The sequence below is a fragment of the Dromiciops gliroides genome, chromosome 6 (genome assembly GCF_019393635.1).
Source record: "Dromiciops gliroides isolate mDroGli1 chromosome 6, mDroGli1.pri, whole genome shotgun sequence".
Taxonomy (NCBI): Eukaryota; Metazoa; Chordata; class Mammalia; order Microbiotheria; family Microbiotheriidae; genus Dromiciops; species Dromiciops gliroides.
In genome coordinates this window covers 81,936,581-82,008,669 of record NC_057866.1, presented here as the reverse complement: position 1 = coordinate 82,008,669, position 72,089 = coordinate 81,936,581, and the positions used below count along the sequence as shown (strand labels likewise).

Here is a 72,089-nt window from a genome sequence, read left to right as displayed (position 1 = left end):
GGAATGCCCAATCAATTGGGAATTGGGGAATAGCTGAATAAGTTGTGGTATATGATTATGATGGAATACTCCTGTACTATAAGAAATGACAAGCAGGATGCTTTCAGAAAAACCTGAGAATACTTATATGAATTTGTAGAAAGTAAAGTGAGCAAAACCAGAACATCATACACAGTAATAGTAATATTGTAAGGGTTGTAAACTGTGAAAGACTTAGCTACTCTGATTAAGACAATGATCCAAAATAATTCCAAAGGTCCTATGATTAAAAATGCTATCCATCTCAAGAGGGGGCAACTAGGTGGCACAGTAGATAGAGCTCTGGCCCTAGAGTCAAGAGGACCTGAGTTCAAATCTTACCTCAAATACTTACTTGCTACCTGTGTGACCCTGGGCAAATCACTTAGCCCTAGTTGCCTTAAACATCCAGGGCCACCTCCAGTCATCTGATGTACAACTTGACTAACATGGAAATATATTTTGCATGACCTTACATGTATAATCAAAATCAAAGTGCTTCTTGCCTTTTCAAAGAGGGAGCAAATTGTGAAAGAAAGAATTTTGAATTCATAATTAAAAAATGGTTGTTCAAATGATTTTATATGTAATCAGGAAATATTTAATGAATTTTTTAAAAAGAAAAATCTAATCAAGGGTATTTTAGACTAAAAATGTGGGGTAGGGAAGAAAACTATCCATACATACTTGCCAAATCAGATACCATTGAGTAAAGCAATCTTGACATATGAATAAGAATATTAGCAGAGAGGACTACTCATTCTGAGTAGATGAGCTTCAAGAAGGTCAAGACAAAGTCCTTGACTTCACATAACTCTGTGAAAATGTAAAGTATGGATAAAAGATAAGGTGAACCAGAGCTCTTAATTCAAGAAAGTAAATTTTATCTCATAAGTATTGCTTGGTAGAATGTAAAATATTCAGGTGAAATGAAATATTCAGAAAGGAGTACCTTATTCCAAAGGAAAAGAACAAAGGAACAAATGAGCAGCATTCTAAATTAAGAACATATACTCATTGGATAGAGCACCGGCCCTGGAGTCGGGAGTACCTGAGTTCAAATCTGGCCTCAGACACTTAGCACTTACTAACTGTGTGACCCTGGGCAAGTCACTTAACCCCAATTGCCTCACTAAAAAAAAAAAAAAAAGAACATATACTCATGAGAGGAAATTCACTCACTGAAAGCATGGTAGAAAGAATCTGAGTAATGAAAGAAGAAATGAGTGATATTGTGGTAAAAATACTATATATACCACATGGATAATGAATATGTGAGGAAACTGGCATAAGATGGAGGACTTCAGCTATTTAGATACGTGCTGAAGCACTAGACCTTCAAAAAGTAAAAATGACTTGCCCAGGATCACACAGCTAGAGAATTCAAACCCAGATCTTCCAATTCCAGCACTTTATCTAATGTCATGTTGTTGCTCTGAAGATAGCACCTAACTACCCTCAATAAATGTGAGACACTAGAACTGAATGAAATGTATTCTCAGGTACTAAAAGGGCTTGGAACAAACAAGGTATCAACAATCAAAACACCTCAACTAGGCACATCCCGTCCAGTTCTGATTAGCCAGATCTATCTGACATGCAGTACATGCAATTAAGGAAGAAACAAAGAAAAAGAAAAAAGCCACAAACTTCCAAAAGGCCTGGAGAGACAGACTCATAAATGAGCCAAGAGAATGATAGACTGAAGAAAATATAATAGAAACAAAAACTGGCGGCATCAGAAGCAAAGAAAAACGAGTTGGTGAAAAATAAATGAGATCCAGAAACACAACAAAATATTTTTTTCAAAAAAAGTTTATTTTACCTAGAATTAATGACAAGGGAAACCCATAAACATGGTACAAAATGGTTAATGCCCCGTGAAATGCCAACATTATGCCATTCATCTCTCCTTGCAGGTGTATTATTTCTAGACCCCAGGATGAAAGGAAAAGCTGCTTTTGGTGTAGTTTATAATACTTAAAAATACATATTTTCAGAGCTTTATTGCCAAAGGTCCTTTTTTTCCCTCCCAGAACCCACAATAACTAATCATATTCCTGCCACCAAGTCTGGGAATTGGAATTAATACTTTGTGGGAGGGTGTCCTTCCATCCCTATGAATGATCCCTGCTCTAATGGCCCTTACAGTTAGTGATTTTGCCTAAATATTTATTTCTCCCTGAGGGAAAGATTTCTCTAAGAACTTTCTCCCTGCCCTAAATTTCCACAATTCTAGATCTGTTTTTCTACTATTTGTCCACTTAGGGTTTTTGCTGGAATCAATTTTATTAATTTCCTTCTGAAAATTAGCAAGTCAAAGTAAATCACAGGGAACTTTTCTCTCTTTACCATGTGAGTCAACCTCTACTTTTTCTGCTTTCTCTAAGTCTCCAAGCCCTGAGATTCCTCTACTTTGGATATTTTTTTGTTCATTTCTTCTTTCCTTGATGTAGCTCATGTTTAAGAGAACAGTTCCATAGTTCAGTTTTAACAAGAGCTAGGTACGTCCTCAGTCCTAGTAGGTAAACTCCTTTCTTCCCTCCCTCTCTCCAGTACAAGAAAGGTTGGAATGGGAGACAAGATTAACCTAATAAAAACCTTCCCTTTGGCAGCTAGGTCCTACAATGGATAGAACACTGCACCTTAAGTCAGAAAGACTTGAGTTCAAACCTTTCCTCAGACACTTAATAGCTGGGTGACCTAGGGCAAGTCCCAAAATTTGTCTGCCTCAGTTGCCTCATCTGTAAAATGAACATATCTGTAAAATGAACATAACAATAGCACCTATCTACTAGGATTATTGTGCTGCTCAAATGAGATAATAATTATAAAGTGCTTTGCAAACCTTAAAGTCTTATATAGATGCCAGCTATCTGCTACTACATTTAATGAGTTTTCTCCCAGTTCAAACAGTTTCCAGTCACCTGTACTGATGGTACAATGGATGTTAGCTATTGACCGAAGATCTCAAATCACTATTTTCAATATATTAGGAAACATTAGACCTACTATTGCTCAAACCAATATTTTGCCCCCTGGAAAGGAGTCAAATAATATGAGAGCTAAAAGGGACCTTAGAGATGACCCAGTCCAACCTTTTCATGTACGCATAAAGAAAATGAGGCTGAGGGGGGCGGGGCACAGTTTGATTAAGGAAATACAACTAACTAGCAGCAGAGCAGAAACTGGAACTCAAGCCTCTCCTTCTAACACTCTTTCAGCTGCACCATGCTCTCCTTTCTGGAGCTATTAGAAGAAAGCATATGATAATAATAACAAAAATAACAACTAGCATTTATATGGTACCTAAAGGTTTGCAAAGTATTTTACAAATATGAACTCTGCAGATATTCTATCTGGAGAATTACTGTCTCATTCATTTGAGACCTTTAAGATTGCAAGTAAAAATACTCCTACTAATAAAAACAAAATTAAAGCTTTTCTTTAATAACTATTGAACCTACTTCCTGGTTCAGAATCTGTAGATTCACTTCAGTAAGCTCTCTCTTGACCCATATTTTGCCTTGGACTGCTCTGGTGTCTACCTGCTAGTTAACTGATTTTTATTGCTTGTTTTCATAATAACCTGGAGACTTTCTAGAGCAAATTGTAATTGCAAAGTATGTTATACAATAGGTGCTTAGGAAATCCAGACACTGTTCCTCAGAGGAAGGTTAGCCCCAAGAACCTCAGCCTGCTGATGAGGCAGAAGTCACAGAAAGGTGAAGACTTTTTTTTTTCAAATCAACAGAGCAAGTCAGTGGCAAAGCTGGGATTCCAAAGGCCTCTTAGGATGGAGCTCAGTCCAAGGGGTGCTGCAAGCTTTGCCCTTCATGCTCTTTAATCGCGCCTGATCCCCAAATAAAGGAAACTGTGGTTTCTACATCATGATCACCATGATTTTTCCACTGTGAATAATAAAAGTAGAGTTGCCCTTTTTCCAGCTTCAAAATGTTCCCACTCCAGCCTGCGTTGTTTATTTCTCAGCCTTTCAGCAGTTTTTTATTTCAAGATGTCAGTTTTTAGCACTTTTGCATAATTCGGCATCTTATTTCAGGATTCTCTGTCGTGCCCATTCATTTCTCCCAATGAAGCTGTTGAAAAAGAAAACTGTGTTTCGGGGGCCACGTCCAACGCTACAATTTAAAATCTGGCAGAGCTTGTCTCCCTCTTCCCCAGGGAGGATTCATTTGCTTCTTTTTATTCTAGGGTGTTTTTTTTTTAATGATTCCAAATAAAGGATATAATGGGACCATTGAGAGTTGGGGAAAATGTGGAAGATAAATAGTATACGTGGGAGCTGCTTCAAATGAGAATCAAAGTTTAGGGGAGTATAGACATTTTTTATCACATTAGTGTGGCCTATTAATGATAGAAGAAATTTCCTGCATCTAATGAGTTCTTTCTTTATGGACTGAAATAAGGGAGAATAGTTCCACTTGTGTCATAAATGTAAAGAAGCTGAAATTTTACTCCCAAGAATGCAACAAGCTTGATTTTGCATTTGAAGGAACTGTTATGAAAGTATATTGTGATTTCACATGTTATCTGTGGACACAGAACATCCCCTTTACCAGATTTGGTGTGGGATGGGAAGCTTTCAAAAGTCTTCTAAAGATGAAGAACCGAAGTTCAAAGCAATTTGCCTGAGATTCCACAGCTAATAAGTATCTAAGAGAGAATCTGAACTCAGGTCTTACTTGACTCCAAATCTAGGCATACTACATTGCTGTATGCAGGGAGTGGCAGGAGGAGATAAGCATTTATATAGTACCTGTATCAGACACTGTTCTTCACAAATGCTATCTCACTACATCCTCACAACAACCCTGTGAGGTAGGAGCTGTTATCATCTCCATTTGACAGTTGAGGAAACTGAGGCAGAGAGAGGTTAAATGATTTACCCAGGCCACACAGCTGGTGAGAGTATGAAGTTGGATTTGAACTCAGGATTTCATGACTCTGAGCCAAGTGCTCTATCCACTGCACCACCTAGAAAGAGACCAGTGTTAGTTTTTTTCCTACTCTTTCTTCCTACTGTCTCCTCCAACTTATCAAGAGGATTTCTTAAAGCCCACTTGGATCTGGTATCATAGAAAAAGAATTGGCAAATGTGGCCCTTTCCTCAAAGAGCTATTCAAAATGAGAATTTACATTTAAAAGTGGTGGAGAAAGAGATCATAAAAAAAAATGTGCCTCCAAAGCCAAAAGTATCGCTAGAAACAAGAGGCAGCCCAGCAGAGTGGTGCTCTGGTCCAACCCCTTCCTTTAAACAGCCGAGGAAAATGATTTCTAGGGAGGTCGAGTGACTTGCCCAGTCACTTGGGTAGTAAGTGTGGCAGAAGTGGGATTCAAATCCAAGTCCATAACTCAGATGCAGAACTCTCTTCTGTGCTATGATTCTCAGAGGCTGTTTCCCCTTTGAGGCAGTTAGATGGTGTGATGACTGAAATTCTGAATTTGGACTCAGGAAGAATTGAGTTCAAATCTGCCCTCGGACACTTTTTAGGTGTATAACCCTGAGTAAGACAGCATCTCAGCCTCAGTTTTCTCATCTGCGAAATGGGTATTTTAAAAAAATCTAAGACCAAATCCAGTGGCCTTTTCTTAGTTCTCATTCACCTTGACCTCTCTGCAGTCTTTGATAATATTGATCACCCTCTTGTCTTTGATGGTATCTTTTCTCTAGGTTTTCAGGACTCTATTCTTCCCTGGTTCTCCTTCTCTCTATGTGACTGCTCCTTTCCTGTCTCCTTCACTGGATGCTCCTCCAGATCATGCCCTCTAACCATAGGTGTTGTTCAGGATTCTGTCCTGGGCCCTATTCTCTTTCCTCTCTATATGACTTCATTGGATTATCTCATCAGCTCCCATGGATTTAATTACCATCTCTGTGCTGATGGTTTGCAGATCTCCTTACCCTGCCCCCAACCTTTCTGCTGACCTTCAATCTCACCTCCCCACATGTCTCTAAACATCTCAAACTGGTCCTCCAGTAGACCTCTTAAAATAAACTAAACAAACAAAAATAAATAAAAATAAAAAGACAAAAAATAAAAATAAAAGAAACATATACAAAACGGAGCTCGTTATTTTCCCTTCCCCTTCCATCTTACTAGAGGGCAACATCATCTCCCATTCCCTCACACTCACAACCTAGGAGTCATCCTGGACGTGTCATTGTCACCGCCTTATCCAAAGTGTTGCCAGAGTCTATCAATTTTACCTTTGCAACATGTCTCCAATATGTCCTCTCCTCTGACATCACCACCCCTCTAGTGCAGGGCCTCATCTCCCAGCACCTGGACTACTGCATTAGCCCGGGTTGGTTGGCCAGTCTCAAGTCTTTCCTCACTCCAATTCATCATCCCTTAAGTCACTAAAGTGATTTTCCTAAAACACAGATCCAACCGTGTCACCTCTCTATTCAATAAACTCTAGAGGTTCCCTATTGCCTCCGGGATTGACTACAAAATCCTATGGCATTCAAGGTCCTCCATAACCTAGCCCCCTCCCACCTCGTCAGTCTTCATATATCTTATTGCCTACCATGTGCTCTTCATTACAATGACCCCAGCCTCCTGGCTCTTCTCCATCTCTCAGCTCAAAACATTGTCTCTGGCTGTTCCCCCATGGCAGGAATGCTCTCCTTCCCCTGCTCTACCTGGCTTCTGTGGATTTTTTGTCAATCCCACCTAATATCCCATCTTTTACAGGAAGCTTTTGCCAACCCCTCTTAATTCTAGCGCCTTCCCTTCCTTCTGTTAATTATTTCCTATTTATCCTGCATATAGCGTGCTTTGTATATATTTGGTTGACTGTTGTGTCCTCCATTCAATTGTAACCTATATGAAGGCAGGAACTATCTTTCATCTTTTTGTAGACCCAACACAACAGAATGCTTAGCACTTAATAAATGCTTAAGAAATGTTTATTGATTGATTAACAATAGCACCTACTTCATAAGGTTGTTGTAAGAATGAAAAGGCATAGAAAGAGCTCTGCATACCTTAACATGTTATATAAATGCTGCCTGTTATTACGGTTATCATTAATAAAGTTTTATTGATTGGGCCTGAATCTTCCTCCCTGCAACATTCATCTGTAAAATGAGGGTGATACTACCTCCCTCATCTGACTGGTACAAAGTTGAATGAGATAAAATGCTTCTTTAACCATAGAACACTATACAAATGTGAGTTTTAACTACCACTACTACCTTCAGAAAAAGTGTTACTAATCAACTATTGGTGTGTTACTCAATAATGCCTACTTCTCCAGCACTATAATCCAGGGATAACTCTACATTATTCAATAGATTTTTAAAATACTTCTCACATTTAAAAATGTGAAAGGGGGGAGGGAAGGAGGGTGGGAGGGAAAGAAGTAAAGAAGGAAGGAAGAAGGAAAGAAAAAAGAAAGAAAGAGAGGGAGGGAGGAAGGCAGAAAGGCAGGAAAGAAGGAAAGAAGGAAGGAGGAAGGAAGGAAGGCAAGAAAGGAAGAAAGAAGGAAGGAAAGAAAGAAAATTGAAACATTTTCTCCCATACAGGCTGAAAACCCTGAAAAGCAGCACTTGTTTCTAAATTTCCACTGCTGATGAACATTTTTAACATAGCTTTCACTTTAAAATATGAGCATTTTAAGCACATCTTTTAAACATCCAGAAATGTGCTCTGTAAAATCTGAGGGCAGACACAGCCCCAGCCAAACCTTTGAGAGGTGGGAAACGTTATCAAAAGGCCATCTCAGAACACTTAATGGATCTGTACTCCCAAATAAACAAGAGTAAGGGGAAAATTTGGGGTTTCAGTCTGACATCTGAGTTGTTTGTATGTTCCTGTCACACCAGTCAATTCCATTGGCATAATATGCTCCATTTACTTCCCTGAATATGAGATTCCACAGAGCGGAGTTAACAGGGCACCGAAGGCCAGCATGGGAATGAATGGTCTGACAAATGGGAAGCTAGATACTGTATATAAAATCCACACCACCACAGAAACCTCATCTGCTCAGGAAAAGAAAGATTTATCTAGTCTCAATTATTCAGGCTGACCCTGTCCCCCCTCACCCTCCATTCACACCAATAACAATTTTATCTTGTTTCCTAAAGGGCCCATTAAAATACTCCTCAGATTATGCTCTGTATGCCTGAACTCTAACTGCATTCGTTGCAATTAGAAGCTGCATTAAATCTTTCATGTCACTGTTACAATGCAGTCATCCCACTGAGAAAGAGGGTCAAGGAATTCCATGTTGTTCATGGAACAAAGTTCACACTGGTGTTCCTTCTTCCATCAGGTTCTAACCTACTTTGCCAAACATCTTTCACTACTTGCCACCCCATCCCCACCTCCATACTCTACTTACCAGCCAAAATGAACTCTCTATCATCTCCCGAACATGGCTTCCATTTTCCAGCTGCCGTGGGAAAAACATAATTATTTCCTCAAACATGAAGACACCTTTCCTCTCTGCCAGTAACCTTTTACACACATACACGCACACACACACACACACACACACACACACACACACACACACACACACACACACATACTTCTCAAAAAAAAGAAAAAAAGAAAAAGAAACAACCCTTCCCAGACATACTGAAACCTTCTCATTATTTCCACTGGCTTAAGATGCTATACCCTTTTCAAATTCAAATCTCCTTGGAAGAGAATAACAAATGTCAGTCACTTACACCTCAATTCTTCTAGGCATTCATTAATTTATTCATTCGACAAGCATTAATTACATTTCTCTAAGCTCTATTAGAGCTAAGCTTCTGAAGGGCAGGGATGGATCATGTTGTATTTATCTTTAAATTTTCTTTGAGGGGCAGCTAGGTGGCACAGTGGATAGAGCACCGGCCCTGGAGTCAGGAGTACCTGAGTTCAAATCTGACCTCAGACACTTAAGACTAGCTGTGTGATCCTAGGCAAGTCACTTAACCCCAATTGCCTCACCAAAAAAAAATTTTTTTTTAATTTTCTTTGTACCTGGAGTAAAATAGGTGCTGGTAATTTTCAATTAAAAAAAATTTAATTAATTAATTAATTAATTAGTTAACTTATTTATTTATTTATTTATTTTGCAAGGCAATGAGGGTTAAGTGACTTGCCCAGGGTCACACAGCTAGTAAGTGTCAAGTGTCTGATGCCGGATTTGAATTCAGGTCCTCCTGAATCCAGGGCTAGTGCTTTATCCACTATGCCACCTAGCTGCCCTCATAGGTGCTGGTAAATTAACGAATTAAGATGATTAAGATGAAGGGAGAATCAGGGAGTAGAATGACAAAAATACTTCATCTCTGTTCTCAAGGATCTTACAGATTAATTAGCTGATACACACAAAAAAAAGATATGACAGAAGATCAGCTAACAACAAATCTCTATTTCCCATTATGCTATGGAGTAGTTAACAAGCCTATCTGGCCAGGAACTCAGTTGCCAGCAACCTATACCATAGAGCAACAAAAAATTTGGAGTCTTGTTGCCAGTCACATAAATGTAACAAAGTCAGACACTGGAACAAAGATTTAAGGTAGGGGCCAATGACATGTTATGTGACTAACTAATAGAATTTGTTTCTTTTCTCTTTCATTCAAATGGGAGACCCAAATAATCTTAGGCTGAGAAAAAAAATTGAGGTACTCACAGCCATATAACTCTCATAGGGCATCTTTAGCATTATCTTCATTAAGTGGACTTGAGGGCATAGTATGCTCTTACGCAGGAGGTACAAGGAATTTCTAACCCTAAATTATAGAGTCCTAATGCTAGGAATCAGGAAAGCAAAGTTTAAAAATGGATGGAATGTGTTTAGGTGTGACTTACCTAGCTGGCCATTCTATGTTTTGAAACGGTTTGGCCCTTAAAGGATGAGATTTCTTCTGAATTGACAAAGACAATGACAGTTAAGGCTCTGGGAACAAACAATTTTTCCTTTCATTATTGGAAGAAAAGCAGTTTAGGGTTTTTTCCCTAGTCTGATAGCTCTTCCTTTTAGAAGAGGACCACTAACATCACAGGGTTTTGACTCATGGGTAAATTGGATTTAAGTGAGGCAGAATTATACAAAATTGTCAGCCTTACTCTCTCTCCCAGAGTCACTGAAGTCCAGTGGCAAGACAAAGTCAGGATGACGGGTGATGGCTCAGGAAGCACTGGATGATCTTGGCTTCTTTGATGTCTGAACAAGCTCTAAACGCTCCCCAGTGCCTGCTTCAGCTACCTTCGTGGCCATTGGAACAACTTGTTCTCATTTGCCCATTCTACCAGGGAAGTCTTCACATGCTTGTGGTACATACTGCCTTAAGTCACTGATGGGTCTTTGGCCTCTTGGTTACCTTCAACCTGGTTTAGCCCATCTGTTGAAATGGTTTACAGTGAAAAAAAAAAAAGTAAAAAAAGGGGCGGCTAGGTGGCACAGTGGATAAAGCACCGGCCCTGGATTCAGGAGTACCTGAGTTCAAATCCAGCCTCAGACATTTGACACTTACCAGCTGTGTGACCCTGGGCAAGCCACTTAACCCCCATTGCCCCGCAAAAAAAAAAAAGAAAGAAAGAAAGAAATGGTTTACAGTGGCAGCTGGGATAGGGCACTGGCCCTGGAATTAGGAGCCTAATGCCAGTTCAAATCGCTTCTCAGACACTCACTAGCTGTGTGACCCTGAACAAGTCACTTGACCCCAATTGCCTTAAACATCCAGAGCCATCTCCAGTCATCCTGATGTATATCTTGCCACTAGACCCAGATGGCTCTAGAGGAGAGAATGATGTTGGTGACCTTGCACAGCCCTCCCTCACTTAAATCCAATCCACTGCAAGTCATGGCATCACCTCCCAAAGTCACGGTCCTTGTTGAGAATGAAGGACAAACAACAGCATAACTGGAGTGTGACTGCTACACATGCTACAGCTACTTGGAGCCACAAGTAAGAGTTGAGTGCCAGGTGGACACCAAAGGTAGATGAACAGCCCTGAAAAGGGCTCAGCAAGCCCTCACACCAGAGGTATCAATACTCCTTGAACACCCATACATCCCACCTAGTCTGATACTAGATATGTGAAAGAACCGCCTCCCTAAAAGAGATGTATCTTATGCCTCTGAGATCTAAGATAAAAGAAATGTGACCGTCTACTGTTCTCATGTTGAAGAAGTAGAACCTCGGCTAGGGATTACAATGGCAGCTACAACCTGGAAGTAAAGAATAAAAACATTTGAAAGTAACCACAAGACCAACAAAAACTGCCTGGCCCAGACTTCTCATGCAGCAGAGACTATATTCGATACTAGAGCATTAAGGAGCAAGTTCTGCAAAAGCTACATGAAAATACCATCAAAAGACTAAGGCGGCAATACTGGATCCAAAGCAAACCATTCCATATATATTATCTGGACATGGAACATATCTTACTCACCTTTGTGCCTTTCCACATACAAATGTGAATCCACTCTTCCAACTATACTTTTATCTTTGTATATTTTGTATACATATTTGAGGTGAACAATGGCCCAGATTTGTGGGAGGAATATTCTCCTGCTCTTTTTAAAAAATAATTCTACACTATTAAATGCTTTAGCTTTGAATTAGTTGTATCCTCTGACTGACTAATAAAAATAAATACATTGGTAGGGACTCACAATGCATGAGTTTTGAGGGTATGTGGACCTAGAGAATACCTTGAAACTGGAATAGCTTGTCTGAGGGTCACAAATGATAGGTGCTCCCAGGTACTACTGCAACCTGGGTACAATGGATTTACATCATGAAAAAGAATTAGAAATTCTAAGGAAGAAATAGGTAAGAGGAGAATTGTAGCAAAGGGATCTTAAGCAACTGATACAAAGCACAAAGTTTTTAAAGTAATGGATTGTTGTTGTTAATCAATCATGTCTGATTCTTCACGACCCTCTTTGGGGTCTTCTTGGCAAAGATACTGGAGTAATTTTCCATTATCCCCATTTTATAGATAATGAAGATGAGACAGAGGAAACTGAGGCTGATAGAGGTTAATTGACTTACCCAGAGGCACATAGCTAGGAACTACCTGAGGCTATATTTGAACTCAGATTTCTCTGACTTCAGACTTAAGCCTTCTATCCACTGTACCACCTAGCTTTCTATTGCTATTCAGACAGTTGAGGTCAACCAGTGTCATATGGAGGCTGAGGAAAGCTACAAAGAGGTATGAGGTAGAGAAGCAAAGGACAAAGTGATGACCAACAAAACATAGGGTTTATTTACCAGTGTTTTTCTGCTTACAGAAAATGGAATTTTCTTTTCTGGACTATATAAAGGAAGACAAGAGGGGAAATGTACTCATGGGGTTGCTGAGAACATGTCTAAGTCTAATGCTTTTGTGTCCTTTTTTGTCACAATGCCATGTTTCTGTTGATCCTAGGTTGTCATTTGCCATGGTTTCTGTTATCAGAGCAATACTGGAGAATCAAATCTAGTACTGAGATGACTCCCCGGTTACACAAGGAGCAAGGGGAGGTCTAGGCACAGGGGATAAACTTACCAGAAGGTTATCTCTACAAGCATGAATTCAAGTCTTTCAGTCATTTTTCAGTCATGTCCAACTCTTCATAACCCCATTTGGAGTTTTCTTGGCAGAGATACTGGAGTGGTTTGCCATTTCCTTCTCTATTTCATTTTACAGATAAGGAAACTGAGACAAACAGGGTTAAGTGATTTCTCCAGGGTCACACAGCAAGTAAGGATCTGAGGCCAGATTTCAATACACCATGATAAGTCTTCTTGACTTTGGGCCCAGCACTCTCTCCACTGTACCACCTAGCTGCCCAGAGTGAACTCTAAATGGGGTTAATGTTGACTGGCTCATAAGCAACAAATACAGCTTTTAAAAAGATAATTTAGTGGCAGCTAGGTGGCACAGTGGAAAGAGCACCAGCCCTGGAGTCAGGAGGACCTGAGTTCAAATCTGTCCTCAGACACTTAACACTTACTAGCTGTGTGACCCTGAGCAAGTCACTTAACCCCAATTGCCTCACCAAAAAAAAAAAAAAGATAATTTAACAAGCAATAAAAAGAGGTTCAAAATGTAGTGAGCATTTAGAATAAGAGAAAGAAGACTTCTACTTGGCAAAATAAGGTAAAGTTTCATGGAAGAAACAGCATTTGAGATGAGTCTTTGTAGGATGGGACAGACCAGAGGTGGTAAAAACATGGTCTATAGACTCCATGTGGCCCCTTATTCCCAAGTGCATCCCAAACCATATTAAAATGTAATTGGGGGGCAGCTAGGTGGTGCAGTAGATAGAGCACTGGCCCTGGAGTCAGGAGGACCTGAGTTCAAATCCGGCCTCAGACACTTAACACCTACTAGCTTTGTGACCCTGGGCAAGTCACTTAATCCCAATTGCCTCACTAAAAAAAAATGTAATTGGGAAATATGTAACAAAACAAATTAATAATACAATAAAACAAATGGCATTACATTTAAAGAACTAAGTCAACATGCAACCCTCAGGCATCCTGGTGTATACTATAGTTTAGTGGCCTCTGTTTCTGTTTGAGTTTGATATCACCAGGGTAGACTACTGAAAGGAAATTTGCTTATTTTTTTCCTAAGAGTATAAATTTATGGTCATTTGTCCACTCACTCATTCATTCATTCACCAAACACTAAATAAGCAGCAATTCTGTGCAAGGAATTGTGCTGAGCTCTGGTAGAGATAAACGGACAAACAAAACACTGCCTTGAAAGAGCTTTTCATTTCTACAATCTTACTTTTGGTGTTTATTACCTATTGCTGGAATTATTACTGTCTCATGGAGGTTGATGAGATGGTAATCTGGAGATTAAAAGTGGTACCCAGGGGGCAGCTAGGCGACTCAGTGGATAGAGCACTGGCCCTGGATTAAGGAGGGCCTGAGTTTAAATCCAACCTCAGACACTTGACACTTGCTAGCTTTGTGACCTTCAGCAAGTCACTTAACCCTCATTGTCCTGCCAAAAAAAAAAAAAAAAGTGGTACCCAAACCATGTCTTAATGGACATAGGCATAGATAAATAACCTACTGAATTTGGCCATTTAGGTGACCTCCTCAGGAAAGCAGTTTTAGTTGAATGTTAGGTACGAGAGTCATACTGCAGTAGAATGAAGAGCAAATAGATGGTGAGGAAGAAATAGAGAAAACTTGGTCAAGAAGTTTACAGTGGAAATGGAAAGGGAACTGGAAGTGCTATTGAAGGTAGCTTGTTTTGAGGGGCTGCAGTGGGTTAGTTTGCTTGGGGTTTTTTGTTTTGTTTTGTTTTAGGTTTGTTTGTTTTTACTTTTATTTTTTTGAGGAAAGAATGTTTACAAGCAGAGGAGAGGAACCTAGAGGAAAGGAAATCTTTTAGGATATAGGAGAGATAGAAAGGTAAGAGGAAACATAAAGGGATAGGGTGCCTAGGGGTTAGACAGCAACCAAGAAAAAACATAGAAAAAAGGACATATGGAGGCACCATTTCAATATTTGACCTCCGGCTACTTTAGGTGGCCAGCCACTCCTCAGGTTTTCCTATCCAGCAGATTAGTTTAATGGGATTTAGGAGAGATTAAGTGATTTCCGTTTATGACCAAGTACAAAATATTTGTGAGGGAAGAAAGTGTTAAGGGGAGGAGAAGGGAAGGTCCTTAGAATGAGTTGTGAGCCAAAGAACAGTACATTTAAATCACATATTATCCCAGGTTTTAAAAGTAGTTGATGTCCACTTGGGGCAATGATGCATCTCTGTTCTTTGCAAAAAAAAAAAAAAAAAAAAAAAAGACTCCCATTTTCCTGGGAGCACATCTTGAGACTCGAGAAACTTCTGAAGAAAAACCTGGATGCTACAAAGTACTTTAATATTAAGTTTGGTCCGAAAAATAAAGAACACTGAGTCTCTGTTTTAAAATTGGATGTGTCACCTTAAATCATTCCCATGTCTGGTTGATATAACCTCGAAAGCTTTTTTTTCAGATGCTGTGTAAAAGAAGCATCAGTGCAAGAGAGGGCATATTTTAAAGTGACAGGTCTGAGAAGCCTCAGCACTCTAAATGAATTCATTATTTTGAAGATGGAACCTAATACTGGAGTACTCTGTAATCCAGCATTTCTCAATAAATCTCTTGCAATAAATTCTCCCCATCGGGTCTCCAGGTTTACTCTGGGGAAAAGTGGGAGCTCCTTGAACCCACAGTGGAAGGAAAGTGGAAAGAGACAATGCAGCCAAAGATAAGGCATCTTTTTTAAAAAGTAACATCAAGGTAACATCATATTTAAAAAAAAAACACAAATTTGGAAGGAGAAGAAAAGGGCAAATAAGTCAGATTTATGGTTTTTTAAGTACTTCCCATGCATTTTAATGCAACAAGCATTTATTGTTAAAGTCCTATCCTGTTCAGGGCCTTGGAGAAGATACAAAGTTCAGATGAGACTCAGACCATGCCCTCAAAACTTATAGCTGAGTAAAGAAATGAGAACATAGAAAAGTAACTATAGTATATAATAATCCATGAAGTATCGTGGTATAGTGAACTATGAGCCAGCCTGGGAATCAAGAAGTCCTGTGTTCAACTCCTATCTCAGACACATACCAGCTGTGTTCCCAACAGCAAGACAAAGAATTGTCTTGGGCAACTCTTTAAAAGTATGTTACAGAAGAGTTGTCAATCTGTATTAGTGGAGAAAGTTTCCACAATGGGATTTTCTCACCCTGATGAAATTGAAAGTCTATACAAAACAAACAAAATAATATATGATAAGTACATGAGAGAGGTGCAAACAAAGTGCTTTATAAAGTCCCTACGGGTTTAGGGAAGATGCAATATGGACATTTTACACAAACATCCAGGCTCCTCAATACATCAGGAATGCTTTCAGCCCTGGGAGGGAAGGATTTCCACTATGAAAGGCGTTCAGTGTAATAATACTTAATACTCCTTTTTGAAAGAGTTTCCTCTTTTTTCTGAATATTTTCACAGGACTGTAACCATTTACACATAAAATTGGTTGAAAGTGACATGTTGAAAAGTACAGCAAACAGTACGGAGCATTCTATTTTCAACGAATATAAAATTGGGCTCTGTCTGACACCTTCAGTGCTCTTGTGGAAACAAAATGTCACATCTCAAAGGGTTATTCTTGATAGTTTTTTAAAAATAAAATAAAATAAACAGAGCTCTCTAGGCAAACAGCACCTTTGTACTGAGGTTTCCATGGAGATCCTAGTAATTGTATGGTCTTTTTCACATAGTCCCATACCCGTTTTATGTTGTTTACTTAGAGTCCCTTGGGTCCCAAGACATATTCTTTACAAAAGCGGGACAGGACTTTTCTACAGCTCTTGAAGATGGTGATGGTGGCACAGGACCAAACAAAGGGAAAGAGTTTGGACAGGCAGGGGCATAGACCTCTGAGTTAATGTGCTCATGATTCCAAATATGAGGCAGGGAGGGGGGGAGAAGAGCGGGGAGAAGGGAGGAGTAGGGGGGAGGAGGGAACATTTTGCCCTTGGCAGGTCACTGAGACACTTACAATTGTACATTTTGTTCAGTATCCATGATGATGAAGTTCTGAAAGGAAAGAACAGCAAAATGGGGAAAGTTATTCCAATGGCTTGAAGACAGTCACCTAGACCATCGTGTAGAACTCCTTTCCAAGGATTAAAGAATGGAGTGGCCTCCCAAAGGTTTTAAATATGTTTCCTCTCTCTAAAATGAGGTGGTTGAACCAGAGGTTCCTTCAGCTTTCTCTCTATGATTCTATAATGTACCAAATAGAAGTATTCGAGAGAAGACTGCGCGCAATATTTGAAAATGCACATGTCATTGAGAAGGCTAAAAGTGACTAATCACAAAGCAAAGAAATAGAGACGTGCCTGTTGCTCACAATGAGGATTGGGAACATTTGGGAAAAATTAAAGAATGTTGTTTAGAAAAGTTCTCAGTTTTCAGGGAGTCTACACATATGGACTTTATGTGTCTCAAGAAGAAGAGGTACCAATCAAGGGAGTAAACCAGCTTTATAGAAAGGGAGACTCTATACACTCCATGTAGCACTAACTGGACCATAAATGAAGATGGCATGAGGTAGTGGGAAGAGAAATGGGTCTGCTAATTATACAGCACAGTCTAAGGGAAAGAACATTTGACTTAGAATCAGATGACTTGGGTTCAAAATCTAACTTTGCTGTTTTATTACCTGTATAACATTGGACAAGTCACATAACCTCTCGGGGCCTCAGTTTACTCATCTGTAAAATTATGGTGTTGAACTAGATGACCTCCAAGGCCTTTCCCAACTTTAAATTTACTATTCTAAAACCTGGGTTAAAATCCTAGTTTGGTCATTCACTAGGCATGGAATAAGACAAATCACTTCACTTCTCAAAGATCCTTCATAAATAAAGTGAAATCAACAGTATTTCTACTGCCTACCTCATAGGGGTATTGTCAGGTAAGTAATGTGTAAAATATGAAGAACCATATAAACAGGAACTTTTATTATATTATTAAACTTTCTAAGTTATGAATGTTTTTTGTTTTTTTGGCCAGACAATCAGGGTTTAAGTGACTTGCCCAGGATTACATAGCTAGTAAATGCCAAATGTCTGAGGCTAGATTTGTACTCTACTCAAGTCCTCCTAACTCCAGGGTCAGTGCTCTCTCTGCTGTGCCACCTAATTACTCCCTTTTTTGTGTGTGAGACAATTGGGATTAAGTAACTATGAATAGCTATTAAAATAATAATTTATCATCAAAAAATTCTGTTTTGGTAGAATGTTAAGGTCTTTTTAATATGATAAAAAATAATATGCCCAAAAACCAATTGGACAGCTAGGTGGCACAACAGTCAATACCCCAATCAGGCAACTTTCACGGAATGTTATTTTCACCTCATTTTAATGGCCTCTGAGAGAAAAGACCATATTTGGACTCTTCTCAGAGCCATAAAGATAGAGAGTAAATTTAGTTTCAAATCCCTGACCTAAGTTTCATTCCTTGAAAGTTATGTAAGGTACAGAACACTGGAATACTGCAACCTGATTGGTAAATACTGTAGCAAATGGGAATACTGGAATGTGATTGGTCCATATTTGCTATAACCTGATTGTTTGATTTGGTAATTTGTAATTTGTTAGCTGGATACTACATGTAAATAGGGGATGGGAATACCGGAATGTGACTAGTTAAAATTAGGTAGTGACATATCAGGAAGATTGTAAACTCTGAGTATTTGACCAATGAGGAAAAGAGGGAGGGGCCCTTTGCATGTTAGGAGTATGTATAAATAGTTGTGCTACAGTCCATTCCAGTCAAGAGAATGCCCACCTTCACAAAGAAGCCTTCAGTCACACTCTGCTGTACACTTGTATTCTTTGAGCTACAACACTTATTTGTTTTCTGCATTTCTAACAGCTTCTTGGGCAGTATGACCAAAAGCAAGCCATTGATCCTCTCTGAGATTGCTTTGTCATAGATACAGAGCTATACTACCTAGAATGTGAATTTCAATCAACTAACAAGCAGTACTTACTGTACTGCTTGTATATTGTATATATGTGCTAGGCATTGTATATATAAAAACAAGCGGGGCCTTCAGAGCAGTTTTCTGGGGTCACCCTGGCTCACATTCTTGTTATCTCTCCCCCTCTCTAGTTACTGTATGGCTGGCCCCAGTAAGCCTTGGACAGGGATCAGTTGGTAATTCCTTTCCATCGTCTGAGTTTCAAGAATATGTGTATGCCTCATATTATTAGAGTTACTAATAAGTTATATTCTCAACGTGTACTAGGTTTGTATGTTCACCATTGAGTTAGGGATTTCCTTCTTAAAGGCTATGCATTTTAGGGTTCTTATTAAATCATTCCCTGCTTTTCCCCCTCTCTTAAATTTCAGCCTATTGGGTGAGCTGGTAGCCACAGAAGTCAGCAATCCTTGGAGACTTCAACTCCTAGATCTGTAGCTAGTAAGGATATTAGAGACCTTATAATAAAGCCCATTCATATTTCAGATGAGAGAAAGCAAGGGTATGCTGGAGAAATTTTAACAACGAGATCTCTAGGGGGGGACAAACTTCAAAACCTTTCAAATTTCCCCAAAACAGGAATTAGGAGCAAAAGCAATGATAATGAGGTCACAATTCAATGAACCAATAGCCCAGAAGGCTAACAGATAATTGTTGGAAGGTTATAGGCAATCAGACAAATGGTAAAGAAAAGTACTAGCCTTCAAGAACATAAGGTCACATCTATCCACGATGAGGCATCAGAGCACCTGAGTAAAGGAAAAAATAAGAAGAAAAGAAGAACGCTTCCTGAACCATTTTGAACTGGAACCAGTCTAAAGGGAACTAGAACAAAACTAGAACATCAAATTATCCTGCAAACAGAACCTTGATTGAACCCAAATTTCCATCAGTTCTAGTCCCTGAGCCAATGAGGTCTTTGTGGTCCAACCCTTCAGATAGGAAACACTAAAATAGATGGCACATTTTTATGAAGCCAGTAATAACTGTATATTACAGGTTATTCTTTTGGACACCCATTTTAAAAATACCTTCTAGCAGAGCACTTTTCAAAAAGCCTATTGGACCGTTATTACTAAATTTCCAGGTTTTTTTTTTCCCTCTAGGAATCAGGATAAGAGCCTATTCAGTGTCACCATGAGCACTAACTTCCTTTCACACCACTCCCCCCTCCCCACTGCTTGACTGTAAGTTCTTGTTATTGGCCATGGATCTTTACCAAGTCACTATCTTTCTAACCTATTTTCATGGGATGGTAGGTTTAAGAACTCACAGGAATCTTTGAGATCTCTTCCCTTACACAGATTGGGAAACTAATGCCCAGAAAAGGAAAATTACTGACTTCAAAATTATTGATCATGCCACCATACCATGTTGCCTTGTTGATTTTTTTTGAGATTTAGTGTCCCTATCTTGTTTAGGCTGAAGTACAACAACTCCTCACAGCCTGATACCCATAGATTGGCACAGATGCTTAAACCTGCTCCATTTTTATAACTTGGCTCAGTTGGCCTGCCTTAGTCTACCCAGTGGCCCTTCACTTCTGGGGCCTACTATATTGACTCAGTACAAACACCTAATCTTTATCTGCTCTGTAGTTCAAAACTCCCAAACTCAAGCAATCCACCAGTCTTAACCTCTCCAGCAGCTGTCTTATTCTTCTCTGAAATGTGAATAATAATGCCTTTACCACCTGCTATGAGGAAAACAGCATAAACAATGGCCATATATAATTATAGTGACCAAGCCTGGACCAAGAAAAGGGTTGAGAAAATGCACTTCTCTCCCTTCACCGCATAAGTTGGTGGGGGGGGGGGGGCGGACTATGGGAACTATGGGTAGGGGATGTTGTATAAATACCATCAGACAGGGCTGGCTTCATTGGTTGGCTTTTATTTTCCCTGATCTGACCACCACCCCTTTTTCTTTAAACATATTGAGGCAAGAGATAATTTGCCAGGGAGGAAGAAGGGAATGAATACATTTGGAAATGACTATGATGTACAAGGAAAAGGCATTTGCAAAATAAAAGAAAAAGAAAAAATGTTGTTTTTTTTTTCCACTCAAGTTTTACTTTTGATGCCTCACAGTGGTGGGGAGGGAACACAGGATTCCCAAAGGTTCAAAGAAGATAAGTCAAGTTCTACCAAGTCCTTCCAAGCTGGAAAAGCTTCAAGTCTAGGCCTGATTCTGAAGGCTGAGTCTAAGTTCAGAAAAACTCATAACCATTTTGCCTACACATTAATGAATGTCACAGACATTCTCAAAGATTCTATCACTGTCAGGTTGTAAGAGCAGTAGTCACATCAGCAAAACCACAGATCCCTAAAGTACTGAAAAATAACAATAAATTCACTGATGTCTGGGACCATTTCTTACTTATATTTGTATCCCATAAGTGCCTTGAACATAATAGGTGATCAATAAGTTTTGCTCCTGGAAGATATATGACTCAAATAAAATGAGCATGTAGACTCATAACTGGAGGAGACTTTAGAAATTATCTACTCCAATCCCTTAGTTTTCCTCATGAGGACACTGAGACCTGAAAGGATAAGTGACTTAACCAGAATCAAAGGGGGCAGAACTAGAACTCAAGCCCAAATCTGATTGGTCTGGAGTGGCTTCCCTCAGGGAGGTCTTCAAAATAAGACTACAGATAATTGTAATAGAAAGCATCCCTGTTAAATTCCAGGTGGGATTAGATGACTCTCCAACTGAGGCTCTGTGCTTCCAAGTCCAGGACTCATTCCACCATTACCCTTCTCCCCCATATATACACAAATACTTGATTTAGAAGACAATGAAAATAGATAATTCAAAGGGGAAAGAAAGGGCTATTCTAGTTCCATGACCTGAATCAGCCACTTTTCTTCTCAGATTCCACTAGGAAATTACACAAAGGAGACTTGACCTTGGCTTTGAAATCATCATCAAAGAGACAAGCCAAGACTCAGAACTGTCCTGGCACTTGGGATTTTCTTTCCTTAACCATACTTTTTTTCATCCCGTTTAGTTTTAAATAACCCAGATGATGGGACTTCCAACACTGGCTGTGGGACATGAATCATTTCACAGTCCAATTAACAACCCACTTGGAAAATGTTTTCTGTACTTCAACCAACATTTTCCATGGTCTAATTTCATTTGATTATTTCACATGAGACTCTCTTTGAACTCTCTCAAACAATCCACTCATTCTCCAATGATTATGTTCTTTTAAAAAATAAAAGCCTTTATTTCAATTTTTAGCCAACTCTTGGCCGATCTTAATTTCTTTTCATCTTTCCTCATGCACCACCACTCCTAGAAATTCTTCATCTTCCTTCTCTTTTTTCTTTTTGGAGCTCTTTCAATGAGGCTAAAGCTGTTATCTGTGAGATGCCAAAATTTTTTATAGCGATGGACAATACCATCAGAGATGCTGTTTGTCTGTCATTTAGAAGACTGGACTTCAAAAGCCAAACAATTGTTTTGACAGAATTAATTGTCTTTCTCTGGGTGTGGCTACAGAGAGCTGCCTCTAGTGAGAACTAGAATTGTAGACCATGACATGTCCATGAAGACTCCCTTCAATAGCTCAGTGCATCTGGAGTCCATTGAAATGAATTTTCTTCTGTTTCACATTTCCTTCAAAACAGTTCAACAAACATATTAGTTTAACAGTTAAAAAATATAGCTTATTCTTCCTAAATCATAAATTGCAGAGCTGAAAAGGCCTTTGAGAAACTGTTCAACATCTTTACCATACTTAGGAGACCAGGACTAGCTATATCATACACTGGAGAAAACCCGCATCCTTGCAGATAAAATCATATACAAAAGTGACCACTGCCCCTCCCCCAATAATGTCTTATTACTTATACTCTTTAAAAAGGTTAGGGACACAGCAATACCACTTTTGGGTCTTTTTCCCAAAGAGATCATGGAAAGGGGAAAGGGACCCACATGTACAAAAATATTTATAGCTGCTCTTTACGTGGTGGCAAAGAATTGGAATTTGAGGGGGTGCCCATCAATTGGGGAATGGCTGGACAAGTTGTTGTATATAAATACAATGGAATACTATTGTGCTATAAGAAACGATGAGCAAGAGGAGTTCAGAGAAACCTGGAGGGTCTTGTGTGGGCTGATGATGAGTGAGATGAGCAGAACCAGGAGAACATTGTACAAAGTATCATCAACATTGTGTGTTGATCAGCTGTGATAGACTTGATTCTTCTCAGCAATACAATGGTACAGAAGAGTTCCGGGGAACTTGTGATGGAAGAGGACCTCCAAATCCAGGGAAAAAAAAAAAAGAACTGCGGAGTATAGATGCTAAATGAACCATACTATTTCTTTTGTTTTTGATGCTGTCATTTTTTTTCTATTTTGAGGTTTTCCATCATTGCTCTGATTTCTTTTCTCTTATAACATGACTAATGCATAAATAGGATTAATGTTATTATGTGTGTGTATATATATATATATATAAAACCTATATCAGATTACCTGCTGTCTAGGGGAGGGGAGAGGGAGGGGAGGGAGGAGGGAGGGGAGGGAGGGAGAAAAATCTGAAATTGTAAAGCTTGTATAAACAAAGGTTGAGAACTATCTTTACATGTAACGGAAAAAAAATAAAATACTTTATTAATTTAAAAAAAAAAGGTTAGGGACCGCTAGGTGGCGCAGTGGATAAAGCACCAGCCTGGGATTCAGAAGGACCTGAGTTCAAATCTGACCTCAGACACTTAACACTTACTAGCTGTGTGACCCTGGGCAAGTCACTTAACCCCAACTGCCTCACCAAAAAAAAAAAAAAAAGTTGGTCTAGAAAACACCTTTAACTCTTCATCTTTATTCAGTTCAGTTCAACAAATTATCTATTGAATAAGTAATTCCTTTGTGACCAATATTGTATTAAGCACAGCATGAGATTACAAAAGAAGTATAGACCATGTTTTCTTAAGAAACTTAAAATCTAGCTGGAGAGTCACTACTTAGACATGTGCAAATTTAAGAATACAAGATAACACAATAGAGTAAAGTACATTGTTAGAAATACACAACCCTTTTATGAGAAGAAACTTTATTGATTCAAGAAGATGACTTGTCCAAGGTTGCTCAGCTAGTAAATGCATGAGACTGTATTTGAACTTACACCTTCCTGACACCAGGGCCAGTATTCTCTCCCTAGAAGTTTCTCTAATTGCAGCAAATACCTGTGTTCCTTCTTTGGCCCAGATTGCTCTGGGTACCACATTCTAGTGACATGCTACCAAGCATACAGAGGAAGACAGCCAAGATGGTGATGGGTCTCTAGTCTACACTTTATAAAGGAATTGGAGATATTTGACCTAGAGAAGAGGAAACCTGGGGGCATGTGGAAGAGCAATCTGGCTTGTTCTAATTGACTCCAGATGATCAAGCTAAGAGTTATGAATAGAAGTTACCCAGATGATACCCTACACGGAGAGATAGTAGACTTCTCCTCATTAAAACTCTTTTTTTTTTGGTGAGGCAATGAGGATTAAGTGACTTGCCCAGGGTCACACAGCTAGTAAGTGTCAAGTGTCTGAGGCTGGATTTGAACTCAGATCCTCCAGACTCCAGGACTGGTGCTTTATCTACTGCACCACCTAGCTGCTCCCAATTAAAATTCTTAAAACAAAGATTGAATGTCATCTGTCCCATAGGTTGCAGAGGAACTCTTGGTTAGATGCAGGTTAAATTAGAGGCCCTCTAAAGTCAATCAGTCAGCACTTAAAAGTGCCCATGAAGTTCCAAACATCTAAGCACTGGGGCACATAAAGATAAACATGGAATATTCCTTACCCTCAAGGAGTTTATGCTCTAGAGACAACATATATACATATAAGTGTAACTGTGGAATTGATACCCAAATACGCTTGATGAAATTACAGGGTATAGAACTTATCAGAAAGGAATACCTCCCCTGGATCTGGATGTGCACTTTGTTGGGATGACAAAGCAACTCCTGAATGGGCCCTATAATTGTGGGACTGTGTTGAAGATAACTGATGCATGTACATCAAAAGGAACAGACCCTTCTGTATTCTATAGGAGCAAGGAGAAATGACTCCACATATTTTTGCCTCAGTCAATAAACATTTATTAAGCCTTTTCTATAAGCCAAGTACTCTGTTAAGCACTGGGGATATAAAGAAAGGCAAAACATAGTCCCTGCTCTTTTTTTAAAGTCCCTGGTCTTAAGAAGCTCACAGCCTAATGGGGAAGACAACATGCAAACAATTCTATTAGGGAGATCCAGAAAGAGCCTTGTCATATGTAACTTTAATCAAGTGCTTTCTTCTCCTTGACTTATCAGAGGGGGAAGGCAGGGATTCTTTTCCCTCTGATCCCCTTCCCCCATTCAGTGACAATGGCAAGAGGAGGACAACGCAGAGGGAAGGGTGTAGACATATCCTCTAACAAAAAAGGTACATTATTTGGAAAATGGAAAAATGATGGGTCATGGGATGAAACAGAATGCCATAATGATACAACCTGCCCTCCTCCTGTCTTTAGAGAAGCCTAGGAGGACTGAGACTCTTCAGAAAAATGAAGCAAAATAAGGTGGTTTGGCTCAGATAGATGGGCACACAGGACCAGGGAGTTCAGAGCCAAGATCACTTGGTATTGGTAGGTTGGAATGCTAGGCAATGAGCATGACATGTATCAGGTGCAAAGGAGGACTTTTTCCTTTCATAAGTGAATATACTGAAATGCCAGAAAATTCTACTCTGAGACACAGGAAGTGATATGTCTAACCACACTTAATTCACAATTCTTCAGAATTATACATAAATAAGTTCAAGAACTCTTGTGTATAGTAACACACTGGAGGCACAATTTCCAAACCCCTCTAGGGTAGAGAAGTGCTTGTCCCAGATGACCAAATTCAACCTGTCCATTTTACAGAAAAAAAAAAGGCAATTAGAACTCAGAGAGGGGAGGGGTCTGATTGTGATAAAAATTAGGACAGCTGAACAACTGAAATCAGGCAGACTAAACTGCAGTTCAATCAATACAACCTGCCCAAGCAGAGGCAATATTTTAATTAAAGTCTTTAAAAAAATAAACATCCCCCCCAAAAAAACATTTTCATTGAGTCAAGAACAAACAAATTAAGGAATTACCTCCTTACACCCACCCACCCCCCCAAAAGTAATTTCATTGAGTTAAAAACACCACAGGAGTATTTTAATAGCTACTTTTATAATCCATGTTTTTTAATTCTACAAAAAATTTTAAATTAACTCCATGACTTTTAAAAATCTCCCTTATGACTTCCCTAGCACTTGGATAGGTTACATTCACCAAATCATGGTGTAGTTAGATAAGTATTTTAATTTATCTGTTACACCATATACTTGCACGCATTATTCATGAAATAGAAAAGATCAGTATGTAGATTTAGTTGTTCTTATTGTTCATTTTCAGTTATGTCCAACTCTTTGTGACCCCATCTGGAGTTTTCTTGGCAAAGATACTGGAGTAATTTGCCATTTCCTTCTCTAGTTCATTTTACAGATGATGAAACTAAGGCAAACAGGGTTAAATGACTTGCCCAGGATAACACAACTATCAAGTGTCTGGAGCCATATTTGAACTCAGGAAGATGAGTCTTCCTAACTCCAGGTCCTGAACTCTATCCACTGTGCCATTTATTAATCCAGTATATAGATAGTTGCAATATTATTTTGAAAAATGAAGATAGTAAAGGAGATGTTAAAGCGAGTATTTGTTGAGTTATCTAATAAAGAGAACATCCTTTCAGCAATCCACTTGTACCACCAAGATACAGAACCAAAATGTGGCAAGGAATTTGCCTCCCAAAACAACTCTTCTTGGAAAACTCAGACCGCAAATGCTACATCAGTAAACTCCCTCTGAGGATACACTGGGCACAGTACCCCACTGGGTATGGCTGAGACCATAACTAAAGGCAGGAGCCCTCCTGATTTGTCAACCACCAATACAGGGAAGAAGTATTTGTATTTATAAAAAGCAAAGCTATGTGGTATAATTGATAAAATGCTGGATTTCAACTCAGAAGACTGGGGTTCTTGTCTTGGACCAACCAGTATTTCTCATCAGCATACTTTTCACAACACTATCCTAAGGCTAGCTTAAGGAGCTAGAGAAGTCATAATAGATAGCAGGGTGAAAACAAATAGTATTCATTCTATTGATTGTTTGACTGCTTGATTGGATTGGATGGATCTTTGAAGGGAAGTATTTCAAGAGATGGAGACTGGGTGGAGAAGAGGTACAGGTGTCCAGAGTCAAAGATGGCTCTGAGGTAATGAGCCTGAGTTATTGGAAGGAGGGTAGTACCAGCAGTACAAATAGGAAAATCAGGAGGAGTGGCTGGTTTGGGAGGGTGGGGATGAGAATTATGTAGCAGTAGTAGCAATAGGATCCAGTATTTATATAATGCTTTAGGATTTGCAAAGCATTATATATTTGTTCTCTCTCTTTTTTTTTTTGCGGGGCAATGAGGGTTAAGTGACTTGCCCAGGGTCACACAGCTAGTACGTGTCAATTGTCTGAGGCCAGATTTGAAATCAGGTCCTCCTGAATCCAAGGCTGGTGCTTTATCCACTGTGCCACCTAGCTGCCCCCTATACATTTGTTCTCATTTGATCTTCCCAACAAGCCTGTTAGAAAGGTACTATTATTATCCCCATTTTACAGTTGAGGAGACTGGGCTGAGAGGGGTTCAGTGACTCACCCAAGGTCACAAAGCTAGGAATTGTGTGATCTCAGAAAGTGGGCTTTGACTTCAAGCCTTCTGGACTCCCAAGTCCAGTGTTCTTATTCACCACACACCCCCTTCAATATGTTGTATTTGAGACAATGGCAAGATCTCCAGGTAGTGATATCCAACAGACAGTTGGAAATTTAAGACTGGAACTCTGGGAGAAATCAGTTTGAAGGTGTGAGGAGAGCAGCTTAGGGGTAGATCTTGATTTCAGGACCATCTGCTTAGACATAAGAGAAGTCCTGGAAGTTGACACAATTCCCCCACCCAAAATAAAAAAGAGAGAGAAGAGGGTGAGGAGAAGATCCTTGAGGGATACATTGTGGAATCAGCAGGAAAAGGAGCCAGAAAATGAGACAGAGAAGGCAGCATTAGGGAAACTAAATGATAAGAGAGTAATAAGGAGAATGGAGGACACATCCAGTGCTGTAGAAGCAGCTACCATCTAAAACAAGAGCCCTAAAAGATGTAGCTTAGCATGGAAAGATCACAGATTGTAGAACAGTTTTGCCATCCACTAACACACGTGACCTTCAGCAAGCCACTTCAACTCTCTAGCTCTAAATTTTCTCATCTAGGAAATGAGGGGAACTGTACCAGACGATCTCTAAGGTCCCTTGCTGGCTCTAACGTCTGTGAACTATGAACAGGGTCAACCAATGTGAGAACTGAGGAAAAGCCAATACATCTATTTATTAGGGAGCAGCTAAGGAAGATTTATGATCAAGATTGTGTGGAAAGGTAAGTATAAGGGTTGGTAGTTGTTGATACTTTTTCGGTTGACTTTTTTTTTTAATTTCGTGGGGCAATGGGGGTTAAGTGACTTGCCCAAGGTCACACAGCTAGTAAGTGTCAAGTGTCTGAGGTCAGATTTGAACCCAGGTACTCCTGAATCCAGGGCCGGTGCTTTATCCACTGTGCCATCTAGCTGCCCCTTCAGTTGACTTTTTTAGGGATATTTTAGTACTAATTATAATAGTGGGGAGGTCACAATCACTGAGTGTCTACCCCTACTTCAAAAACCCAAGAATCAATTCCTCAACAGCTTCAAAATTATACTGCCTTCAGGAGAGATTACTCCTAATTTCACCCATTTGTTGTTTAGTCATTTTCAGTTACATATAATTCTTTGTGTGACCCCATTTGGGATTTTTTTCAGCAAAGATACTGGAGTGGTGTGCCATTTCCTTCTCCAGCTTATTTTATGGATGAGGAAATTTAGGTAAACAGGATTAAGTGATTTTCCCAGGGTTACACAACTAATAGATATCTGAGGTCAAATTGGAACTTGGGTCTTCTTGACTCCAGATCTCGTGCTCTAATTGGTGTGCCACCTAGCTGCCCTATCTCTGGCTCAGACTTCCCAATTTTAATACCATTTCTGCTTCATTATTTCTGCTTCATCCAAGTCTATAACATTACTCTCAATATAATGGCTCAGCTATTAATCTTAGATAAAAGTTTGTCCTAATATCCTTAACAAATTTCTTTCCCATTTTTAATTTGGCTGTTGTTGTTGCCATTGTCATTGTCATTGTCGTTTGTTGTTATTGTTGTTATTGTGTTTACAGGTTCTTCCTTAAATGTTCTTAAGATAATTTGGCCAAATTTGTTCCCACACCATATTTTCTGTAAGCTCATTTATCCCTCCACCATAGCTCCCTATTCTCTGAGACAATGTTATTCATAATCTCCCACCTACCTGAACCCTCCATCCTCTTCCCTAAAATTTTGCAAAGTATTATGTTCTAAATTGGCATTTCCCTTGTCAAATGTTGACTGGTTAAGGCAGTTCCCACTTTTTTTTTATTTTTTTGCAGGGCAATGAGGGTTAAGTGACTTGCCCAGGGTCACACAACTAGTAAATGTCAAGTGTCTGAGGCCAGATTTGAACTCAGGTCTTCCTGAATCCAGGGCCAGTGATTTATCCACTGCACCACCTAGCTGCCCCCAGGTTGAAGCAGTTTCAAGGCTCTTTTGGCCTCCTTATTTTGGTGATTGCTTTATATTGGTTAAAATTCTTTTGTTAATGGGGATAGTCTGGGTTGATGTTTGTTTCTTCACATACCTTATATTTGTGTCAGTAGTAAGATGTTTTAATAATATAACATCTTCTAATTATCTTATTAATCCAAATTATTCTAAGTATGAATGTTGAAATAAAACATATAAATGAAATAATTTTTCAAATGTAACAGTATCTCTTTTATTTTATTAAATATTTTCCAACTATATGTGGGACATTTCTTTTGACATTTCTGAACTATTTCAATCCTTTCTTTTTCTTTTTTACTTTTTTTAAGTAATAATAAATTTTTATTTATAGTTTTGAGTTCCAATTTTTATCCCTCCTTCTCTCCCTCCTCTTACCCCTCCCTGAGGCTGTAAGCAATCAGATATGGGTTATACAAGTAAAATTATGCAAAACATTACCATATTAGTAATTTTGTGCAAGAAAACTTGAATAAAAGAAAAAATGAAAGTGAAACAGCATGCTGCAGTCTGTTCCATCAATATCTGTTCTTTCTTTGGAGGTAGATAGTATGATTCATCAGTACTCCTTTGGGATTGTCTTAGATTGTTGTATTGTTGAGAAATAGCTAAGTCATTCACAGTTCTTCATCAAACAATATTGCTGTCTCTGTGCACAATGTTCTCATGGTTCTGCTCACTTCACTATACATCAGTTCATATAAGTCTTTCTAGGCCTTTCTGAAATCATCTTGCTTGTCATTTCTTATGGAACAATAATATTCCATCACCATCATATACCACAGCTTCTTTAGCCATTCCCCAATTGATGGGCATTCTTTTGATTTCCAATTCTTAGCTACCACAAAAAGAGCTGCTATAAATAATTTTGTACAAATAGGTCTTTTTCTCTTTGGGGGGATATCTTTGGGATATAAACCTAGCAGTAGTATTGGTAGATAAAAGGGTAGGCACAGTTGTATAGCCCTTTGGGTATATTTCCAAATTGCTCCAAATGGAATAATTTAGAAATCCATACATATTTATAATTATAGTTTCCAAAAACTGACATGACTTTTACTATAGACATTTAATATGATATTATTCATCATTGACCCAGCCATAGACAACTTTCTGACCTATGAGGTGTTGGTTTTTAGTACCTGACAGTTACATGAGCCTTTCTGCAATTCTTATAAATATTACAAGTCATCTGGAACTTACAAATACCTCAAACTCAAAATTCCCATGATATAATTCATGGGGCTAGTAAATCATCTGATACTGGTCCTTATAACTCCCCAAGAACAAATAAGTTACACCTTTCCAGGCATATAAAGGGTCTTGCCTGACCTTTAATATCATAGCCACCTGCCAGACAACTGAGCACCTAGAGAAGCACAGTCCAGTGCCAGAGATGAGCAGGGCTCAGAGTCCATAGAAAGATAACTCTACCTATTAAAAACTGAAAACTCCGTGCCTTTCTTTCTCACAAAATGAAGAAACCCAAGTTTTTACATTTTTGCCATATCTTCCAATGACAAATCATAAAATCATAGATTTAGAGCATAAAGGGACCTGGGATGTTATCCAATCCAACCTACTTATTTAATAGATGAAGAAACTGAAGGGTAGGTTGCTTAGTGTCTTGCCCAAGATCACAAAGGTAGTGTGGAAAATTATTTTGATTTGGGGACCCTGCCTTTGGGCTGAGATTAAAAAGCCTTAGGCCCTCAGGGGTTTTTTCTGTGTAAGAGTGGCTAGGGCCCCTCCCCCTCTGCTTCAGCTGCAGGGCTGGGGGGTGCCTCTGAGCCGGGCTAAGCTGTGCAGATGAAAAACCCCAGGCCATGGCACTGCTCATGTGCACAGAAAGGAGGCGCATGAAAACCCTCAGAGACACTGGGGTTTGCCTCACCCACCCCCCAGCTCAGCCAGGGGAGCATGGGCTCGGCCAGCCCTGGATTTTACCTGAGAGAGAGCAGGTTAATAAAAAGGGGGGCTGACAAGAGACAAAGGTGGGGAGATGGTACAAGGAGGTTGGAGAAGACAGTAAGAGAGAAGACAGAGGAAGGAGCAGTGATGAGTAAGAGGCTTTTCAGGGGTTCATCACTAAGGTAGTGAGAGAGAAGTTAAAGAGTAAAAGTGCAAGGAAGCTGGAGAGAAGGAGAAAAAGAGTGAAAGTTGGAGAAAGCTAGAGCATACCCTAAGGAAAGAGGTGGCAATGGGGCCCTTATTATATTAAAAGCAGACAGGTTGTATAATTTGCATTTCTTAAGCCTTATCATTTACATGGATTTTTATAAATAAATTCTGCTTTGATTATTTAATTAAGAGGCTTCTTAATCTTTTGCTTATCAATTTGGGAGCAGAGCAGTGGGGGAAATTTTATAAACGGCCCATAGGAAATTAATAACAGTCAGATAGCCAGTCAGTCAAAAAGTCCCCACATTAGTCCTCCCAAAAGACTAGGCCCTTAATCAGTTAAAATATTTTCAGTAGTAAGTATAAGAGTCAGGATTTAAACCCAGATTTTTTGGTTCTCATATCAGTATTTTATAATGAGGTCATTGGATGACAAAAGCAAAACTGAAAAAGAACCCCCCAAAATATAATATGGCCTGAATCTTACAAGATAAAGTGTAGTAAGGATAAATGTCTTAACTTGGGTTCAAAAAATTATCTTTATGAGATTTTACAGGATGGGGATGTGAAGTGGGGAATGGTTTGGGATATACCATTACAAGTACCAGAGTATTTTAAACCTGAAGGTAAATTGTACAATTAAGTGTCTGGGACAAGGAATGGAAGATCTAAACACTCACAAAAGATTAATTTCATCTGGGAAGTCTTGTTAATGGTGACTTTAGAGAGATACATGACAGAGGCAAAAATGTGCTTGTCCATGAAGCTTGTGAGCAGAGTTCCTAGACTCATTCCCAAACCCCAGATTCTGAATTGGGGGATGGGAAAGGTGGAGTGGAGAGAAGAGAGGGGGTAGAATTTTCCAGACAGTGATCTCAGAATCTGGTCTGCTAAACAGAAAGGGGATTTCAAGACATCCTTGGCCTTGAGGGTTCCTTTGTTTTTTGTTTTTGTTTTTGGGGTTTTTTTTTTTAATACAGAATGAAACATTTATTTCTTTTTATTTTATTGACTTTTCTTGAGATTTTTTGTCTGTTTTCTTTCACAACATGACTAATATGGAAATGATTTGCATGACTACACATGTATAAAGTCTATACAATTGCTTGCCTTCTCTAAGAGATTGGGGAGAAAGGGAGAGAATCTGGAACTCAAAGTTTCTTAAATGGGTGTTAAATTGTTTTTTTTTATGTAAAGGGGAAAAGTAAACTACTGAATAAAGAAAAAAATTTATAGTTATACCATCTATGAACAATGCATATCAAATTGTTAAAGTCCACTAAAATGAAGTTCTAATGAACCAATATTGATTCAAATTAACCTTTAGTCCTTAATGATTTTCCTGGTGGGATGGAACTCTGTGTATGTGTTATCGAGCTTAGCAATTGATCCAGTGATGACTGACTCTGTCTCTCTGTCACTCTATTTGTCCTTCTGTCTCTGTTTCTCCTTCTCTTTGTCTCTCTCTGTCTCTCTTTTCTTTTCCCTGATCCCTCTCTATGTCTACATACATACATACATATATCTTGAGGGTTCCTTTGTAACCCCAAGTTTTAGAATCTTAGAAACCAGCCCTTCTGAGAAGGGATATTTCCTAGAGAGGGTGATCCAGAGAATTTAGCCTTACAGATAATAAAGAGGAGCTTTCTGTGGAGCTCTAGCCTCAAAGGTAACCTATCAAGAGTAATCCTGGGCAGCTAAGTGGTGCAGTGGATAAAACACTGGCCGTGGATTCAAGAGGACCTGAGTTCAAATCCTGCCTCGGACACTTGACACTCACTAGCTGTGTGACCCTGGGAAAGTCACTTAACCCCAATTGCCCCCCCAAAAAAAAGTAATCCAAAGTTCAAGAGTCTAAACATCCAGTCTTTTACCCAGAAAATCAGAATTTCCTCAGGGGTGTGCCTGCTGGAAATAGAAGATCAAGAACATAATTCCCAGGGCTAGGGAGAGTAATCACAAAGGGTGAAAAGCCATGAGATGGATGGATGGATGGATGAATGGATGGATGGGAGGGAAGGGGGGAAGAGAGAGATACACAAATATACCAACAATAAATCTAGACTTTGTACTCTGCTATTTTAATGTTATTCAAACTGCACAAGTCCAATAAGAAGGGGGATGACAGTCTAGCAAGTTTTTCTCCATTCAGGAGGATTTCTAAGTCCTTAGAGTGTTCCTGTGAGGTAGGAGAAGAACTTATCAGATTTTCAGGCTGTTGCTTGACTAGAAGTCCTACAGATATTTTCCTTCCAGGGAAAATCCAAGCCCTCAAAAGGACAGATGTTGTTATTAAAAGGAGAAACTCACCAGAATGTTGAGGTATTGACAGACTAGCAAAACCTTATTCCCTTTTCAAAAGAGTATAAATCACGGAGCATCACTTAGTCTGGACAACTTTGGGATTCAGTAAAAAAAAAAAATGGGACCATAAGAGATGAAGAAGAATTGTACTGATTGCTTAAAGGCTTTTATAAGTCCTTCTCTGCATCATTTATGATGCATCTTCTGTACTCTGTATCCATTGTATTTTCTGTGGGGTTAAATAAAGGTGGCTTTGTCACCAATAACTGTTGCTTAAATATTTATATTGTGGCTAGGGGACCCTTTTGTACACATCTGTGGAAATACAGACATCAGCTATAGTCAAAGATTCCTCAAAGTAAAGCACAGAGTAAAAGAAGTAAAAGACAGTCATCTTCTAGGGATACCTCCAAGATTGTAGCCAATGATGTAAGCCAAGAACAGGTTAGGCAGCAATACTTCATTTATCATCAATAGATAAATGTTAAATAAACACTAGGTAAATAAGCTGTTCCTTGAAAACAAGTTTTCCAGATGTCCATATAAGAATCCAAAAGAATTTGGTTTTGTGTAGCAATCTTTCTAAAAAATATAGCATCCCTACTTCCTTAAACAGAGAGTATTACACATAATTTAACGTGTAATTGATTATTTGAGAGGCAGCAGAGAATAATGAACAGAAATCCAGTCTTAGAACCAAGAAGACTTGGGTGCAAGTACAATTCCTAACACAAACTGGCTATGTGACTCTGGGAAAGTCACTTAACTTTTTAGTGCTCTAGGTGACTCTGTAAGAGTCTAAGTTGCAGAACAAATGCTGACCTGCAATTTCTTCATCCAAGACTTCCCCATACTAATTAAATTACTTGGTCTGGTCCCTATCTATATCTTCTATTTTTTATGGGCCCATAACACCCCAGAAGTTCTCTGGGGCACCATCAAAGAACCTTCTCCTTGAGAAACTAAACCAGAGGACAGGCAAGCCTAGAGAGATAAGTGGAACCAGATCTGAATGAGCTAGCTCTGGGACCCCTACCCTTCATTCTAGTCTCCTTCAACTCTGGAGAGATAAGATTAGGTATAGCTGCTTCCTTTGTGCCCTGAGGAGATGGCTTGAGATCTGCAGCTACCCCTCACCCAATTCCTCCAGCCACCACCAGTGGGGGATGGTCCTCCCTTGCTAAAGGAACTTTCCACAGTCGGATGGTCACCCCCATCAGTCCTCTATGAAAGTACCTGCCAGTCTCCTGCTTGAGGAGATTGGTATCTCAGAGCCACACTCTGTGCCTTTCTCCCCATGAGAAATCCAAGGATTTCTTTCATGGTTTCCCTTCCTTTCCCCTTCCTCTAAATAAACTACTATCTTATTCTAACTACTTTTGTGTGCAAGAGGGTGTAATTCTTTGAAGAGGAATTCCTAAGGACCCCAAATCCCTACCCCATTTTCCCCATGACATATTGATGTCTCTGAAATATCATTATATCCATCAGTTATTATATGAATTGTAATTCTGTGATGTCATTAAGAAATATCAAGGTAGGAGCAGCTAGGTGGCCCAGTGGATAAAGCACCGGCCCTGGATTCAGGAAGACCAGAGTTCAAATCCGACCTCAGACACTTGACACTTACTAGCTGTGTGACCCTGGGCAAGTCACTCAATACCCATTGACCTGCAACAAATAGATAGATAGATAGATAGATAGATAGATAGATAGATAGATAGATAGATAGATAGATAGATAGATAAAAATTAATTTAAAAAAAGAAAGAGCAAGGTGAGGGAATAGCCAAGAAAAAAAGGCTGTGACTCCCCCAAGCTCCCAATAAACCCATCCACTCACTCCAAAATAATGCCGTAAGACAACTCCTGGAGCAGTCCAACCCACATAAGAACAGAGGGAGACTATTTTCCAGTCAAAAATGGCAACTGGGATCACCTGCTATTCAGGCTGATAGAAGAGCTCAGCTCAGTACATACCCAGCCTGGAACAGACCACACCTCCAGGGTCTCCAAGTCTTTGGTGACAGAGGCTTCTTCTGAGGCTTGACTCACAGACCAGTGAGGGGGGTCAGTGGTTGACCCAGGTGAAGTAGCTGCAATATCTGCTGGAGTTGGTGTGAAGCATCCTGGTTCTGAATCAGTGGGTCAAATTGAGTGGTGATGGCCCAGAGGAGGAGGGGTACAGGCACACCAAGCTTCTGACCATAGTGAATTGGATGTTAATCCAACATCTGCTTCCGGGTCAAGATGAGTAGGCAAAGAAAAAAGCTGACAAAAGAGAGCTTCTTTGGGAGAAAGATAGAACAGAATAGACCCTCAGAAGAAGATAATAACAAAGTCAGAGCTCCAACATCCAAAGCTTCCAAGAAAAACATAAATTGCTCTCAGGCCATGTAAGTGCTCAAAAGAGACTTTGAAGACAAAGTAGGAGAGATAGAAGGAAAATTTAGAGAGGTGGAGGAAAGAATGGAAAGAGAAATGAGAGCGATGCAGGAGAGTCATGAGAAAAAGGTCAAATAGCTTGAAAAGCCAAATGGAAGAAATATCAAAGGTGAGATAGACTGGTAGACCTTATAATAAATAATTAGATTCTTAGGCATTTTTGAGTTCTTGGTTCTGCTTTTTATTGTGTGTGTGTGTGTGTGTGTGTGTGTGTGTGTGTCTACAATCAATGTCAGGTTTCTAGCTCTAACTGTTCTCTCTGTAGAGGATATATGCCTTCTGTTTTGCTGTTTCTGATTTAGTACAAACTGGGAAACAATATAAGCCAAATTTATTGGAATTGTCTCTAAACTAAGCATAATTAACATCCTGAGAGGTTCTCCATGTATGAATTACATATACTTTAATGAATGAAAGCATGAATTAAGCGACATTTATGTTGACTGTTTAGAAGCTTTTTGGCTTCATTCTGCATACTCAACTTTGTTCCAAATAGGTAAGGTCACAGTATGAGTTACCTCTAGATAAGTGAGGTGTTAGTATTGTTGGCGGTAACATACTAAAATGATAGTTTTGAGAGCATTCCTAGCCTTCCTCAGCTTCATGGAATAACAGCTGCTATAGTACTGAACACAACCACAGAACATCCTGATTTAGAACCAGGGAAATATTAACCTCAGATGAAGATGAACAAGAGTCTGTGGGGACCAATTTTTAATTGGGGAGTGCTAGCTAAGTGGCTTGCCTAGAAGAAAGAGGATGTTAGATGAAACAGAAGAGAGAGAAAATTGGAATATTGACACACATTTTTAATAAGAGGCAAGGGGGCAACTAGGTAGTGCAGTGGATAGAGCACTGGCCCTGGAGTCAGGAGGACCTGAGTTCAAATCCGGCCTCAGACACTTGACACTTTCTAGCTATGTGACCCTGGGCAGGTCACTTAACCCCAATTGCCTCACCAAAAAATAAATAAATAAATAAAAGGCAAAAGCAGCACCCTACTGGACCAAATTTATTGTTCTTTTGGCAGAGAAGATATTTCATCAATGTTAAGCCTGTTAGATATCAACTCCAGTACACTGCACCCTTCTGAACTTTGTGACAGACCTTTGAAACTAATTTGGTAAAGCCTTAAAAATGGAATTCCTTGGATTTTTGGCAATGACATTTTACCATTTATCTATAAACTTGAAGGGCTTCTTTAAATGTGCCAGCCAGAGATCCAAGAAGACACCTGTTCTGCCTCTGTAGAAAAGTCACCTTGAAGAATACTAAAATCTAGGTTACTCTGTTATCTCTGTTCTCCATCCCCTATTGTACAGACTCCATACCTTTGCACTAGCTATATGTCCAGAATGCAATTTCTCCTCACCTTTACCTCTTAGGATTCCTTTAAGATTTAGATTATGTGCCACCTACCCAGGGAATCCTTTCCTCACCCTTCTATTTGGTAGTGATCTCTCCCTCCTCCTCAGAATAGCATACATGCACTTCTTCATTTCTATGATGTGTTCCCCCAGGAGAATGTCACCTTTTTGAGAGCCATGGCTAGTCCCAGCCCCGACATAATACCTGGAACAAAGTAGGTGCTTATTAAATCCTTGTTGGATTTAAATGGATCACCCTCTCAAAGTGTTCTATTGCTTTCACAAATCTACTAGATATTGGACACTGCTTCTATCTTCTAATATGTAAAGGTCAGGAGAGAAAAACAAACAGAAATTTCAAGGACATTGAGGTGTTACAGAAGTGTTCTTAGAAAAGGCCACCCTTGATAAATTGAGTGGGAATAGAGGGGGGGAAGGGAAGTAGAGAGGTAGGGAGGAAGGGAGAGAGGGAGGGGGGGGACAGAGGGAGGGAGACAGAGAGTGTGAGAAAGAGTGAGAGAGAGTGAGAGTGAGAGTGAGAGTGAGAGTGAGAGTGAGAGTGAGAGTGAGAGAGAGAGAGAGAGAGAGAGAGAGAGAGAGAGAGAGAGAGAGAGAATGAGAGAAGAGCTAGATTCCAACCTTTTACCACCTTCTGGATTTATTCATCTTAACAGCAATAAGACAGAGCATCACTTCTTTGAGATCAAAGCTTTAAGAGGTGAGAAGAAAAGCAGGAAGACTGTAAAATCCCCCAGGGGTGTAAGTATGCCTGTTTTATGTAAAATTCATTCCTTTGTCCTAGAAAGCACATTGACCCATCATAGGAAACCAATTTACTAGAGCCATAAAAAATACTTCCTTTGCACCAAAGATACAAAAAGATGAATTTGATCCTACCTCAGAGTTGAGTGAAGCAAAGGTTAAAAGTTCTACTGTGTTTTCCATTCAAAGAAAATAGCATTTGAGTCATCAGCCTAGAGTCCAGATTATTCTTGGAAGAATTAACGAAGTAGACTAAGAGTATTCATAATATTTAGGTTGCCAGAGCTTTTGGGTTAGGATACCTATTGCTGAAAGAAGTTTTTAGTCATTGAAGTCAAAGTGGGATCCAAAAACATATTTGAAAGATAACTCTAATGGAGAGGCTTAATAGCTTACAGAGCTCAGTACTGAGCTTTCTTGGAAGTGTCTCCCCTAAGAGCTGCTCTGCACAAACACCACTTGATTTCTAGTCTCATTCTCTGCCTTCTTCAATACATACTTTTGCTATGTAGTGATGATCATTGCAGGGGAATTCTGAAGCAACACAGTTATTATCGGAAATGGCTGAAGGCTCAAAGACACCAGCTTTGCAATTCTGAGCAAAAGGGTTTGGGGGGAAAAATGAAAAATGTCAAAGGGCTTTGGGCTTTCAGATGTTTTCAAAATGCTTCCTGGCCTCATACCCATACATGCATGCCTTGGATATGAAGCATTTGTTTCTTTAGGTCCCCAAGTGACACTGGAAGAAAGTTGACCAATCCATATAGTGCAAAGTATGACAACAGAGTAAAAAATAGCAACTGATCAGCAATTTGAGGACAGAAACTGTCTCATTTTTTTTTTTTTGCTTTTTATACCTATCACTAGAAAAAGAAATGGCCAGCCACTCCAGTAACTGCCAAGAAAACCTCAAATGGGGTCACAAAGACTAGGACACAACTGAAACAACTAAACAACAACATCCCTAGCAAAGGGCCTGGCACATGATAGCTAATTAATAAATGCTTATAGATTTCATGAAAACTGCAGCTGTTCTTGCTTTTCATTCTCTAAAAGGACCATGACATAAGGTGATATCATGACTTGCAGTGAAATGGATTTAAGTGAGGGAGGGCTTTGCAAAGGTCACCAACCCCACTCTCTCCTCTAGAGCCATCTGGGTCCAGTGACAACTGGAGATGGCCCCAAATGTTTTAAGGCAGTTGCGGTTAAGTGACTTGCTCAGGGTCACACAGCTAGTAAGTATCTGAGGTGAGATTTGAACTCAGGTTCTCTTGACCCCAGGGCCAGTGCTCTATCCACTTTGCCTTCTACAAGGTCTAAACAATGCCCTGAGATTAATAACTATAGTTCTAAGGCCTCAAAGTGTTCGCATAGAGTCCAAGTCCAGTCCTGTGAGTCCCTTTTTGACCTCCAGTAATTTTGTGGTCACCCAAATAACAAGAGATCACGTGTTTCTTAGGTTCTTTACAGAGCATGTTCTTTATAATAACCCTGTTAAATAGGCAGAGCAAGTTTTTCATTCCTATTTGAAGATGAGGAACCTAAGCCTCAAAGAGTAGAAATCACTTACCCACAATAACTATGCTATTTTCAGACCCAGAATTTGGATAGAGGCGGCTAAACATCTCAGCGGGTAGAACACTAGGCCTGGAGTCAGGAAGGCCTGTTTAAATCTGGCCTCAGAAACTTACCAGCTGTGTGACCCTGAGCAGGTCACTTAATCTCTGTTTACCTCAGTTTCCTTATCTGTAAAAAGGAAATGGCAAACTACTCCAGTATCTTTGCCAAGAAAACCCTAGGTACAGTATGGTTCATATGGTCACAAAGAGTCGAAGAAAACTGAACAGCAACAATAATCCTACTTCTAAGTCCAACACTCTTCCCCTTAACAGTCCTGTTCCTTTTTAGAAATCAAAGATTCTGCACTATCAGGTACCAGGATGTCCTTAGAATGAAAGTTTAGGGGGGCAGCTAGGTGGTACAGTGGATTCAGGAGGACCTGAGTTCAAATCCAGGCCTCAGACACTTGACACTTACTAGCTGTGTGAACCTGGGCAAGTCACTTAACCCACATTGAACCCCCCCCCCAAGAAAAAAGAATGAAAGCTCAGGTCCAGCTCCCTTCAGGTCACTCCCCACTCTCCAGTTCTGGGATAGAAACCAATCAAGATCTTCTCATGTGTTAGTTATGCCTTGGGATATGGACAAATTTTCTCTCCTTCTCCTCTCTGTCACTCTTCCCTTCTTTCTTTTACCCACTGAGTCCCTCCTCTTCCTATTTCCTCCCCTCTCTCGCTATCCCCTGCCCCAGAGTGGACCCAAGTGTTGGATCACTTTGTTCCAAACCAGGGTTTTATGTAGTAAATTCAGAATACAAATAATGCATAGACATCCACAGATAAATAGATAAAAAGTCCCCTTGTTTCTGTTTAAACACTCAAAAATACCAATGCCTAACAGGTATAGGAAAGGCTTAATTTCAAACTATCAAAAATGTAGAACAACATAAAAAGACCCAGAAGATCCCATAAATACTCAATACAACTTTTTTTTTTTTTGCAGGGCAATGGGGGTTAAGTGACTTGCCCAGGGTCACACAACTAGTAAGTGTCAAGTGTCTGAGGCCGGATTTGAACTCAGGTACTCCTGAATCCAGGGCCGGTGTTTTATCCACTGCGCCACCTAGCCACCCCCTCAGTACAACTTTTTAAAAAATGTTTTATTGATGCTCTTTTTTAACATCCTTGCTCATTTAAATGACTCTGTATCCAATCCCCCAGAGAACCCTCACTTAGAAAAAGTACAACCAGGCAGAACAAATCAATACGTTGACCACATATGAAGATGTTTGCCTTCTTCTGCTTCCTTAGGTCACCACCTCTGTGCTGAAGAGCAGGGAACATGTTTTGCCATCAGCATTCTTAAATCACTATTAATCACTGCAATGAAACCAGGTCTAAAGGCTTTCAGTGCTCTCTTCCTGTATATTCTTTTGGTCATCAGATAAATTGTTCTTCACGTTCTGCTTAATTTGTTCTGAATCACATCATACAAAATTTCCAAAGTTTCTCTGAATTCTTCATTTGCATTATCACCAACCCTCAACTAGTTACAACAGCTGTGCAGGCAATACAACCTAGCAAGTACACCCCTGCAGAAAAGATAGCAATGAGGAGTCCTGGTCTTGGGATTAAGAAGACTTGGGTTCGAAATCCACTTCAGACAGTATCTGTGTGACTCCAAACAAGTCACTTAACCCCTCTGGTCCTCTGTTTCTGAGGAACAAGCTTTGTGGAAACCTGTCCTGGGAATTGTCTCTGCAGATGCTGCAGTTCCTACTTCCTCATCAGTCACAGCCACTGAGGAAGAAAGTTCTTGCTGTTAGAGTCCTTGCACTCTCAAATGATTCAAAGTCAAGAGAGAGAGATGGCATTGGCAATGGAAATGATTCTTAAGAAGAGTGGTTGTCATTTGCCTTGTGACTATACCTAAGGACCACCAGGCTTTACTATCTACCCTGTATCTGAATCCTCTCATGTGTGTTATCTTCCCCAAATGGAAGATGAACTCATTTACAGAAGATTGTCATTATTTTCTATTTGCATCTTCAATGCATAGCATAGCACTTGGCATTATGTGCCAATTACGTGCTTAATAAACGCAGCTCACTTCTCAGCAGTGCGATGATTCAAGACAATTCCAAAGAACCCATGAAGGAAAATGTTCTCCACATCCAGAAAAAAGAACTGTGGATTCTAAATGTAGATTGAACCATACTGTTTCTACTTTTTTTTGAGGTTTTTCCCCTGGGTTCTGATTCTTCTTTCACAATATGATTAATGCAGAAATATGTTTAATATGATTGTATATATGTAACCTATTATCAAATTGCTTTCTGTCTTGGGGAGGGGGAAGGGAAGGAAGGGAGGGAGAAAAATTTGGAACTCAAAATCTTTTGAAAACAAATGTTGAAAACTATCTTTACATATAACTGGAAAATAATAAAATACTTTTATGATTACAAACAACAACAACAAATGCAGCTCAACAGTATTCCACAACGTTCATCCACCATTTTATTAAACCATTGCCCATTTGATAGGCACCCACTTTCCTCTACAATATAATGTTATTCTTTCCAGTGATCTCCACCTTTAACCCAAATACCTATATGGACCTGAGCCTTACAGTATTACCCTAAGGTTTTAGACTTCCCTCAGAAGGGAAATGAACTGGGATTGGTAGAGAGTTAACATTCCTTCAGCTTATCACATGAAACCACCACAGAAGGAGTCCATGGCCCAAGATATCAAGCACTGTGTTTACATGAACTGGGTTCAGTGTTAGAGTGCTTCTAAAAAAATCACATGGCTTTGGCCCATTTTGTCCCTCACCCAAAAGTTGCTTTGATCTCTGATCTGTTTAAGACTCTTTCTGGACCTTCCCAATTGTATAACATCAGTTCAAAGAGGTGGCTGTAATCCAAAATAGCCTGAACCATTTGAATCATGTCATATGATGTGAGACATAATCACTCACCCTCAGTGAGGTAGCAAGAGCTTACACAGGCCCAGGACATATCCTCAATCCCTTGAGAAGTGGCAGAATAATCTGCATTCTTCATGGATATAGAGAGGCAACATGGTATAGTAGACAATGTTGGAATTGGGAAAGTTCCAGTAAACTTGGGTTCCAATCCTACCTCAGATAGTTATTACCTATGTGACCCCAAGTAAGTCACTGAACTTCTCTGTGCCTCAGTTTCCTCATCTATGAAATCAGGAGGTTGGATTCAAAGACCTCCAAGATCCCTTCTTGTTCTAAATCTCTGATCATAAGATCATCTCAACAAGGTACCCATTTGTATACCCACATCTTCCATAGGAGAAGCAATCAATGTTCCCAAAAGTGGCTAACCTCTCTGGAAGATACACAAGTTGATCATAGTACTCTGATTAACCCTCTGCTTAAGAAATCTTACCATTTCTGATGTGTGACACTGCCCAATTAACACTGCTTCTTAAGATCATAATACATTACAACCAATCCCATAGTAATGTCATCACTATTTCCCCTCTACCTTGGAATATCTTTTGGTATTCTTTGACTCTATGGACTCTAACAACCCCTGTGACCATTATTGTGGTGTTTTTGTGGAATTTATTAATGACAGCCAACAGAGTATACCCATAAGTAATGAGGTTGGTGCATGATATTCATAGGCACACCACACAAAAGTCAACCTAATCAACATTATGTGTCAATAACATCTTTAATATATTAAAGCCCTTCAGTAAATTCACAAAATCCTTCTGAGACATCATTCGATCAATTGGCCATTTTTAATACTCTTTTAATACAATTCTTAAGGAATTGCTTACCCCTGTAACATCATTTCACCTAATGCTATTGTTAAAAAAAAAATAAAAATAAAAGGGCAGCTAGGTGGTGCAGTGGATAGAGTACTGGCCCTGGATTCAGGAGGACCTGAGTTCAAATCCAGCCTCAGACACTTAACAATTACTAGCTGTGTGACCCTAGGCAAGTCGCTTAACTCCAATTGCCTCACAAAAAAAATAATAAAAATAAAAACTTAACAATATTATATTGGATAGTATCACATTTAAATCCATACATAATTTTTGGGGGGAAAAGATAATGGCTTGCACAGAACTAAGAGTCTGAATACCTGGTTCTGTTACAAATTGGTCAAGTAATTTCTCTGACCTTCAGTTTCCTCATCTGTCTATGAGACTGAATACTGAAAAAAATGCAAATCACTTAGTAAATTTTAAATACATCTACAATTGTAAGTTATTCATTCATATCTGCATAATACAATGGAGCATACATCCAAAATACCTAAATGGGTTATCTTGTGCAGTTTCAATAAGTTGTCGTTTCTAACATTTTATAGAAATTATTAATTTAGCTTAATACAAAATGTGACTATTCTAACAGAGAATGAGTCATGCACCGATGGGACCTCAAACATCTGTTCTAAGAAAAAGAAGAAAGGAGAAGATTCCATCATAATTGGCCATAAGGAGAAAAAAAAATGCATTCCTGCTGCCTTTGGCTCAGGCACAGTGCCACCAAAGTTTGATGCTATAAAATTATTTTTTCAGTTTTGAATGATTTACAGTTGAGCTGAACTTATAAATCAGAACAGTAATAGCAGCTCTGAATAGGGATGTATGTTTTTTCAAAAAGTCTAAATGGAATACTATGAAACCCACTAAAAGAAAGACACAGTTCTCTACCTGGCATTCATAATTGAAATTAATCACACTTGTTTAGACATAAAGAAACCCTTTGACACATAATCTTTTTTAAAATGCTTCATCATTATCTATGTCTTAAAATATCAAAGTACTTAGCCTTGTTGAGATGTCTTATTAGGCACCTTACTTTCAGCCTTGGTTTTTATTTCTCTAAAAATCCTACTCTCTCTTCCTTCCTTCCTTTCTTTCTTTCTCTTTTGGTGAGGCAATTGTGGTTAAGTGATTTGCCCAGGGTCACACAGCTAACAAGCATTAAGTGTCTGAGGCCAGATTTGAACTCAGGTCTTCCTGACTCCAGGGCCGGTGCTCTACCCATGGCGCCACCTAGCTGTCCCAATCCTACAATTTCTACTCCTATTCTCTTGCCATCTTGAAAATCCTTGAAGATACTACTAAACATCATTAAATGTGAATTAAATTAACATTTATAAAAGATTCATTATGGTGTACAAGTCCAGAAAAAAGCACCGAACTGGGAAAAAGGCTATAATTCTGCCACTAATTACCTGTGTGATTGGAGGCAAGTCTCTGCTCCTCTTTGGACCTGGTTTCTGGCATTCTGTACGTAATAACTGTGTCAAGTAGATTGTGCATACATTTTATAGAGGAGAAAATGGACTCAGGACAGGTTAAATAAGTTATCTAAGGTCACACATGGAATTAGAGGAAGAACAAGGAATAAAATTCAGGTCTTCTAACTACCACAAGTCCTAGGGGCTTTCTATGATAATATATGAACACTAAAAAAATGCTATTTGGAATTATTATTTAAGCAGGATGCATGATACATATAATATACCCTGGCAGGAACTGGGCATAAGTCCCACTGTACTCTGCCTTGGTCTGACTATATCTGGAGGTTTGTGCTTAGTACTGGATGACAAATTTTTGGAAGAACTAATAAACTATATGGTATTCAAAGGAGGAAGACCAGGATGGGCAAGGGCCTCAAAATCATGCCCAGAAGAGTCATTAAAAAGAAGTGGAAATGTCTCTTTGAAAAATAAATAAATAAATAAAAAAGGTTTTGAAGAAGCATGTTGTCTTTGACTAACAGGGGCTCCAAATTGAAAGCCAACATCAGGAGAAGTATTTGATTCAAGAATCCCATTTTCCTTGGGAATTGCTACTGTATAAAGTGAACTGATATTTAAGTTAGGGTAAAGCATCCACAAGGTTTCACATTACTGAACAACAATCTCTGCTTTTAGTCACTAGCTACCAATCCTGTCAAAGTTTGAATCAATGGCATACTGGTGGTGAATGCTACAATTATCAACTTATTTAACTGAATGACCCTTGAAGTGTAAAACACTTTTCATTGTAACCATTCTTCCCCATTCTTTCTGTGGGCAGCAATACCAACTGGATGAAATCCATTTTTCCTACAAGATCAGCTTGAATATGTGGAGAGGAGGTTTAAAATATCTAAAAAGAGCTGCCTAAGTGCTCTTTGCGGTCGTTAGTATATTCTGAACAAACAGTGTTGCATTATGGGCACTCAAATACTAATTGAGGATGACGGGCTGGATAAATGTATTTGTAGATGCTGAATCCAAGGCACACGAGTTTTCATTTGCTCCTACTGTGGGACCCACACCTGTAGCATGTTGGCAGGGGATATAGGTACCAAGGAGGGTTAAGGCCCACAAGACCATTTTAATCACATCAAGACCTGCCCTTCTAAACCCAGGAAATACCAGTCAATTTATATCTCATCATCTTAACCCTGAAGGTCTGGTTAATGGTTTTACCCATGTATTCTTTCCTTTTCCAAAATGTTGTCCCATTCCCTCTTAACTTGATTTACTCTACTTACTTCAATTGCTGACTTTGGCAGCTTTTCCGTCTCTCAACCAACCACTGTATAAAGACACCGGCCTGAATGGCTTCTATGAGTCTATGTTGCAATCTCTTTCACTACAGACCCAAGAAAATGCACACACCCTTCTAACCTGGCCTGGAAAAACACTCCTCCCCCCGCCCCACTTTCAACACACACACGCACACTCTGGGACTCAGCATGAAATGTGAGGCTGAAAGCTACTAGTATTTTTACACTATATTTGAGCTCCTTGTTTTATCTGGAAGTGAAACTGTTCGGGGAAAGGGGGAGAGAGAAGGGCTTTGTGAACTTAAAACCAGAATCGTATATTTAAGCAGAGCTGAGTGAAGTCACTGAACTTTGCTTCAGAAAAATCTTTTTATGACATGTTTGTGACTTTGCCCCCAAAGAGCACCACAGCAAAAATGGACATAAGGTTTTAAGAGAGTTAGAGTCCCCATTTTTCTTGGTTTCCCTGATAGCTTCATACCTCAAGGAAAAAAATAGAATATCACAATTGTTTCATTGAGCGTATTTGTATTTTAGCAGTTACCACAGCACCTGGCAAATAAGTAGGTACCTAATAAATGCTTGTTGATTGATTGATATAAAGGGAACTGTGAAAGTTATAGGTAAATGCAAGCTCAGTTTCTTAGAAGCCAGCAACATAGGCTACCCACTGAGGGATAGCTTCCTTTTGAGCATGCTCACTTCATCTACAAACAAAAGTGCTACAAATAAAACTACCCATACTGAGAACTCAAGGAGAACCCAAACCTGCAGGAGACACACCATGGTTAAGGCTAATGTCCTCTCTATCCCCAATAGGGGCTGATAACACAAAGATGCTAGAGCTTTGCTGTAATAACACTACAGCAAGTAAGTAATGCCACAGTAAGGTAAGTTGATCAGAGTGAATTCAGTTCAAAGATTTAAACAGCTAGCATACTCGAGGGCACTGCACCAAGTGCTGAGGGGAATACAAAGATGAGGTAAGATAGTTTCCAGCCCTCAAGGAGCTTCTAGTTTCATACTCTAATACTTCAAGAACCAAATTTCAACAGGGTGGGTAACCCTATACTACTAGAGATTGAAATTTCTAATGAAACCAACTCAGACACTTTTCTGAACTTCTATGGCCAAAAAAAAAAATCAATAAATTTTCTGGCAGAAAACTCTTTAGTGATGTTGCTTTCTACCCTTAGATAGGCTTGGTTAGGTCCACAGACAGGGTCTATCAGCTTAGTAGGAGCTGACTGAGCTTACACACCACTAACATAACCACTGAGCACCAAAGGTCATCCCACTCCATGATGAGATTAAAAGAAGACATTAGTAGAGATAAAGGATATTTTGATGGATCCATTGTCATCAATGTGTACAATCCCTCTTCTGAAACTGATCTCTGCCCATCTCTTGAATTCCTACTATCTTTTCATACTCTTCCACGGAGAGTCTATTCAACACACTAGATAGTACTTTGGGTCTCAATATTCTACTTAGTCTATCTTTCATCCCTGATCCTCACAACATAACAACTATACCTCTTCTTTTGGTCCTACATGAAATCCATGAATCTATACTTTGTCCACTTTCATGCTATACCTTCTTGGCTGTGATAGGACTCCCTAGATCCTACTCTGTGGACACACAGAGCTTGCAGCTCAAGGTTGGTGAGACTTCCTTCATAACTAGTCTGACCTAGATCCACCACATCATCTGTTTCTCTCCCATTATCTTTACTCCGTGCTGCAAACCCATTATACTCTGTCCCTCTTCTACCTCTAATTCTGGAACAATAATCAAATCAATGCTATTTCGGAAAAGGGCAAATTGATTCAGTCAAAAACACTCCTCCCTGGTCACCCTTAAATATGTTCTCTTCCCTTATTAATGTAAACTCCTTTTTATTTTTATTTTATTTTACTTTTGCAGGGCAATGAGGGTTAAGTGACTTGCCCAGGGTCACACAGCTAGTAAGTATCAAGTGTCTGAGGTCCGATTTGAACTCAGGTCCTCCTGAATCCAGGGCCAGTGACTTATCCACTGTGCCACCTGGCTGCCCCAATGTAAACTTCTTGAGGGAAGTAACTATCATCTCTGTATTTTTATCCTCAGTGCTCAGCATTGTACCTTAGACATAGTAAGCACTTAATAAATGCTTTTGTTATTCATTCATTCACTTGTACAGTATGTGTGATACCTGAAACAATAATCTTATTATAAGAAATTTAAGAAAAGAGAAGCTATCTTTAGCTGATGGAATTTAAAGCAAGGCTCCTTGTAGGGAGTGGCATCTGAGCTGTGCTTTAAAACAAAGGAAGATATTAAACAGAGATGGAGAGAAAAAGTGAATAAAATGTTTATTCTAGGCATAGGGAACAGTATAAGCAAAATCACAAACATGAAAGAAAGTAATACTTCAATATGTCTAGGATCCCATGGATGTAGGTTCTCCTTTGACCTAGCCACATCTTTTCATCCATCATTATGTTTGTCTAGGTCATTTCATAATTCCTTCAGTTGATGGGGGGGCGGGGCACATCAACCAAATGTGGTTGGGGTCGGGAGTTTCCTTTCAGGCTCTTTCTTCATTACATGGATATCAATATAGCATACATACTCTTGATCTGCTGTCCCTTGTCCAAGTTATATGACTAGATCACCTTGATTTCTACTCTTAAATATATATATATATATATATATATATATTTGGCAGGGTAATGAGAGTTAAGTGACTTGACCAGGGTCACACAGCTAGTAAGTGTCAAGTGTCTGAGGCCGGATTTGAACTCAGGTCCTCCTGAATCCAGGGCCAGCATTCTATCCACTGGGCCACCCAGCTGCCCCTACTCTTAAATATTTAATGATATTTTTACACCTTTTCTTGTACCCATTCCTTGTAGTGAGTTGTAATCAATTTATAGCCAACCATGGTTGACCCACAACTTTGATTCTTTGGAGACTATGTTAGTCCATGATTCATGGCCATATGATGACCAAGAGGGAGCATGGCAATGTTGTAAAAAAAAAAAAATGAAGGTAACAATGAAAGCATGTAATATCTAATCAAAATAATCTAAACTCACAGAGGGGCTTATTTCTTCACTTGTCCTTACTTCTCTAGTTAGAAATGAATACAATGGTGGAACCTGGAAAGGTGACATGAATCACAACAGTCATATAAGGCACTGGCCAATTAAAAGGCCACCTGGTAGGCTAAGTCACCATACTGGCCATGGATGAATTGACAACTAGGGTAACTTAGGAACTGCCTGCAATTCAAGAGTTATAACTAGTAGTATTTTCATGTGAAACAAAAATGATTGAGTGATAAAGGACAAGGAAACAGAATGGACGATCTTACTGATAAAGCAGCAACACTGAAAACGGAAGCACTTCATTCCTTGTCCCTGTTTCTTACCTTCAATCACCAAGCTCCTAAGGTATTAAGAGCCAGACATCTCTCCTCTAAACACAGCTATGCCAAAGGTAGACCTGAGATAGCTGTCCACACCATCTCCATCACCAGTTGACTATGACAATTGGAAGCTCTAAGGTAATGCATCATTTGCCTCATGTTAGTTATGGCTGTTAAGTCATAGAGGGATTGCAATTAGCATGAGGGAAGGGCACTCCATCCCAACAATATCATGGATCCTTGAAATATTGAAGTACTATGTACCCAGTCCCATGTTGGGTGCTAGAGCAGCTAGATGATCCAGGAGATAGAGCACTGGATTTGGGGATAAGGAAAACCAGAGTTCAAATCTGGCCTCAGACTCTTACTAATTATGGGACCCTGATTGTCACTTAATCTTTGTCTGCCTCAGTTTCCTCACCTGTAAAATGGAGATAATGATAGTACCAACCTCCATGGGATGTTGTGAGGATCACATGAGATACTGGTAGTGCCTTGAAAAACTTAAATGTCTATATAAATTCTAGTTGTTATTATTAATAATATCAAAAGTGTCAGGATTGTAAAACAGTTTCTGAAGGAGTTTATATCAAATTGGAAAGGCTAGTCAAACATCTGAAACAAAAGCAAATAGTACAAGAGTAGATAATTTAGTAATAAATTGTGTACTACAAATTAAAAAAAAGAAAATAATTTGTCAACCTTAAAGTCCTATAGAAATGGGAGCTACTAGTACTTCAGAAGAGGCAATTATGTAAAAACAAAGCCATACTTACATTGAATCCTTTTGTCTGTTTGCTTTTCTTCATATCCCCAGTGTTTACCAAACAGAAATAGAGAGGATTACAGAAGAGAAAATAAACAATTTTTATTATATAAGTTTAAAAGATTTTCAAACATGAAACCAACATAGTTAAAATTAGATATGAAACAATTAACTGGAAGGAAAAAAAAACTTTGAAGAAAAATTCTCTTCTTTCTAAGGAACTGATTCATGTGTATGAGTACAAGATCCATGGAAAGGGATAGGAAGAGGCCATTCTCAAAGGAAGAAATTTAAGCAATTAATAAATGTCACTAATAATTAAAGAAATGAAATTTAAAACAACCCTGAGATTTTATCTCATCCCTGAGAGATGGGCAAAGGTGACAGAACCAATAGCCAATGTAGAAATTTGTTTTACTTGACCATGTATATTTGTTACAAGGCTTTCTTTTTTTTCCTGGAGAGGGAGGCCCAGGAGGATAGAGGTACAATTGGTCAGAAAAAGAAACTACTGTTAGGATTTTCAGAAAAAAAAAGATAATTAAAGGGTCATTATAGCATTTGAAAGTGCAGAAGAAAACAGATAAGCAGGACAGCTTTGAAAGGTCCTTGTTAACACACATACTCTTCTGTTCTTTACATGTGAAAATGCTCATTTCATTGGGTGTTTTAAATCAGAAATTTTTTTAAAAGAAGTTCAATTAGAAATCCATTTTAATAGTCAAGGTTAAAAATGATAAGTATAGAGGGGATAGATGCAAGATACATTTTGGAGGTAAAACTAACAAAACTTAGCATCTGATTAAATGTGAGATAAGAAAAAGGAACCTCAAGGATGGAGGTTGTAAAGCTGGGTGAATGGAACAATGATAGCACCTTCAATAGAAACAGGGACGTTAGGTTTAGGAGAGGTTTTGGTGAGGAAAGATTAATTTGCATATTGCATTTGAGATGCCTACACACATAACAATTAGAGATGTCTAATAGGCAGTTGCTAACATGGGACTGGAATTCAGAAGAGGTGTCTAGAAATATAGATCTAAGACTTGTTTGCAGAGAAGAATTTGGTTGAACCTTAGGGAACAGATGAAATCATTAAAAGAGAATGTAGAGAAAGAAGAGGAACCTGGAACATATCTATGTATACAGGATAAAGATACCACGGGAAAAAAAGACTAAAAAGTAGCCAGATAGAAACAGAAGAAAAAGACAGTATCATGAAAACCCAGAGAGGAAAGGGTGTATAGAAAAAGAAGGTGATCATTCACATAAAATGCTATTGGGAAAAAAGGGATAAGGACAGAAATAAGGCTACTAGATATGTCAATTAAAAGATAATTTATGGGCAGCTAGGTGGCACAGTGGATAAAGCACCAGCCCTGATTTCAGAAGGACCCAAGTTCAAATCCGGCACTCAGACACTTGACACTTACTAGCTGTGTGACCCTGGGCAAGTCACTTAACCCTCATTGCCCCTCAAAAAAAAATAAAGTAGACAATATAAAATATTTTTTAAAAAAAGAATTTATAACCTTGGAGAGCATTTCCAGTTTAGTGGTTAGATCAGAAGCCACTACAGAAGAGGTTGAAGATGAAATGGAATTGAGAAAATATAATTAAAGAGAATAGGCAGTTTTTTCTACTCTATTGGCTATGAAAGAGGAAAGAATTAAACAATTGGCAGTTTAAAGTTATGGAAGGAAAATGAAAGTTTTTAAGGATGGGGATAATTTTGAAATGCTTGTAAGCAGTAAAGAAATAGCCAGTGGGTGAGGCAAGATTGCAAATTAGAACCAAAAAAAGGGGGGGAGAGAGTGACGACTGAGTACCCAAAGAAGATGATAAAGTATGGAATCAAGGACGGGGCTTGTTGTTTGCAAAGAGAAGGGCCATAAGAGAAAAAGAAGATAGAGGAAGGGAAGAGAGGAAGTTAGTGTTAAGGCAATTTAGAATAAAGAGTTAGGGAGAAGAAGTAGCTCACAAAGGATGGTCTCATTTTTCTTAGTGGAGTATTTTAACAAGTCCCTTTGCTGTACTAGGAGTTGGGGGAGAAGCAACGGTATAAATCGAGGTGTCAAAAATGCAGGACCCGATGCAAGTCAGAATCAAATTAAAATACAACTGGGAAATATTTAACAAAATAAATACAAATAGAATAGAATATAGATAATGTTGACGTGTTTTTCTACATCGATATGTGGTACAGGGATCCTTAGGTATGTTTGGTTTAGTTGCCCCCATTTTTATTTCAGTTTGACACTGGCTTGAGGCAAGAAGAAAAAGTTTCCAACAGTTGCTAAGAGGCATAATATTGAAAATCAGCAAGGGAAGAGTAGAAGGACTAGAATGCATTACTGAGGGCCCAGCTGAAATCACACACTACACACAAGTGTAGTAGACACTGACAGCACAATTGAGTGACTTCCTTTATTTGCATTCATTAACATGCATATAGAAGAAAAGAAGGTAGATAATAAAAGTAATCCAAGGCTGGGTTATGAAAAGGGATTCACTGCAATGGGACAATGGGAAAAAAGGTTCAAGGGTAGAGGACAGTATCAAGTTGGACTGGTTAATTATCAGGTCAAGATTTTAAAAAGAGGAAAGTGATGTCAGACACTAGGAAAGCAAGAAGTTTCGGTGCTGAGGTTTAGGAGTGAGGTAGAAGGAAATATGAAGACAAAAGGTTATGGTCAGATTTAGGAATATCAGAACTTCAGATTGTAGAGATGAAATACTAAAGGATGATTGGCATATGATGACCCCCACGTCTTCAGTACAGTGAAAGTATAAGTCAGGGGAGCTGAAATGTTTTATGAACTGGAAAGCAAGGGCATGCAAGGAACTATCAACATGAAAGAGTTGAAGTCCCCAAGTGTAAAAGAAAGGTTTGGGACCCATGGGTTTTCACATTATACATATTTTCAGACTTTTTTGATGTATTGATCAATTATGAAACTAAACACTGTGTAAATATAATTGTGTGTGTGTGTGTGTGTGTGTGTGTGTGTGTGTGTGTGTGTGTGTGTGTAAAATCACCAAGCTTGGCCCAAAATGTACCTCCCTTCTTTCCAGCAGGGACTAAGAATCAACTATGTTAATTTTTTCCTTACCTTCCTTTTTGTTTTTATAAAAAGACTATCTGTTAAATAGGATGGCTCTCTGAGAAAGGGAAAGGAAAGGATACTAGGGGAAATTATAATGATATAATAAACAAAATATTAATAAATAGAACATTTTCAAATTGGGGAAGAAGAGAGAGGGGATTGGGGAGGTGGGCAAAACTCTACTCTAGGTATTAAGCACCTTGAGAAAGAAGACAGACCATGGTGGAGCCCAATAAATGGAGTTCTCAGCTTGGTTATTATTTTTAATTTTATGACTTAAAGGATCATAATGATCATAAATTTAGAAGGATTTCCAATATACTCATTTTACATAAAGCATAACAGGCTTAGCTACAAGTGAAAGGGATTTTTTATTTGTTTGTTTGTTTGTTTTGGAGGGGCAATGAGGATTAAGTGACTTGCCTGGGGTCACACAGATACTAAGTGTCAAGTGTCTGAGGTCTGATTTGAACTCAGGTCCTCCTGAATCCAGAGCTAGTGCTTTATCCACTGTGCCACCTAGCTGCCCCCAAAGAGATTTTTTTAAAAGGCATTTATTTTAGATCTGAAGTGTATTTGACTTCTTGTTGTTCTTCAGTTATTTTTCAATCATGTCTGAATCTTTATGACCTCATTTGGGATTTTCTTGGCAAAGATACTGGAGTGGTTTGCCATTTCCTTCTCCAGCTCATTTTATAGATGAGAAATGAGGCAAGCAGGGTTAAGTGACTTGCCCAGGGTAACACAGCCAGAAGAATCTGAGACTGGATTTGAACCCAGGAAGATATCTTTCTGACTCCAGGCCCAGTGCTGTATCCACTGTGTCACCTAGCTGGCCCTTAACTTCTTAATGGATGACTCTTTTTAATTTGGAATTTTTTATTTATCCCATATTGCCTATTTGATGGTGGAAGAAGTATAATTATGTGTGGAAATCAAACTAATCCCATCTCTTTCGCCCTGTCTCCTAGGTTCTTGCCTCATGCTTCCTGAATTTTTCCTTGCTCTGGTTTTCCATCATATTGCTTTAGGACCAACCATTTTTAGATAGCCAAAGCCTACCATATCCCCTAAGTCAAAGCTGACCATCTTGTAAAGTTAGCTCTCATTTCATTTGCTGTGAGGTAAATTATGAACAATGTATGTGTCCAAGTATGTGATCAATAACAATAATGAATTTTGTAAGACCAAAGAAAGAACCTCTGACATTTCACCTCATACCCAGCAAATTGGGAATGAACAGAATAATCAATATTGGATGGAGCTTTCAAAAGATGAAGACACCTCAGACCTCGTCTCCCGGCTCTGGTTCTTACTTCAACAGTGTTTGGATGGAACAGACCCGGGGTTTCCCCCAGCTCCCCTTGCCCTAGATCTTTGTCATTCTGCAGCCTGCCAGCCCCTCGGACCACCCAACCCCCGCTTTCGTGACCATCCGCCTCCGGGCCCATCCGCCCCTGGCCTCCGAGACCAAACAGCTCCGGGACCAGCCGCCTCCTCCCGTTGTCCTGGGTGTCATGAGCTCCACCTCTCAGATCCGCCAAAACTTCTCCTCCGAGGCCGAGGCTACGGTCAACCACCGGGCCAACCTCTACCTGCAGGCCTCCTACTCCTACCTGTCCCTGGGTTTCTATTTCAACTGGGACGATGTCACTCTGCTGAGGGTGTCGCATTTTTCCCGTGACACGGAGAAGGACAAACACGAGGACGCCGAGCGCCTTATGCGGCTCCAGAACCAACATGGGGGCCGGATCCTCTTCCAGGCTGTGCAGAAACGAAGTCAAGATGAGTGGGGCCGCAGCTTGGATGCCATGGAGGCTGCCCTGAGCCTGGAGAAGGAGGCCCTCCTGAAGCTGCACTCCCTGGGCTCCAGCCAAGGGGATCCACACCTCTGCGATTTCCTAGAAAGCTACTACCTGGGTGAAGAGGTGAGTCTGCTGAAGCGCCTGGGCGACCACCTGACCACCCTGCACCAAGTGCTGGCCGACCCCCAGCCCTGGCTGGGAGAACACCTGTTCGAGAGGCTGAGCCTGAAGCACGACTAGGAAGAAGGCCAACGGGGCCCATGATAAAGAATAAAGCTGGTGGGGCAGCTAGGTGGCGCAGTAGATAGAGCATCGGCCCTGGAGTCAGGAGTACCTGAGTTCAAATCCGGCCTCAGACACTTAACACTTACTAGCTGTGTGACCCTGGGCAAGTCACTTAACCCCAATTGCCTCACTAAAAAAAAAAAAAAAAGAAAGAAAAAAAAAGAATAAAGCTCTCTCGCCGCTCAAAAAAAAAAAAAAGATGAAGACACCAATACACTGTTGGTGGAGCTGTGAAGCAGCAACCATTCTGGAAAGCAATTAGGAATTATGCTAGAAAGGTGGCCAGAGATTCTTCTGTGAGGTATATACCCCAAAAAGTACAAACAAACAAAAAGTCTCATACATGCCAAAAAATGCTTAGTGGCAGTTTTTATGATAAAGAACTAGAAATTAATTAGATGTCCATCAACTAGCAAATGGGTAAATTGTTAGAATTTTACTAAACCATGAGAAACAACGAATGTGAAAAATTCAAAGCATGCAAAGATATATGAACTATTGTAGCCTGAAAGGAAATAAACACAGAAGGGAAAGTAATAAACACAATGACCACAATGTGAATGGGACAAAAAAGAAATTAATATGACAAAAAAAAATAGAATATTATGAAATGCAAAATGGATCATTCTGATTACATTAAATTAAATTAATTACATTCTGATTACATTAAATTAAAAAGATTTTGTATAAACAAAACCAATATAGCCAAGATTAGAAAGAAAGCAGAAAGCTGGGAAACAATTTTTACAGTGTTTTTGATAACGGGCCTCATTTCTAAAACGTATAGAGAACTGAATCAAATTTATAAGTCATTCCACAATTGAGAAATGGTCAAATAATATAAATAGGATGTTTTCAGATGAAATTAAAGCTATCCATAGCTTTAAAAAATGTTCCAAATCCCTACTGATTAGAGAAATGGAAATTAAAACAACTCTGAGGTACCACCTCATACCTATCAGATTAGCTAATATGACCAAAAAGAATGATAAAATTTTGGAGATGTGGGAAAATTGGGATACTAATGCATTGTTGGTGGTGTTGTGAACTGATCCAACCATTCTGGAGAGCAATTTGGAACTATGCCCAAAGGGCTAAAAAACTGTGCTTATCTTTTGATTTAGGAATACCACTACTAGGTCTGTATTCCGAAGAAATCATAAAAAAGGGGAAAGGACACAGATACAAAAATATTTATAGCAGCTTTTTTGTGGTAACAAAAAAAATGGAAATTGAGGGGATGCCCATCGACTGGGGAATGGCTGAACAAGTTGTGGTATATAAATGTAATGGAATACTATTGTGCTATAAGAAATGATGAGGCAGATTTCAGAAAAACCTGGAAAGACGTAAATGGACTAATGCTGAGTGAAGTGAGTAGAACCAGGAAAACATTGTACACAGTAACAGCAACATTGGTTGATGATCAGCTGTGATAGATCTGGCTCTTCTCAGCAATACAATAATCCAAAACAATTCCAGATAATTTATGATGGAAAATGCTCTCCCCATGGAGAAAAAGAACTATAGAATCTGAATGCAGATTCAACCATACTATTTTTTGTTTTTTCTTGAGGTTTTCCCTTTTGTTCTGATTCTTCTTTCACAACATAACTAATGTGGAAATATGTTTAACATGACTGTACATATATTACCTATATCAGATTGGTTATTGTGGAGGTGGGACAGAAAGGAGGAAGGGAGAAAATGTGGAACTCAAAAACAAATTTTGTAAACTATCTTTACATGTAACTGGAAAAAATTAAAAGCTATTAAGATAGAAAAAAAATAAACATTATGTAATTATAATAAGCAAGACTGACCTTAAAGAAGATGAGAAAATGCACCTCCCTTCTTTGCAGTAGGGACAAAGAATGTAGAACACTGTATATACTCTCAGACTCAATATGGTTAATTTTGCCAAACTGATTTTCCCTTACTTTTTATTCTTTATTATAAGAGATGGCTCACTCAGTAACGGGGGGTCTAATATATTGGAAAATGAAGGTGTTGCAAAAACAAAACATCAATTAAAAATTTAATACCTATAAAAATCAATTTATTAATTGTAGCTTCGTGTGCTTATTTTTTCTTTCTTGTTGGGCGTGTTGCCCTCACATTTGCACTCCTATGTCAGAAATTGGCATCTCTGGGCTGGCTCACATAGCCCAACATAAGTGAAAGAGTGTATTATTCTACAGGTGGCATGGGCTATGTATTTCAGAAGGCAATTCTATTAGGATGAAGGTCGTCATGGAGGTCGTCGATTAATTGTGTAACAAGGTGTCAGAAAATATTCCACAAATAAATAGAACATGACTAACTCAACACATTGAATTTATAGAAAGTCTCAATTAGATCCCTAAAATAACACAATTATTGCAAAATTCTAGCCTGAAGCTAAACTTGGTCACCCCTTTCAAAGAAGGAACTCCCCATTGGCAGGAACTTAAAAAGTAACCTAATATGCTATACTAACAGAAATGTAACAGACTGCTTATTGGGTCATGTTTAAAAACAGAATGTATAATGGTTTTCTGATCTTACTGATACATATTTCTACAAAAAACACTAGAGACAAGTGAAACCTATTTTATGGTTCACGAAGAATCAGCCCAATGAAACATGAGTTCCAAACTGAGCTGAGCTACACATGTATATGAATCCCAGAAGAATTTGTAAAAATAAGCATATGTTTCCCAAATGACATCATATTCCTGTTATCTACATTGTGATACCTCCCTGAACCTTCCCCCTTCTTCCTCCTGTCCTGCTCTCTCACCTGACAGAAAACAAAGGAGTCTAAAGAAAAGTTCACAAACCTAATGAAGGCTTCATAGTTTGTATTTATGGGCCCCTGAATGCTTAGAAAATATTTTTCAGAGAGAGGGAGGGGGAAAGAGAGAGAGAAAGAGAAAAGGGAGAAAGGAGAGGAGAGGAGAGGAAGAATGGAGAGAAGAGAGAGGAAAGAGAGGAGAGAAGGAGAGGGGAAGAGAAGGGAGAGGAGAGAGAAATGGAGGGAAGGAAAAAAGAGAGACAGAGATAGAAGAAAGGGAAAGGGGGAGAGAGAGGGGTATATAATGTATATATGATATGTGTATGTATATATACATGTATATAAAAACATAGCTGCATCTTCATTTAATCTTCAACATTTCTACTAGGTAGATAGAACCCAAGTGAGAGCAACGGTTAGGGGAGGGAACCACAGAATAAGTTTGAGAACAGCACTTTATTGCGGGATAAGAGGAGAGATCACAGAATCTTTGAGGAGAGGTTGAGCCCATGAACCACAAGGTCCCATGTGAGAAGAGAGCCTAGGATACCAGGCCCTATAACAAGAACATCAGGCTGTCACTACTAGAACAGCAATCAACTCCAGTTCTGCCAACTATAGGGAAAGAGGAGGAGATGGAGGAAAAAGCAACATCTAATAGCTTCCTATTTTTACTAATAATTCTTCCTAACTAGGTGCTAAGCTCAGCTATGTCTTTGTGATGAAAGAAAACAAGTCTTGTTAGTGGCCTCTCCATTTTAGTGCCCTCGGGAAAAGCCTTAGTTACTTTATCCTAGTCCTGGCTTTGGGTAGGGCAAAGACCTTTGCCACTTTTTAGATGGGGAACCCAAAGCCAAAGAGGATTTATAAAATCAGAAACTTATAAATTCACAAGATTTATAGCTGAAAGAGATTATGGTTAGAAGAGAGTTAGTTCAACCCCTCTTTCAACAGAAAAGGAAACTGAGGCCCAGAGAATTGAAGTGCTTCCCCCAAGCCCACACAGGTAGTAAGTAACAGAATGGGGATTTGAGTTCAGGACCTGTACTGCCTATAGGCATACTGTTATGCCTATTCTTGCTCTTAAAATCAACAGTATTTTTAAGTACTCCCTCCCTTTAGGGGATGGGATTGGAAGGCAGGAATGAAAAATTTCCAAAGAAAACAAAACCTTAGAGAAGAATATATTTGTCAATGTTCAGAGGAAGAAATCAACAATGACATGGTACATTGATTCCTCAGTTATATTTTCAAGTTAATTCAAGAGTTAGTGCATAGTCATTTAAAACAAAAATCATCACCATGTTTTCCTCTGGACCCCCAAACAGTGTATAATAAATTAAATACATGTAAAGCCCTGTTGACACTTGGGTCAGGCTACTGATCCAAATATAGCTCACATTGCTCACCAATGACCCCAAACTAAGAAAACGATTCTTAGGATAGACATGCTCTCACCCTCACTCTCTCTGTTAAAATCAGCATGGTCTCCAGTGGCTATTTATTTCTGGTGGCTGAAATCACAGATATTTTAAGGTGTGCAGGATTGCCCAACTACATGGAAACTCATTCATAACATGTTCACTTCAAATGTTTCCTGCGTAGAACATTTATCCTTCAAATACTTGACCTATTGCAAATGTGTGTGGCAGCTCTCATTTATCATGTGTTCCTGCTTTATAGCATTTTCTTTTTCGGTCCAGTGGAAACTATTTTAATGGAGTTTCTCTGTACTCATCATATGTTCAGTGGCTTTGAAGAAAAGTCCCCTGAAGTATTATACCCCCCTCACATTTCCACAGCAGGAGCTTTTGATTTTTGTCTATCTTTTCTCTATTTTCAATTTGATAAACACTATTCTGTTCTGTGCAAAGCACTGTGGTAGGCCTTGGGATACAAATACAAAACAAAGTAATAGTCCCTGACCTTAGGGAGCTTCTGTTTTGATTGTACTTCTTGCCAGTGTCTAGTTCTGTAAGCTTTTTTTTTTTTTGTAAAATCTCTATAAGCTTTATTGTTTATAAAGCACCATCACATAAAGTCTTATTTGATCTTTACAACAACCCAGTGAAGTAGTTGAGGCCAGTATTAGTCTCTTTTTTATTTTACCCAATACCTTAGTAAATTCATGGTTTGATCACTATGAGTGTTCCCCCCATCAATGTCAAGTAGAGGCAAAGTGGTATACTAGGAACAGCAATGAAAGGAGCCCAGCAGCCTGTATTTGAACCCCCTGGTCTGCTCCTTACTACCTTTTAAAATATTGGACTTCAGTTTCCTCACCTATAAAATGAGGAAATTAAACAAGAATATCTATAAAGTCCTTTCCAGCTCTGAGTCCTATGATTGAAACTCTACCCTCTCTTGGTGTAGCCCATCTGTTGCTGCTCAAAGTTAATATATTGCCTTCACTTAGATCAGTACAGAATGAAGAAATGTTTGGAAAGATGCAGTCAGTCCCAAGATAATCACTGAGGCATATACAGAGAGCCTTAATCAGCCCCTGCACTGCTTATTTCTTTGTGATAAAAATGGACGCATCAACCAGCCAACCAATACATATCTCCTGAGTGCTGACACAATGCAACAAATATTGATTATATGTCTAGAGTACCATGCTAGGTGCTAGGGAAGATGCCAAGTCTAATAAAGTATGTTCTCTGCTCAGTCTCTGCTTATAGTCTAGAAAGAGGCTATGTAGGGTCGGTTTTCAGAACTGGCTTTACGGGTGTTCTGAGTAGTCTATCATTTACTTCTATGGGAAGCTTTGAACAAGTCAAAGAAGTCATTACTTTATTGATTTGAGTCCTAAGCAAATGTATAAATATCATCCAAACAAGCCAAAGTACAATCAATCTATAAACATGTATTAAGTGTTCATTATATGCCGAGCACTGGGGGTATAAATGAAGGCAAAAAAACAAACACAAAAACAAAATTATGCTTGCCCTCAAGGTTCTAATGAGGGAAACAGCATGGAAATGACTGTGTATACATACGTATATGTATATAATTGTATATCCATACACATATGTATATATGTATATGTATGTGTGTGTGTGTAGATACATACCTATGCATATATATATGTGTGTGTCTCAAAAGAAAAAAGTCTAATGTGGGGGAGGGAGAGTCAGAAAACTCCTCCAGCAATGGGTGGAATTTGATCTGAGTCTTGAAAGAAGCCCAAGAAACTAGGTGTCAGAGGTGACAAAGGAGAATGTTCCAAGTACGGAAGATAGACAGTACAAAGGGATAGGGCAAAGAAAGGGAACATTCCTTGTGTGGAACACTAACGACTGAAGAGGAGTATAGTGTAAGACTGGAAAAATGGGAAGGCAGGAGATAACAGTGTCATGAAAATTTAGAGAGAAGAGACCTTCCGGGAAAAAATGGTGATCAACAGTGTCAAAGAGATCAAAAAGAATGATGAGTGAGAAAAGACTTTGGAAAACATGTTTTTATTTGAGTGATGGGATGGGAAGCTGCACTGCAGAGGCTTTGGAAGCAAGCGAGAGAAAAGAAAGTGGAGATACTTAGTGTGGACATCATTCTCAAGGAGGTTAGCTTAGAAAAGGAGACATGGGACCATAGCTAGTGGGGATGGTTGAAGTAAGCAAGGTAATGCTGTTGGTTATTTTTGTTGTATATTCTAAGGATGAAGGGAACATGAGCAAAAACCAAAGGCAGTTCAGCTTAAGGAAGGAATACATGCTCAAGATCCCAAAACAACTCTAATCATCAATCAGCTTCTCTCAGTGAGGTAAGGGCTAGGAACTTATGAAATGAGAACCTGGAAGCACTGGACTTCTAATTCCTTCAGGGAAAATTCATGCTTCTTCACACAATAGGCAATGGGCTACAAAGTGAAAACCTTTCTTTGTGATTCATTTAAGACATTCACACTCAGGACCGGGAGGCATCCCTTGGGGAGATAGTCTTTTGTTTTGGTTTGGTTTTGGTTTTTTTTTTGTTTTTGCAGGGCAATGAGGGTTAAGTGACTTGCCCAGGGTCACACAGCTAGTAAGTGTCAAGTGTCTGAGGTCAAATTTGAACTCAGGTCCTCCTGAATCCAGGGCTGGTGCTTTATCCACTGCACCACCTAGCTGCCCCCAGGAGATAGTCTTAATTATAGACACTACCTGGCTGAACAGGTGTAGACAACTCTGCTGGCTGGGTTCAGGAGATACCTTTCTAAAGCATGTGAGAGTCCCTTTGCTCATGCTGTCTTTCTGTGTGAAGTCTTCCATAAATTCTCTGGCTCATGACACACCAAAGAGAGTGGAGCCAAGATGGTGGAAGAAAAACAGTGACTTACCTGAGCTCTCCCCAGGACTCTTCCAAATACCTTCAAATAATGCCATGACAATTCCTAGAGCAGCAGAACCCACAGAAAGACAGGGTGAAATCATTTTCTAGCTAAAAACAACTTAGAAGGTCAGCAGGAAAGGTCTGTTTTACTGGGGTGAGAGTGGAACACAGCCCAGCACAGGTCACACCAGCACAGACTCAGCCACAGTCACAGCAAACCCGGAGCAGACCTTGGGAGCCTCTGAAGCAGCAGCAGCAGCAGCAGCAATTGCTTCTGAAACTCTTAGCTCACAGATGGTAAGGGGGTTAAACAATTGGTCAGAAGGAGATTTCAGGGATCTCTTTTCTAGCACTGAGGCAGGACCCTGTTGTTTTGCCCATATTCAGATCCAGGTCACAGTCTTGGGTAATGGTCACAGGTGGGAGAGGTGCATAAGCACCCTAGAGCCTGTGGCCACAGTGGAGTGGGACTCTGCTCATAGTTCCTAGGAAGAAAAGCAGGCCCATCATTGCTTGAAGACCAGAGCACAGGCCAGGAGAATAATAAACATACCTCTCCTTAAATTACACCGCCTAAAAAGAACTAAAAACTTACAAATTCCTAGAAGTGTCTCTGAACACAGATGTACAAATCCCCTGAAGCTTGGGACAGAGCACCCTCCACCCTGGAGGCACTGCCCCACTTTAACAAAGAGTTAAAAGTTAAGAAATAGGTTGGGAAAATGTGCAAACAGAAAAAAAATGCAGACCATTTGACAAGGAAGATCAAAATACATCCTCAGAAGAAGATAAAAAGTCAAAGCTCCTACATCCAAAGCTTTCAAGAAAAATATGAATTGCTCTCAGGCCATAGAAGAACTCAAAAAGGACTTTGAAAATAAAGTAAGAGAGGTAGAGGAAAAAATGGAAAGAGAAATGAGAGTGATGCAAGAAAATCATGATAAAAAGTCAATAGCTTGGTAAAGGAGACACAAAAAAAAATATTGAAGAAAACACTTTAAAAAACAGACTGCAGGAGGGGAAGCAGCTAGGTGGCAAAGTGGATAAATCACTAGCCCTGGATTCAAGAGGACCTGAGTCCAAAGCCAGCCTCAGACAATTGACACCTATTAGCTATATGATCCAGGGGGCAAGTCACTTAACCCTCATTGGCCCACAAAAAAAAAAAAAAAAAACCCACAGATGAGGCCAAATAGTAAAAGAGGTACAAAAAGCCAAAGAGGAAAAGAATACTTTGAAAAGCCAAATTGGCCAAATGGAAAAGGAGGTACAAAAGCTCTCTGAAGAAAATAACTCCTTAAAAATTAGGATTGAGCAAATGGAAGCTAATGACTTGATGAAAAATCAAGAAACAATAAAGCAAAACCAGAAGAATGAAAAAATAGAAGGCAATGTGAAATATCTCATTGGAAAAACAACTGACTTGGAAAATAGATCCAGGAGAGATCATTTGAAAATTATTGGACTACCTGAAAGCTGTGATTGTGACACCCAAACAGAGATCTTCTAGCAAAGGCTGGATGGCTGCTCATAGAGTATGTTATAGAAGGGATTCTTTTCCAGATATAATAAGAAGTTGGAAGGGATAGAGATCATCCAGTTCATCCCTCTCATTTTAGAGCTAAGGAAACTGAAGACCAGACAAACAGAATCACAGATATAGATCAGGAAGGGACCATAGAGGCCAATAAGTACAGCCCCTTCATTTTATAGATGAGGAAACTGAGGCATAGGCAGGTGCTGAACCCAACTCTCTAATTCTAAGGATAAGGAAACCAAGGCCATTAAGTACCATGCTTGAATTCACACTGAGCTGGCATAGCAGATCGATGATTTGAATTCAGATGCTCTGACTTCAAACCCAGAGCTCTTTCTTCTGCACGGAACTGCCTTCTTCTCATATAGGATGGACAAGACAGCCTCTGAACTATCTTCCAACTGAAATTCTATGATCCTATGCTAAAAGGAGTAATCCCCCTTCCCCCAATATTTGTCCTATCAGCCTGTTACCAACTGACATGTAAAGTTTCATCATTAGAGATTAATGTCTTCTAGTAAAGAAATCCAACTCAATTTAACATGTATCAACTGTGCCAGGTACTGAACTGAGACAGAAATGAAGAGGTCAAGCATCCTCAAAGAACTTAGGCTGTGAGGAATATAAAATATGTACATTAAAAAGGGTGAAAAAAGATAAATCGAAGAGGGCAAAATCACTGAGAAGCAGACAGAAGGTCTCACAAAGGAAGCCTTAATGGAGTGTGGAATATTAAAGGAACATTAAAATGTAAATACTATGGGAGCCTTATCAACCATCATCACTTTAGTGCGTCTCATTTTATTAGTTCATTTTCAGCCTAGAGCTCTCTGGGAACTGCTGCCTTTAGAATCAGACCCCCCATAGGCCTGCACTACCACTTTCCTAATGCCCCCAAACCCCACAATAGAAACTCATTCTCTTTTTCAGAGCCACAAATCTCAGTTCAGTGTAAAGAGGAAGTGGGTTGACTCAGTCACACCTTGATGTAAAGACTGAGCACTCTTCTGCTTGCCAAAGATAATTGTGTGTTCTCATATATGGTTGCTATCACAAGTGAATCTCTAGCTGGTGAAATTTCTCACAGGTATGATAGAGTCTTGGAAAGAATTCAGGCACTGTGTGGGAGGCCAGCACATGGCAGTCTAGTTCAGCCTGGGAGTCTGCCCAGTGGTCTGCTCGCCTAAGCTGTGTCTGCTTTTCACAGCTTTCTGGCTTCCTTTAAAAAGCCCTAAAATTTAAAGCTGACCCCAGGGACAATGGCCATGCTGGCCAGTGTCAATTGAAAAAGGAAATTCAAAGCCAAAAGCCAGGCAAGCAGGCATACCCAACTTCTTGGGGAAACAGGTGTGCTACCTTCCCAGTTGTCATATTCTTTCCACTAAGCTACAGTCCCTCTCATTTGAGATTAATAGCTCATAAATAATATTTAATTAATAGTGGTTAAAATTACATCAAAGGTAGCCCATTTGTGGTGTGAACTTGACCTTGTGTTCTCAGCTATTAGCAGTGGGGTCACTGATGAGCCATGCTCCAAGAGGCTTGAGTTGTGAGTGCCCAGTGCTCTGACATATCAAGAAGACCTGCTATTAAGGTATAGTCAGGTTATGTGCATTATACACTAAGGAAAGTACAGGTTCAATGGAGAAGGAAAATTATATATTTCATGAAGAGGGTTTGGGGATTGTTGCATTTTTTGGTCAGAGGAGAATGCTCAAACTGGCATTTTACCAGAGAGAGCAACTTCCCATATACCCTCACAAATTTGCAGCTTGTTGGTAGTTTATAGTTTTAGAGAGAGCTTAGGTTAAGTGACTTGCCCAAGGTCATAAAGCTGTTAACCCATCAAAGGCCGGGTAGAACTGGGGTCCTCCTGACTCCAATGCCAATCTGCTGCTACTCATTGTACCACACTGCCTCTCATTTTCAATGAAAACAATAGTAATCACTAGGCACTGTGCTAAGAACTTTACAATTACTATCTCATTTTATCCCCACAACTACTGGGGGAGTTAAGTGTGGGTTTTAAATCCCCAATTTTTACAGATGGGGAAACTGAGGTTTAAAAAGGTAAGTGATTTATTCAGGGTCACCCAGCCAATAGGTGCCTGAGGCCAGCTTTGAACTCAGTTTTGTCTGACTCCAGGCCCAGCACTCTATCCATTACACTACCAGCAGCACCACCACCTGCACATAACTAATATTTAATGGTGCTTAAGAAAGCTTCAGTACTTTGAGGAACTATGATTTAATGTATATAGGTACTCCCTTTACCAAAGCAGGTCATAGATTTACAGTTGGAAGGGATGGAGATCATCCAGTTCATCCCTCTCATTTTAGAGGTAAGGAAACTGAAGACCAGAAAAACAGAATCACAGATATAGATCAGGAAGGGACCATAGAGGCCAATAAGTACAGCCCCTTCATTTTATAGATGAGGAAACTGAGGCATAGGCAAGTGCAATAACTTGTACATGACCATGTAGCTACTAACTTTCTAAGCTGGGATTTGAACTCAGGTCTTCCTGACTCCAAATCCAGCGGCCTCGTGCCTACCTATACCCCTCTGCTTTTCAAATTAAGTAATGGGGGAAAGTAATACAGGTTTTAGATAGCAGGAGCAGATTCCAAACTATACCCTTTGATTCCATACCCAGCACTCTTCCCCAAGCCTCTGTAGACATTTTGATGAGCTGCTGTGGCAAAAAAAAAAAAAAAAAAAAAAAAAAGTTATCTCTGGAAGGCTCTGGCAAGGATCTTCTCTGAATTCAACTCAGATGGTCCTCGCTTGGCCCATGCTTGAAGCCTTTCCAGGTAGACCCTGCCAGAGATTATACTCCTTTGGATTTGCATTCAAGAACCCAGGGTCTACTACTACTTACCACAATAAGCCATAAGACTGGCGCACGAATGAAGTCCTCATGTTAACAGTGGTTAGAATTAAGTGTTTTCCAAAATGCTTAAGTTTCCTTCTCCCCTTGAAGCAATATGGTGAATGTATCAGCTCTGTAAAAACCCTCCCCTTTGGAGCCTGCAACCTCCCAAAATCAATGTTCTTTCTAACAGATTTCACTCTTCCTTGGGACCCAGAGTGCACTTATTTGTGTCTCAGTGGAAAAAAGCCTAAATAAACTGAGGGGGTCGGGGGGAATATGCCCCCTGAACCAGTGGGAATTTAAGCTCCTGTGAATATGCACTAGGGGAAAACTCTAGGCAAAATGTAACAAATGAGCAGTCAGCATATAGGGGATCTATCCTGTGCACAAGGGCCTGGGGTGATGGGTAAAGCAAACCAGGATCCAAGGCTATGGGCCTCTTCCAAGAGGACAAGGGCTTTCTGGAAAATGAGGTGCTTTCTCCTAAGGGAATGGAAACACTATATAGTACATACCTAAGACACACATAGGTCTCATTCAACAGTTTGCTCCAACTTGCTATGAATGAGGTCAAGAAAGTAAAGAAGAAATAATAATTGCTAGCATTTATAGAAAATTTGGCAAGTTCTCAAAGAGATGGGAGTACTAGATCATCTTACTTGTCTCCTGAGGAACCTGTGTGTGGTTCCAGGAGCAAAAGGTAGAAGCGAACATGGAACAACTGATTGGTTTAAGATTGGAAAAAAGAATGTGACAAGGCTGTATATTGTCACCTTATTTAATCAATCTATATGCAAAGTACATCATGCAAAATTCCAGGCTGGATGAATCAAAAGCTGAAATTAAGGTTGTTGGGAGAAATATCAACAATCTCCTATATGCAGATGATATCACTCTGATGTCAGAAAGTGAAGCCTCTTGATGAGGGTGAAAGAGGAGAGTGTAAAAGCTGACTTGAAGCTTAACATCACAAAAAAAAAAAAAGATCATGGCAACTGATCCTATCACTTTCTTGCAAATAGAGGAAGAAGAAATGGAAGCAGTGTTAGATTTTATAGCCTTGGGCTCAAAGATCACTGCAGATGGCAACTGCAACCATGAAATGAAAAGTCATTTACTCCTTAGAAGGAAAGCTATGGCAAATCTGGACAGCGTACTCAAAAGCTAGCAAAGGTCTGTGTAGCCAAAGCTATGGTTTTTCCAGTAGTAATGTATGGCTCTCAGAGTTGGATGATAAGAATAGCTGAGGGCCACTGAATCAACACTTTGGAGGGGGTCTCTTGGACAGCAAGGAGATCAGATGAGTCAGTACTGGAAGAAATTAATTCAAGCTATTCAGGTCAAATACTGAAGTTAAACTTAAATACTTTGACAAAACAAGAAAATGGGACTCATTGGGAAAGACTTTGATGTTGGGAAAAATTGAAGGCAAAAAAGGAGACAGAGAAGGATGAAGTGCATACATAGTATTGTGGAAGCACCAAACATGACCTTAGACTTTAGGAGATAGTGGAGGACAGAAAGGTCTAGCGTGCTATGCTCCATGGGGTCAAGAAGAGTGGGACACAACCGAATGCGTGAACAACAAAGCTTTTATACAGTGCTTTAAAGTTTGCAATGTACTTTACAGCTATCTCATTTGATCCTCACAACAGCCTTGGGAGGGGGCTACTATTATTATTCCCAATTTACAGGTGAAGAAACTGAGGCGGACAGAAGTTAAGTGACTTCTTCAGGATCATATAACTAGTAAGTATTGGAGGCTGGTTTGAATCCACTGTGCCACCTAGCACCCAGAAAAGAAAATAGAAAGTAAATTCATTTTTATGTACAATTTGACTTTTTTCAAGGTTTTTTAGAGCTGGAACTTGTAAGAGCTTGTCTTACGGAAGCATATGGATGAGTTATGACACATGACAGACGCAACCTTGACCACATCAGCAGCTTCCATAAAAATAGTGAAGGAATTAGAAAGATAGGATTAGTCATACATGAAATGTATTCCTTCTGTTCCTTTCAGTTTGCTTCTGGATTTCATACCTAACTTCACAATGGAAATCTCTCCAAATGGTTTTACTAATCATCTCAGTCCACTGGACCTAAGGATCCTCTAGAAATTTGGTAGCAACCAGTCCTGGCTCTTCAGTTTACCCTTGTTCTCCTCCCAAACCAGAATTTACCTTTCCTCTGCCCTAGGCAGAGATCAACTTTGCAATACTCTGGAATTTACCTAATTGTCTGCATTTATAAATCCTGATTCCAGTGGGATATGTGTGGCAATATAATATTTCTAAAGGCAAAAGAGAGAAGCTTGCAACTAAGAATAATTTACTCTGAAAAACTGAAGGTAATACTATAGGGAGAAATTGAACTTTAATAGTATAAAGGACTTTCATGCATTTCCATTAAAAAGACCATAACTGGAGCAGCTAGATGGCACAGTGGATAGAGCACCAGCCCTGGAGTCAGGAGTACCTGAGTTCAAATCCAGCTTCAGACACATAACACTTACTAGCTGTGTGACCCTGGGCAAGTCACTTAACCCCAATTGCCTCACTAAAAAAAAAAAAAATTTTAAATAAATTTTAAAAAAGACCATAGCTGAGCCAAAACTCTGAAACACAAAAACAGAAATCAAGAAAAATCTAGAAATATAAGCATGCAAAATCAATTAGAAGCAGTTTTTATTGGGGGGGGGGGGCTGTGGACCCCTTGGGCTGTCTGCGTAAGCCTATAGACTCTTCTCAGGATAATGTTTTTAACTGCATAAAATACATAGGATTGCGAAGGGAACCAATTACATTGAAATAGTTATCAAAATATGAATAAAATAAATTCAGAGACCTTAGGTTTAAGCCTTCATAGTCTAAATGATGATCAAACGTTCACATTCTAATGGGGGAAAAAGAGTCCCACTCTCTCCAAAGGTCATAGAGTGTCTTAAGTAACATAGGAATACAGGTACTGAATGCAGTTTTGTTTTCTTTTCTTTTTGGTAAGGCAATTGGGGTTAAGTGACTTGCCCAAGGTCATAGAGCTAGTAAGTGTCAAGTGTCTGAGGTCAGATTTGAACTCAGGTCCTCTTGACTCCAGGGCCTGTCCTCTATCCACTGCCCCACCTAGCTGCCATTGTTTTTTTTGTTTTGCTTTGTTTTCTGGATTTAGTTTTGTTGGTTTTAAGAGAGGAAAGAAAAGGGGAAAGAAATATACTAAGGAATTGGTGAGAAAACTGAGGAAGAAATTAATATTTTGCATAACACAGGAAGAAGAGCATGTAAGTATGAAGGGGAAGAGAGTGGGAATTTTGAGAATCTCATTCATATCTGAAATAGACAAAGGAAATTAGAACCTACCTCTATAAATGAGTGCACATATATACATCCACACAGTTGGAAACTCAATATGAATCTTTGGGATATGCAATATCCCAAAGCAGTTCTTAGTGGGAAATTTCTGTCTGAACCTCAAGGATAAGAAAGAACATATGTGACTAATAGACTAGAAAAGCAAAAAATGGGAAAATCTCAACTAAAAATAAAAATAGAAATTCAGAAAATTGAAGAAGAGATTAACAAAATTGAGTTGACAAATAAAACTAACAATTGGTTTTTCATAGGATCATAGGACCAGAGATTTAGAACAGGAAGAGACCCAAAAGAGGTCTTCAAGGTCAACCCCCTCATTCTATATAGGATGAAACTGAAGCAGAGAGTTTAAATTACTTGCACAGCTTTTTAATATATTTTAATATAGTTTATATATTTAGAGAACTCTAAAGATTCAACCAAAAGAATTCAAACAATTGTTGACTTAAGTAAAGTAACAGGATATTAAACACAACCACAAAATCATTAGTTTTTCTGTGTATTACCATTAAAATACATCAGAAAGAGAAATAAATTCTTTGTAAAATTCTATACTGAATGAAATATTTAAAGTTCACCAGCAAAGACAATCATCAGCTATCATGTTCCTTTAAATCTTCCTTTTATACTGGTAAACATCTCTAGTTCCTACAAATGATCACATAGCATGATTTCCAATACCCTCACATCATACTTCCTTCTTTGTACCCAATTCCAGTGTAATATCCTTCCTGAAACATAGTACCCAGAATGGAACACAATAATCAAAATCTGATTTGATCATGGCAAAAGACAAGGAGACTATCACTTCCCTCTTTTTGGACTTTTCCAGGGTCAAGAAAAATCTTGATATGTTAGCATTCCTTAACAGGGACAGCCATTAAATAAATAAGGCATTAGATTTAGGAAAAATATATTAAACAATTAGAGTTCATGATCATGGTCAGCCATTAGGCAGTCAATGGACTTTAGCCATAACAGAGTCTTTTAGATTAAAATCAGTAAATCTAAACCAATTCAATATTTTTATTAACTTCTGGCATCTATAAGTATTTTATTTAAAAATACCTGATATTTACTTCAATGGAGTTATGATAGTGATCAAATGCTTATAGGAAAGGTCTTCAAGGACAGCATTTTGACTATCAAAAAGTATTATACAAGAATGTGAAAGAAAAGCATATTTCAGTCTGTTCCGTCAATATCAGTTCTTTCTTTGGAGATGGATAGTATGTTTCATCAATAGTCCTTTGAGATTGCCTTGCATCATTGTACTGCTGAGAATAGTCAAGACATTCACAGTTCTTCATCAAACAATATTGCTGTAAGAGTTAAGTATTATTAACAATAACCACTTGAGCCCAGTGAAAGTTATTACTGTGTTTGGCTGGAAAATAATCTCAGCCCATGTTTTTGTG

At 39.2% G+C, this 72,089-nt stretch overlaps 1 protein-coding gene across 1 annotated transcript; it reads left to right on the top strand.

Moving 5' to 3' along the window:
* Positions 1 to 55,233: 55,233 nt before the first annotated feature.
* LOC122732627 (ferritin light chain-like) lies at positions 55,234 to 55,761 on the top strand. The gene has a single exon (XM_043972901.1). It carries the CDS (start codon positions 55,234 to 55,236, stop codon positions 55,759 to 55,761), a length of 528 nt encoding a protein of 175 aa, XP_043828836.1.
* Positions 55,762 to 72,089: the final 16,328 nt, after the last annotated feature.

What these genes read in the sequence shown, in the direction of transcription:
- LOC122732627 (XM_043972901.1), top strand. Translation starts at nt 55,234, where the DNA reads ATGAGCTCCACCTCTCAGATCCGCCAAAACTTCTCCTCCGAGGCCGAG.